We start from the raw sequence: 72,089 nt of genomic DNA, 5'->3' as shown, positions 1-72,089 counted from the left end.
TTGTCACAAGGGGGTACCATCCGATTTGGCAGACAAGTATACCCTTGGGGTGTGACATAAAGAATGACCTGATACTTGAGGGGGACCCTGTGATCTTTTGTTTGAGGAGGGGGCTTTGTTGGGGTTGCAAGGTTGTAAACATAGTCCCACATTGAAAACACATGGGAAAGATTATGAATTTATAAGAAAAAGATATCTCCATTGACATGATACCTTTTGGGTAGAGCCCAAGAGAAAAATCATGAGAGCTTAGGCTCAAAGTGGACAATATCACACCACTGTAGAGATATCTAAAATTTTTTTCGATCCTTCATATATATGGTGAAATCGGAGAACTTTGAGTCAGGAGATTCAAAACACCTAGTATATAAGTTTAAGAAGTCTATTTATGTGTTAAAGCAAGCATCCCGTCAATGGTACCAGAAGTTTGATCAAGTGATTTCTTTATACGATTTTAAGGATAATCCAGTTGATCAATGTTTATATATCAAGTTGAGTGGGAGCAAATTTATTATATTTATTCTATATTTGGATGATATATTGCTTTCAAGTAATGATAAAAATCTATTGCTAGAAATTAAGTTATTTCTATCCAATAAATTTGAAATAAAGGATCTTGGTGATACATTATTTGTCTTAGGCATACAAATTATTTGTAACCGTTCAAGGTGCACATTTAGACTATCGTAAAAGGTCTATATAGAAAATGTACTCATTCGATATGACATGCAAAATTATGCTCCCAGCAACACTCCTGTGTCAAAGGGTAATAGACTTAGCTTGCAACAATGTCTACACCATAAACGTGAGATTAAGGAAATGTAGCAATTCACATATCCATCGACAATAGGGAGTATAAGTACCCCATGTTGATTTTGATATTATCAACTAAGTTAAGTTAGGTTTTATGTCTTTTTGATGCCTTGTGTCTAAGTGTATAGGAACTTAGGAACACAAGAAGTCGAGTGGAAGACGCGGTGAGCAAGAAGAGTGGCACGAGAAACGGGTTAACAAGCTTGATGTATCTGAGGGATGAAAAACTGTGGAAGATTATATCGATGGATGAAAAAGATGTGCATGAAATGTTTGAGGGATGAGAATCCGGGGAGGAAACCTCTTCGAGGAGAAGATCATAGTTGGGTTTAGGTCAGCTCAACTCCGGACAATCGGAGCATCAACTAAGCTGGAGTTGTTCATTCTTGGATGAATAGTGCTCAAGGCACCTCCAAGATGCTTGGAGGCGCCCTCACGCCTCTTGATGGAGGCGCCTTGATGGTGGCTAGAGGTTCGCGTCTCTCTTGGAGGCATCTTGGAGCTTCGATAGAGGCGCCTCTAATGAACAATAGTCGTTGGTTGACCATTGAAAAGTAGATAAAACCTTATCCACTTAGAGGCACCCTGGATGACTGTATAGGCACATCCAAGAAATGATAACTTTTTCTAGGAGGCTATAAATAGACCCCTAGAGCTAGAAACTATTTAATCAATTATTATATTCAACTTCCTAGCTATTTCTAATCTTTTAAAAACTATAAGAGGATACTCCACCTTCACAAAGGAGATTTTTAGTGTAGTTTTCAACTGTCTTGGATTAACAATCACATAGGTTGTAACCAAATAAAATTCTTTTGTCATCTTACTTATTTGTTTATGTTTTTTGTGTTTAATTAATAGTGTGCCCTTATTCTGTTCAAAAGCAAGAGATTATTCTAACTTCTTTTCAGGGTTATTCACCTCCCCCCTCTAGCCGACTCACCTGGTCCTACAATTGGTATTAAACCAACCAGCTGTAGAAGGACTAATCGCCTGCTAAAGCAAGAAGATGATGACCAGAATAAGAATCTATCCATCAAAATTCGAGGGAGAGTTCACGCTGTGGAAACTCCGTACGGAGGTATTCTTTAAGATTGATTTTGAAATTCTTCTCATTTTGTAGTGCCTAGAGATCAGCATGGAGAGGAAAAAGAAGAAGACCTTTGGAGCAAAAAGGAGCAAAATGACTTCATGGCGAATGACAAAGTAGAGTTCCACCTGCTGAGCATTCTTCCACCCCAAGAAGTCAATCAGATCTGCAATTACGACTCAGCAAAATAACTCTGGGAGAAGTTTCTAGAGTTGCACTAAGGGACCTCGAAGGCCAAACTCGCAAGATTGGACTTGCTTCGGAACCAACTCAGCAACCTCTGAATGGAAAAGGAAGAATCGGTAGCTCATCTGCACACAAGGATCAAGGAGCTAATCACTAGACTCACGAATCTTAGAGAAATGGTAACAAATCAGGACTCGCTAGGGTAAGCGCTGAATGCTTTTTTGAGAATACCCGAACGGACGTCTATAGTGGACTCCTATATCTCCAAGGATCTTGAGGTAAGTGTTGGTGCATTTGGAACTGATAATCAAACCTGAGTTTTGATGAATAACAAGTGGATTAAAGTTAGATGTGTTATTGATCTAACCTTGTTATCGAGTGCGTAGGGTTGACTAACTTGACGGGTCAAGAGGAACATACACTAGGCAGGAAGTCTTGTCGAGATGTGTGATTCTCGATTGGCAAAGTCCATATGTGGGATTCTAGTAGGAGGTCAGGATGTTTGATTCCCGATGGGTTGAAGTGCGAATGTGATATTCCGGTAGGAGGTTAGGATGTTTGATTCCCAATGGGCGAAGTCTGGATGTGTGATCCCGGTAGAAAGATTTGGTTAGATTGGACATCAAGGAGGTAACTTGACATTTGGTAAGTGGAGGTAAGTCATTATAGGAGAGTGCCTTAGCGAGGATGCATCCCGTTTGAGGGAACAATAGGCGTTGGTCCAATTTAGGTCCATTTCAGGAATATAAATTGAGACCCTAACTAGATTCTGGTCTTGGAAAGACATGATTTAACTCATAAATCTATATAAAATGTTCATGAATATATTTTTCTAACTCTACGTTGTAGATATAAACATAAATCTTCAAATTTTGCACGTGTGACAACTGACAGAGCTTGATTCCGAGTTCGGAGTCAAAAGTTATAGCCTCCGAAAAATTATTGTGTTAAACCAGTAGTTGAAGGCGCCTTGAGCTTGATGGAAGGCACCTTGAAGAGCTTTGAAGGTGTCTTCCAAAGAATAAAATCCAAAGTTTACATATTTTATCATCATCGAAGATAGGGGGATAAAATTTACTTGTGGAGGCGCCTTGGAGGAGGTTGAAGGCACCTTCCACAACCTATGTAAGCAATTACAAGCTTCTACGTGTCCGTTTGGAGTTTTGACTGCTCTAACTTCCTACTACTACTCTACTACGATTCTACTGTAGTTGACTACTGCTGAGGAGCCATCCAACATCGAGCCTAATTCGATCATCTTCGAGGGTGTTGGGTAACGAAATTTTAATATTATACTTAATTGTTGCATAAAGAAAAGTGTAGCCTATTACACTCTTTCTTATTCTTTCATTGTACTCGATCCCCTCTTCCGACGGTTCCGAATGAGGTATTTAGTGGATTACCTATAGATAGATCTGCAGGACCTGGGTCTTGAAGTAGGAGTCACCGAAGGCTCCAAATCAAGTAAAACCGAACGCGTGCTCTTTTACTTGCTTTTCTATTTCGCTTTCTTACTTTGTTTTAAAATATGAAAAGAACAAGTTTTTGAAAACCACGTGATTCACCCCCCCCCCCCTCCCTCACACGTGCATTTTGATCCAACAGGTGGTATCAGAGTGAGATTTTGCTCTGAATTGGTGCAACCACCAATCAAGCCGGGGGAATTGTTTTATTTCTTTTCAGATTTCAATTTTTTGTACCTTATTTGAATTGGTAAAGTTTACCTCTTCAAATAATTCTTTCTCGTTCAATTTTTACTCAAAATTATTACAACACCACTTGAGCCTTATTTTTATCTCTCTCTACCCACATTACTTACCCCATGACGTAGTCTTGGCATTTCTTTTTAACTGTATTGTGCAAGAAAAATGGAACACAAAGAGGCGCTCAGGCGAAATGTCAATGAACCACCGCCATATGAAATGGACTACTACATAGTTTGGAAGCACCAAATGGAATGCTTCGTAATGATGAATGACTTCGATTGCGGCATAGCACTAAGGCGATCCACCCAAGACACAGAAACAAACACAAAGGTAATAAGTTTAATTTTAAGTTTATTACCTAACAAAATTAGGTGCAGAATTGGAGAACACTAAGATGCCTACAAGTTCTAGACTCACCTAACCATGCTTCATGAGGATCTATCAAAACTAAAGAATCAAGTCAAAGTCAAATTCAAACACGAGTCCAAACCAACAGAAAACCCTACAGAATTAGGGGTTGCGCTTGAGATTAGTACTATTTACCAAAATACCACTATCAGTAGTGATTAAAAAATCTCCATGATAATTTTTAGTTAATTATAAAATTACCCCTAGTATGGTACATGATAATCTAGATCTGTATAATTCAAATTTGATTAAACATTCAGAACTAAAAAATCATCTAGGTTTTGATCAAGTCAAGCAAAAACTTGATCAAATTGGCATCAACCTGAACTTTATCAAACAATACATTGACCAAATCAATTCAAGCAATTTAATTAATTCACCAAATCTTAATTTGAATTTAAATAAATTAATTAGTAAAAATCTTAAAAATTTAAATAATAATAATAATAATTCAAACTTAAATATATCTAAAAATTCAAATAATAAAAATGACGAAATTAATATAGATCTTGAAAAAATTAATAAAATTCTTAATAAAATATTTGCTAACCTAGATAATATTAATATAGAAATTTCTATTCAAAACAAAAATAATGCAAATTTTAAGGACAAATCTATAGATAAAAATAATTTGATAAAATCAAAACTAAATCATACCAATTCATAATTAAAAATTAATAGAAGTTAAACACTAAAGACAAAAAATCTTAAACACAACTAATTTAATTAATTTAAAATTTAAAATTAATAAAAATTTAAATAAAGATAACTTAACCAATTTAAAAGTTTTAAAATGAATAAAAAGTTAAATATAAAAAAATCTTTTAAAGAAACATAATTTAACCAACTTAATTAATTTAAAATTAAAGAATTAAACTTAAATTAAAATTGAACTTAAAAATTAAATTTAAAATTAAAACATTAATTAAACTCAATAAACCCAAGAATATATAATTCAGGGAAGGCACCGAACTAGTTGACACCTCTAAAACAATACCTTACCCATTAAGGGAAATTAGAACTAGAATAATTAGGGACAAAAGTTTAACTTAACAAACAGTACTAGAGAAGTTTTGGATAATAGTAAGTTAGGAAAACTTTACCTATGCATGTCTAGGAAGATATGACTTCGACCTAGTGCATTTGGCTTAGTGGAACTAACTGAACCTACCCCTTACTAATCATAACTAGTTAGACCAAAGTTTTGTACTAAGTTTAGTGGCAAGAATATTTTAAAAATTTTGAAGGCGTGATTACTTTAATGATATCCAGGTGTCTCGCCAGAGCTTAGACATTTATCCAAAAAATGTCTACCTATGGAACCCAAAACAGATGTTGAATCTAACACAAGTTAAGTCAAACCCTGAAATTCAAACTCAACTCATCTCACAAAATTATAAAATTTTCTAATTAAAAATATAGATAAGGTGAGATGAATATGTAAAATACGATATCTAAATAATATTTAAATAATAAGGTTATTCGAGAAATAATCTTATTAGATTTTTCATGAAATTTTAAAAAAATTTTGAAAATTTTTCGGAGCTCGTATGGCGTATTTTAAGGGGATCAATTATTAAGTTATAGGAGAGTCTGTTTAGACATCCCAATTAAGTGGGAGTTGATTGAAAAATTAATCTAGGGCTTAATAAAAAATACCTAAGTTTATAATTCCTTTTCTCTTCTTTACCGTGCCCTAAGTAGGGATGACAATGGGGCGGGACGGGGGCGGGTTTACCATTCCCATCCCCACCCCCGAATTTCATCCCCGTCCTCATCTCCACTTTTTCGGGTTCGGGGAATCCCCGAACCCGAACCATCGGGGATTAAATCCCCATCCCCGACCTCATCCTCATTTTCATCCCCAAATTAATTTAATATTATTATTATTTTACTATTAATATTAATATTAGTATTAATAATAATTTTATTATTAATATTTTAAATTTTGTTAATATTAATATTATTATCAATATTATTATTAATATTTTTAAAAATAATATTATTATATTAATAATAATATTATTATTATTATTTTCGGGGCGGGTTCGGGGATGGGAACAATATCCTCATACCTGCCCCGAACCCGCCCCATCCCCGAACCCGTCCCCATCCCCGAATAAATCGGGGATCCCCGTCCCCATTTTGGGTTTTCCCCGTGGGGCCCTGAACCCGTGGGGAAAATTATCATCCATAGCCCTAAACCCCTTTCGCCAAACCCTTTCCACCCGATCCCCTCCGTCTCGCGTCGATTCTCCTCTTCCTCGCGTCGGCCCACATCCACTGTCGTCGGCAACGTTCGAGCCACTATCGACCAAGCCACCTCTTCTCTAGATTTCACCTACTGTCCTAATCCTTGACGCGCACCTCTGCACCTGATCATCCCGACGCCGATCAAGCCTTTATCTCCTCTTTTCCCTGCTGCCTCAACCAAACTCATCGTCGTGCCCTAAGCTCAGTTGGTCAGCACCGCCACGCTAGAGATTTCCTCAGTGAACATCGCCACCAGTCGTGAATCTTCCGCAACTACCCTTCACCGCCAGCGCATCATCCCGTGGGCTAAAGCTCCTGTCGGCGGCACTAAACGAAGAAAGGCAAGTAAATTTTACTCTTGTAGGTATGAATGTGTGCTTCCTTCGGTAGTTTCGCATAGGGATTTAGATGCTTTTCCTAGTTCCCGGCGAGAGTTTGTTTGATTTTCTGTTTTGTTGCGAGAGATTGTATCAGGTCTCGGTGATTGCATTGCTTCCATGTAGTGGATGGATTTAATATGTTGTAGTAAGGTTCTAATGGTTTCTGTTCTCATAATAGTTCAGATCTAGATAGAATTAAAGTGGTGTTGCGATTTCTGTGATGTTTTGCTATGGTTTTGGGTTCCTTGATGTCCTTGCTGCAAATGACAATTTTACTGGATTTCCACAAGAATTCGGGGCATTTATGATTGTATTTGATTTGGTTTGAGATCTGCTGGATGGATCGAGTTTTTGGAACCAAACTTTTGGTGGATTCGGTTAGGTGTTGATGTTCTTGTTCCTTTGTAAGGGCTATTGGTTTCTGATCCAGATTTTTTAGAAGGATTTCCGAATGTTAACCAGTTTAGATTTGATGGAATATGGGGTTCTCTATAGCTGGTTGTGATGTGGTGGGTAGACTAAGGAGGTTGTAATGAGATTTCAATATGGTTTATGCTCTTGAGATTATTTCAATTTTCTTTGGGTTTCTTGGGAAGATTTCCACTGGTGGTGTTCTAAATTTGATTTGTGTCCATGCTTGGTTATGATTTCGGTTTGTTTCCTTTCCGGTTGGGATAGATTTCTGCCGATGAAGTTTTGGATTTGATTCCTGGTTGGTGTCTCTATCTTTAGTGATTCTAGTTTTCTTGGGATAGATTTAGATGGTGTGGATTTTAATTAAGGATTTATTGATTGGATTAATCGAGGTAAATCGACGATTAGTGTTGATTAATAATCATTGCGATGGAGAGTTACCTTATCAGTTTTGGGAACTAGGTTTAGCCAGTTGATGTATAACATGATTAGCTAAACTATACATCATGTGATTTGTAGGATTTTGATTCGAGACGAGCATCTCGATGTGGGATTACTTAGCACGTTCAACAAATAAAGGCGGGTACTTCTTGCTTTGTTTCTTTTAGTACTTTGACCTTGGTGCATGAACTATTTTGGATAAGAAACTATTTTTACCTTGACTCCACTCTTATTTTTCCTGCGTTTGATACTTCCACTCAATTTTTGAGATATTCGTCTTCATATCTATACAGTCTCTCGTTGTTATCCATGTTATGTAGCAGATACTAGATACCATGTTTGCATGTTTTGATTTTGGTTTATTTATGTACTGTATTGAGCATGCTGGCTTCATATAGCATACCTGATTCTTGTTTACCTGTATATGATGACTGTTGTATGTTGCGCATCATATCATTGTATACATGTTAACGACAAATTCTCCCTTGTGGTCGAGAGAGTCGTTAACTAGGGTCGCACGCTCGGCCACTCGAGAGAGTGGTAGCTGGAGCAGATGCCGCTTGTCCTGTCGTGCCGCACTCGTCCACTCATGGGTAGTGGTAGCTAGAGTTGTGAGCAGCAGGGACCCTCTTCGTTGTGTAGCTAGTTAGCTACTCAACACCTGTCCATTCAGTCACTTGAAAGTAGTGGCGGCCTTTGAGTGGTACAGTTGTCATCGATCCGACCTCTCGACCATACAAGGGTCGTGGTGCAGGGAGATGGGCGGGGTGACCACCCGTGCATATGTTGCTATTATACTTGCTTTGGCTGCTACTGTTTACATATGCTATTATTGCTTACTTACTGCTGTTGTTCACTTATGCTGATATACTTACTTATGTTGAGATAGGCTCTCATTATAGGTGTTCAGACTTTGGTTTATTTATTGGAAATGTTTATATACCTTACATATTACCTCTCTAGTTGTGAGTAGTACTGTAGCAGGTTTGTGTCACCCCTGACCTTCTATTGTTAGCCTAGGATATGACTTTAAGTATGAACATTTATTTTGACATCATGGTAGTATCTGTTATCTTTCCTTATGAGACTGTATTCCTTTTGGCATTCTCTATTTATTTATTTTGTTCATGCACTATCTGTCTATTACCCACTGAGTCCCTATACTCACCACCTTACAAACTGGTTTTCTTTCACCAGGTAACAAGTAGATGAATCATGGATGCTTGGAGAGATGTTGCCTGCCAGTCCTGCGTCATATCCGAGGAATGATTTTGGTTTTTGTTTTTCTTTACTTGCATTTCGTATTCATTGGATTTGGTGTTGTGAGAACTAACTATGTTTTGACACTCGTTTTGTGGACTTTGTATCTGCGATGTTTTGTGGACTTTGCATTTGTGGGTTTTCTTTCCGTTATTTCACTGTATTTTCAGTGCAGTTGTGTGGGTTGTTAGTGATATAAACTACGTGGGTGTTGTTGTTTTGTTCCAACCGAGTAGGTTGTATTATATAAATTACGTGGTTATGTATGTTCCAGCCGTGTGAGCTGATGAATATGTTATTATATTATTTGTGTACGTATATTGCTTCATATTGTCACTGGTACAAGGGAGATGTTGCTGAAATTTTGTCGATAGGGACTCCTCTAGGGGTGTGATAGAATAAGGATTAAATAAAAACTAATTTAAATTAAAATTAAATAACATAAAATTAAATTAAAATTAAAATTAAAATAAAACAAAACAAAATAAATTAAAATTAAAATTAAAAACTAAAAGGTTAAAATTAAACAATTAAATTAAATTAAACTTAGAAAAAAATAAATAAATTTAAATTAAATTAAATTAAATTAAATCTTAAACTTAAAATTACAATTGAATTAAACGAAAAGCTAATTAACGTATTATTAAATTATTAAAGAAACATTTTAAAATTAATTAAAAATACTTAAAAAAATTATTTAAAAAATATTTTAAAATTTATTTTAAAAAAATTTAAATAATTGTTTTAAAAATTGTTTTTTTCTAAAAAATTATTTTAAAATTATTTTTAAAATTATTTTAAAATTATTTTAAAAATTCTTTTTAAAATAAGTTAAAATTTATTTTAAAAATAAGCTAAAATTTATTTTTAAAATACTTTAAAAATTATTTTCAAAATTGTTTAAAAAAATAACAAAAAAATTGTTTTAAAAAATAACAAAAACATTATTTTAAAAAATAATTTAAAATTATTTTAGAAATCCTTTAAAAATTCTTTAAAAAAATTCTTTTAAAAAATATTGTGTAAAAAAATATTTTAAATATACTTGAAAAGTTATTTTAAAAATATTTTAAAAATACTCTAAAAATTATTTGAAAAATGCTTTAAAAATTCTTTTAAAAATGCTTTAAAAATTATTTTAAACAAACTTTAAAAATTATTCTTAAAATACTTTAAAAATTATTTTAAATTCTTTAAAAATTATTTTTAAAAATATTTCGAAGAGATTTATTTTAAAAATATATATAATTATTTTTAAAATAATTTACAAATTATTTTAAAAGTAATTTTAAAAATACTTAAAAGATTATTTTAAAAATTCTTTTAAAAATTAATTTAAGAAAACTTTAAAAATTATTTTAATTTTTTTAAAAAAATTCTTTTAATTTTTTTAAAAATACTTTAAATTTTTTTAAAACTGTAATGAAATTAATTTAAAATTTTAAAATTACTTAAATTAATTAAAACTCAAATCTTAAATAAATAAATAAATAAATAAGTCAATTAAAATTTAATTAAATAATTAAGTTGTAAATAACTAATACTTTACTTAACTCACTTTAAATTTACTTTACTTCAAAATTTAACTAAAACTTAACTTAATTTTAATTTAATGAATTAAATGTTTATCTTAATTTAACTTATCGTTAAACCTTGATAAATTATAACTTATTAAACTTGCAAACTAACTTACTCTAAACTTAGTTAATCCTAATTTAACTAACTTAAGTTAAATCCAACTAAACCTTAAAGATTAAGTAAATTAAAATTAAATTTCAACTAATACTTTAATTAATTAATTAACTCAATAATTTAAGTTAATTAATCAAATAATAACTAAGTTATTTAATTGAGCTAAGTAAAAGTTAATCAATAACTTATTGATAATGATTAACTATTATTATGTTAGTACCAAATTGTTACATTTAGCCTAATATCTAAATTAATTAACTTAATTCTAGATTAATCCTTAAAGGATAACTTATTAATAATTAATGGTTAATCAAACTTAATGGGGGAATAGAAAATACAGTTTTTTCAAATTTTTTGTTTTTTCAAATCAATATTCCCAACACTAATTCCCCTAGATACATAGTTAGAACTCCTTGTTGCTAACAAGGGTAACCAAAATATGTCATCTTAAGGGGGAGGGTTGAAAATGTTGGGTCACTTCGGTAGATAGAGGGGGGCTCATTCGCTTGCTTTGTAGATGTTGATTTGCAGTAGATAGAATTGAAACCAAACTCTCTAATACTAACACGTAGATTTATTTGGTATCCACCTCAAGAAGAGCTGACTAATCTAAGGATCTACACATCGAGCGCACTCTCCACTAAGAAAATAACTCCTTGGAACAACCGAAGGTGGAGAAACCTCGTACAAGACTCTCAATACAAACAAGAAGAAATACAAGAAAACCTTACAAGATTTACAACAAAGATGCTCTCTTCTTGTTTGGAAATGTCTCTTGATACTTGGAAATGCAGTAGTACTTTACTCCAAGAATCTTCAAGAACTGGTGGTGAGAATCAAAGAAGAAGCGGAGAAGAAACTCGTCTAAGCGCTATAGAGTTTGAACTTCACTGTCGCCTTTATACTTCACAATCTAGGGCTCCCAATCAATTGTGTATGCTCCCAATCAATTACCACGACAGATCCCAGCGATCCCAACCGTACAAAGCTTGCAACTTGCGCAACGGTCATATCCCAATCGATTGAGGAGGCTTTGATCAATCGACTGATCGATTCAGAGCACCTCTATACTCTTGCAGATAAAGCTAGAATCGATTGACCTATCGATTCCTTCTGCCTCACGATCTTGTGACAAAACAAGCACCAATTGATCAACTGGTCAATTGGAGTATCCCAATCGATCGACTGATCGATTGGGGAGCACACAGTGCTCTTCACGAGCGGCCTCCAATTGATCACCTGATCAATTGGCCTAACCCCAATCGATCGACTGATCGATTGGTTTGTCCTTTCTTGCAAAGCTCTCCTAATCGATAAACCGATCTATTGGGCTTTTGTTTAATCAATCGACTGATCAATTGACTAACCCTAACTTGACCAACTCAACTCTAGGGTCATATACTCAACATCCGATCAACCGTGACCTCTTGGGACTCGATTATGTCAAGTATCTGGTTAACCTTGACCTATTGGGATTTCATTGCCAAGCGCCCAGTCAATCCTTTGACCCACTTGGACTTTTCTAGCTGTGCCAAGTGTCCGGTCCTCCATGATCCACTTAAACTTCCAAACACTAGGTGTCTAGTCATGCACCTTGGACCCACCGAGATTTCCACATACCTGGGTTCATTCATCAGGACTTCCTTACTACCTAGCTTCACTCACTAGGGCTTTCAAACTGCCTGACTTCACTTACGAAGACTTTCAAACTGCCTAGCTTCATTCACCAGGACTTTCCCATTTGTCTAGCTTCACTCACTAAGTCTTTCACCTAGTTTCACTCACTAGGATTTTTCAACTGCCTAGCTTCATTAACTAGGACTTCTCAGTCAAGTATCTGGTCAACCTTAACCTACTTGACTCTTCTTCACACCAAACTGGTCAATCATTGACCAGAGGAGAATTGCTAACAATCTCTCCAAATGGACGATTACACCTACAATCTCCAAACATTGTCAAACGTTAAAACTCAAACACCACGACTCAAACTGTAAACTTGAGTCAATTCAATCTTAGTCAACTTGGTCAACTTGACCTAAGGAAATTGCACTAACAATCTCCCCCTTTTTGATATTTGATAATATGTTTAAGTTAGGCTAATCCCAGAGCCTCAACTTCTTCTTCATGCCACAGCGTGAATGAGGGTTTTCTTTATTCTCCCTCTTAACTCAAGGGTTTTCACAATCTCCCCTTGTGAATATGGAGAATTTCCTAACTTAAACCCTACATTCTCCCCCTTTGGAACACATCAAAAACTCTCCTCCTAAAGAGTTATCCACATGTTGTTCAACAACCTTCCTTGTTGTTCAAAACACCACAATGAAGGTTCTATACCCTTCATTGTGCCCAATGCTTAACCTTGAGCATTAATCCATCATTCAATGCTCATCCCAAAGCATTTATACTCAACCAATGAAGATATCCAATCTTCCATTATTTTCTATTGCTCAACCTTGAGCATTCATCATCATGAAGGTTTCCAACCTTCCATTGTTTCATCGTTTACAAAGAAAATGTAAATTATATTTCTAAGCAGTACCTCCCCCTCAAAACATGCTCTAAGTTTTCATCATTGCACCAACAATGACTTGAAAATCCTAAAACTATAGGAAACCCAAAATTTGAAGTTTTGAGATCTAAAAATTAATATTGAATGCAAACCTCATCCTAAACTTCAAGTTAGTCTCCTTTAACCAATCCAAATTTTTTTTTATCAAGAAAACTACCCTTAAATGATCATCAATGAATTTATTAGGGTTTAGGGTGGTTAACACGACTAAACATGGCTTAATGGACTGAAATCAGACCATTTCAGCCAAAAATCAACTTTTCAATCAATTAAAGTTGAGACTCAATCTATTGAAACCTTTCAATCGATCCACTGATCGATTCAATAAGGCTTGCTGTGAGAAAGCTATTTGAATCGATCAGCTGATCGATCCATATAGGGTTCAGTCGATTAGTTGATCAATTCTACAAGCTTCTATTCGCGGAAAAACCCAATTCAATCGATCGACAGATTGATTGAACATCCTCAATTGCTTAACTAATCAATTGGGTTTCTGATTTTCTAAAATCAAGTTTCAGCTAAAATTCAGAAATACCTCCAATAATTCTACAAAATTCTAAAAATCATGAAAATTTATGTAGACATTATTTAAGATATATACTATCATGAAAAAAAAATAGTTTTCTAAGAAAATACATCTTATTTTCAAAGATTGACACAAAATTGGGAACCCTTGAAAAACTTCAATGTTTCTTCCAAGTTTGTGTCTAACTCTTCAATGGTGATTGCTATCAAATGATAGACTTCACCAAGGATTTCCAAAGACATTTTGAAATAATTTTCAAAACTAAGTTTCAACTATATTCTTTGGGCTAGATGCACATGACTTATACATTAGCTTTCCCAATGATTGGATAACCTATAACTATGTATTTTGGATGAAATTAAAACTCAAAAGATGTACTAAATTAATATCTTGAGTTTTGTTCATCTTCCTAATCTCCCACATGTATCTAATGTGTACTAAAACACATACAAGTCAAGTTATAGTCTTTGTGATATGTAGATTTTGATTTTTTGCCTTAAACTAAGAGATCATGCATATCTATCTAGGCATTTTAAAATTGATCATCCACCTAGGATGTCACTTGCTGATTAATGTTATTGTCCTTAATTACAAGAAACTTAAAATAATGCATGAAAATGATTATGGCATATATCAAAATGGATAATTTTTAAAAGAAAACTTACTATAACTATATGATGTATGTATGACATGACATGATATTTTTATATTTTTATTTTTCATAATAAATATGAATGTAACATATAATGTCATGACACATGAAGAGCAAACAATTATAGTAATTTAGATAATCTAGGTATATATATATATATATATATATATATATATATATATATATATATATATATATATATATATATATATATATATATATATACCTAGATTACCTATCTAAGTATCCCTAATTAATTTTCTTAACTAAAATTTATCCTAAGTTGCCCTCATCATCAAAGAAAATGCTAAAATCCCAACTTGACATTTATTTCACCTTTTCTTATTTGTGCCAATTTAAATTAATCACAATTCCTCAAATTTTGACACATTTTACTCTTACAAAAGAGTAAACAATAAATCCTTCTTCTTTTCAAGGAGTACAACTACCTTGAAAATACCCTCCAAGTGTCAACTTTTTCAGAGTTAGGTTAACTACCCTTCCAACTGGAGTTGACACTTTCTAGACCCATCTAGGATGTAGAGAACGCATTCTTAGAAATCCAAAATATATTGATGCTCCTTGGGTATGCTAGGTACTCATTAGAGATAACTTCCCTAGTAACCTTCCAAGGCGTCTTAGAAGCTTTGGTCATGTTGGGCTCTACTAGGTCAACTTTAGGGATAACTTCCCTTGTGACCTTCCTAGTGACTTTCTTAGGCTTCTTAGAAGCCTTAGTCATATTGGTCTTCTCAATGTTAACTCTAAGGATGGACTCCCTTGTAACCTTGACTTGACCCCTAGACCTAGGATTGGTTCCATAACTATATAGAATCGTATGGTATGACGCCACATCCTTCTTGGATTTAGGTTTGTATCCCAACCCTCTATGGTCATTGGATGGTTCTTGTTTATCTATTCCTAAACCTAGGTTATGTCCATTTGACCCCCTTTAAGATTCTTTCCATCTTCTTTAGGGTCTTCTTTAATTTATCAAGCCTTAATCTCAAGGCTTGGCTTTCAATCCTTAAATCCATAGATTTGAAATTTTCTTGATTCTCATGAGCATTTTTATTTTTAGACATATATCTAAAATTCTTAGAGTTCTTGCCTAATTTGTTATCTACCTTCCTAACCTTAGGTGAGGTAGTTTTTGCATGATACGTTACATATTTTTCCTTAATCCTATCATGCTTCCTATTTTCATGATAAATAACATTAAAATGATATAACCTCGGGCTAGTTTGCTTTTTATCACATGTCCAAGGAACTGGTTCAATAAATGATACCTTAAGTTTCCCCTTAGAAGCTCCCCCTTGATTTGAGCTTCCTCCTTTGACTTTGGCCAGATTCTTCCCCTTTAGGCACTGACTTCAGTAATGCCCATTTTGTTTACACAAGAAACACACAATGTGCTCCTTGCTCTTGTGTACCATGGGGCTAACCTCCTTGGGCTTCTCCTTGCCCTTTGGTGCCACTTAGCTCTTTTTCTTAGCTAATTTGACACACTTACTCTTTTAGTGTCCTTTTTCCCTATACTCAAAATAAATGATATAATATTTATTATTTACAATTAAAATTCTTATACCTTTACTTGTAGGGGTGTCACTTCATTTGATCCGGATGAAGAGACTTCTTCTTGATAATGTTCCACGCTACCCCTCAATCCATGAGGTGGAGGCCTCTTCATCTTCATCCTCGTGCATATGAAATAAGGAGTATACTCCTTTGCCTTTGTCTTTGTGCTCTCTAGAGGATGAATCTTCTACTTCTTCTTTTGATGTTGAGCATCTCTCAACTTCAGATTCCTCTTCTTCTTGATCCAATGAGTTGCCCTCTTTGGATTCTTTGTGATTTTGTATAGTGGAGGGATCTTCATGGATTCTTGCCAATTTGCTCCAAAGCTTCTTGACATCCTTAAATTCTCCTATCTTGCTCAAGATATTGCTAGGCAATAAATTAACCAAGAGCTTGATCACTTTATCATTGGCCTCACATCTTTGGATTTGCTCTTGACTCCATTTGCTCCTTTTGATGAGTTTGCCTTTTGAATCTCTTGGAGCTTGAAAGTCTTCCATTATAGCAAACTATTGCTCTATCTCCATCATTAAGAAGTTTTGATTCTTGATTTCCAAGAATCGAAGCTCGTGGATGTGAATGGTGGAGGCATCCTTGTGTTGTATCCAAGTTCATCTTGGAAATTCATTTGAAGTTGAGCTTTTGAAATCTTTGACTTGATGAAATTGGTGCTTCAACTTCTTTTTCCTCTAGCTCATTGCCCTTCCGATGATGAGTCTGGTGAAGAGCGACCTTGCTCTGATATCACTTATTGAGTTACTTTGGAAGCTAGAGGGAGGGTGAATATGTAATATACTAAAAATATAATAAAGATTTAAATATAATTCAAATGTGACATAATTAAATTATTTTAGGGAAAACAAATATTTTTGGAAGATAATTTATTATGAAACAGGTTTATATGAATTTTTTATATTTACTGGATTTTTTTTTAATTTTATAGGAGTCTTTTTATGTTTTATGGGGATAAACTGGATCAAAAGAAAGCTTGTTTTTGAATACTCATTTAAAGAAGGAGTTGATTGAGATAAAATTAGGTTTTTGGTTATTAAACCCTAAGTTCGATTATGGCTGCCTCCCTCCTGTATGTTCGCGCGACACTATGTGCTCGACCACCGCCGCGCTTCCTTCCGTCCGCCTGAGAACTCCTCCGGCCATCGAGAGTAGACCTACCTCCCCATGAGCATCAACGGTTGTCCATTGCCACACTAGTCTCCTCCACCGCTGCTCCGTACCGTGATCCGATGCTATCGCGACGCCATGCAACAATGGCACTGCACGCACCTCTGTGGACACCAGCGTCCTGTTTGTTCCCGGTGATGACCTCGTACGTGTGACGATGCCGCCATGCATTGACGTCGCTGTACGATGATGCCACTGCTGTGCATCTCTGTTGACTGCCGCAACCTCGAGCCACCGTGTTGCATCCCACTGATTGCCGTGATCGCCAACCACCAGCGCTATCCATGCAGGCGATCAATTCCGGTGTCGTTGTTGGAAACAGAAATTATGGGAGAAGAAAAAAAGAATTATAGAAGGAAAAAATGTGGAAGAGGAGAAATAACTCTATGTAGAAGAGGAGTAGAAGAAAATAGAAAACTCAACTTGTTCATTCATGAAAAAGAAGTACATATTTATAGGCTTACTGGATAAGCACTAATATGAGATAATCATGATATTTTTTAAAAAAAATTCTATCTCCACGAACTCTTATCAAAATTATCAATTCATCAAGTTCTATCTTTATCCTATCTCTAGACAAGACTTGTCACCTCACCATTCTATCTCCATAAAATTTTATCAACAACTTTTATCTAAAAATCAAGTTTAATTTCCAACACCCCCTCTTAAACTTGATTTTGTGACTCCAAGCAAATATCGCATTTTGATGAAGTCTTCAAATTTGAGTGGCTTGGTAAAAATATCAGCAACTTGATCTTGAGACTTTATGTATTCCACTTGCACCTCTTTTCTTGTAATACATTCTCTGATATAGTGAAAACGCATATCGATGTGCTTGCTTCTATCATGGAAGACTGGATTTTTTGCTAGTGCTATTGTAGACTTGTTATCAACTCGTATCTTGGTTGTCTTTTCTTGTGGTAAACTTAACTCATTCAATAAATTTCTGAGCCAAACAGCATGACAAACACATGAAGTCGCAGCCACATACTCTGCTTCACAAGTAGAAAGTGTGACAATAGGCTGTTTTTTCGACATCCAAGTGAAAGCTGTATCTCCCATAAAGAACACAAATCATGTAGTGCTCTTTCTATCATCTATATCTCCACCCCAATCACTATCACTATATCCTTCAAGTTTGAAGTGGTTAGATGTTGAATAAAGTAATCCAAAATCTATCGTAGCTTTGATATAGCGCAAAATTCTCTTAGCGATCTTAAGCTGGGTAGTAGTTGGATCTTCCATGTAGCGACTAACAAGTCCAACAGCATAAAGAATACCAGGCCTTGTGCACGTCAAGTATCGTAAACTTCCAACCAAACTCTTAAAAAATGTTGGATCAACTTTTTCTTCTTCATCATGCTTTGATAGCTTGACTCCACATTCTACTGGGGTATTTATAGACTTACTGTTATCCATCCTGAACTTCTTTAATATCTCTCTTGCATAACCTGCTTGTGAGATGAAGCTTCCATCTTCCCTTTGGTTCACTTCAATGCCCAGATAGTATGTCATGAGCCTAATATCAGTCATTTCAAACTCTTTAGTCATCACTTCTTTAAATTCTCCAAACATACTTGGATTGCTTCCTGTGAAGATCAAGTCATTGACATATAGACATACAATCAAAACATCTTTATCCTTACTCTGAATGTATAATGCATGTTCATAAGGACATTTGATAAAGCCTTTCTCTTGCAGGTGCTTGTCTATTCGGCTAATCCATGCCCTTGGTGCTTGCTTTAACCCGTAGAGAGCCTTCTTCAATTTTAGAACTCTGTCTACTTGTCCTTTAACTTCATAACCTGATGGTTACTGAATATAGACTTCTTCTTCAAGAACTCCATTTAAAAAAGCAGATTTTACATCCATTTGATGTATTTTCCACTTATTTTGAGCTGCTAAAGCAATGATTAGTCTGATAGTTCCTAATCGAGCAACAGGAGCGAATACCTCATCATAATCAATGCCAGATCTTTGACTGTAGCCTTTTGCCACCAATCTTGCTTTATATCTTTCAACTTCTCCTTTGACATTCTTCTTTATTTTGTACACCCACTTCACACCAATCGCCTTATGTCCTTTAGGAAGTGCAGTTAACTCCCATGTGTCATTCTTTTCTATCGCCTTGATTTCTTCATCCATCGCATCTTTCCACCTTTTGCTCTTTATAGCTTCTTGGAAATCTATAGGCTCGCAATCTGCAAAAAGGCAAAATAGAGTAATATTATCTTGATTTTAAGTTACCTCATAAATGTCTCGTAAGCTTCTAAAGCGTGGTACTCTCTCACTTGAAGTTGATGCAGATGAATTTCCTTGAGTACTTGATGTTGGTGTTACTAGTGGAGTAGTAGGTTCCTCTCTTGTTTGCTCCACCACCCTTGGTTGCTCCACCCTTAGTTGCTCCACATCTTCTTCTTCAAAGCACGGGAAGAAGTTGTAATCTTCATTTCGAGATTCCCAATTCCATTCTTCTTCATTAAATATGACATCTCGGCTGATGATTGTCTTCCCAGTATCTGGATTGTATAACTTATACCCTTTTGAGTTAGTATCATAACCAATAAAAATAAACTTCTTACTTTTATCATCCAATTTGCTTCTTGATTGATCAGGCACATGAACGTGGGTTATACTTCCAAAAACTTTTAGATGAGAAATCTCAGGCTTCCTTCCGCTCCACGCTTCTTGTGGTGTCTTGCCCCACACACTCCTTGTTGGTGATCGGTTGGATAAGTATACTGCACATGCAACCACTTCTGCCCAAAGTTCCTTTGGTAGCCTCTTGCTTTTGAGAATGCTCCTTGTCATGTCAAGGATGGTTCGATTCTTTCTTTCTGCCACTCCATTTTGTTGAGGGGATCTTGGAACTGTCAAGGGTCGTCGTATTCCATTGGCTTCACAAAATTCTTGAAACTCCTTTGAGGTAAATTCTCCTCCTCGATCAGAACGCATAGCTTTGACCTCGAGACCACTCTCCTTTTCTATGGTAGCTTTAAATTTCTTGAATATGCTGAAGACCTCCGATTTTTGCTTCAAGAAGTATACTCAAGTTTTCCGAGAAAAATCATCTATGAAAAGAATGAAATAATTGCTCTTACCAAGTGAACTTGGCTTTATCGGACCGCAAACATCTGTATGTATAAGTTCAAGAGGCTTTTGAGCTCTTGAACTTGACTCCTTTGGAAAACCTCTTCTAAATTGCTTTCCAAGTAGACATGCTTCACAAACTTGATCAAGATGTTTGATGCAAGGTAGTCCTCTCACCATCTCTTTCTTTGAAAGCAGTTCTAGTCCTCCGAAATTGAGATATCCAAATCGAAGATGCCATAGCCAAGTGATGTCTTTGTAACAAGCTTTGAGACAGTTAACAACATCATTTTGAATATTAAGTAAGAACATTCTATTTTTTGACATATGCACCTTAGCAATTAAGCAACCAATATGATCTTTCAAGATGAGCATACCATCTTTTAGATGAATATCATATCCTTTTGCCAAAAGTTGTCCTAAGCTTAGGATGTTGCTCTTCATATTTGGTACAAAGAAAACATTTGAGATAAATTCATGTTTTCCATTCTTCAAACGGATGAGAATGTTACCTTTGCCTTTTACCTCAATCTTTGATTCATCTCCGAAGGATACATTACCACCAACTGATTCATCAAGCTCTACGAACATGTTTCTTTTCCCGCACATATGATTGCTTGCACCAGTGTCGAGATACCAAATTGTATCTTCTTCTCTTTCATTATCTTTATACGCTAGCAGTAGGGTGTCATCTTCTTCTTTCCTTTCTTCCATATAATTTACTCTTTCATATACTTTATTCTTGGGCGATCTACATTCTTTTGCATAATGTCCAAATTTGTCACAATTGTAGCACTTAACTTGAGATTTATCGTACCTCGAGTTTGTATACCCTCTTCCACATCCTCTTGTTGAATGTTCTCCTCTTTCATTGTTGTTGTTGGAGACCCATCCTTGCTCATTAGAACGGCCTCGTCCATATCCACGACCTCTTCCCTGTTGACTTCTATTATTACTGGAGCTTTCATCTTTCTTTGTCGGTTGAAGAGTCGTCTTTAGGAGTTGTTGAGTAATTTCTTCATTTATCTTCTTCTTTTCTTCATGGGCTTGTAATGAACCCAGCAGTTGCTCAATCGTCATGACTTGTAGATCCTTGGTCTCTTCGATGATGGTTGTAATGCTATCAAATTTTGAATCCAATGATCGAAGAATTTTCTCAATGATAGTTACTTCTTCTAGTTTCTCACCATTTCTCTTTAGTTGATTGGAAATGGTAGAGACTCTAGAAAAATAATCTGATACTAACTCACCTTCTTTCATACGAAGAGCATCAAATTGACGTCTTAATGTCTGAAGTCGTACCTTTTTTACTTTTTCTTCTCCTTGATATGAGACTTGGAGCTTTTCCCATGCTTGCTTGCACTTTTCTCAAAACCATCCTCATCTAAAGCTTGATAAATGAGGAAGAGAGCCTTCTTGTCTCTCTTTCTTAAATCTCTCAGACTGTCTTTTTCAGTTGGAGATAACGTCGAGTCATCACGAGGCTCAACGTAGCCTTTTTCTATAACTTCCCAAACATCATGAGCTCCAAGAAGCGCCTTCATCTTGATACTCCAATTGTCATAATTACTCGCTTTGAGTACTGAAACTTGGAAGGGAACCATACCTCCATTAGTCATAGCTCTGATACCACTTTGTTGGAAACAGAAATTATGGGAGAAGAAAAAAAGAATTATAGAAGGAAAAATGTGGAAGAGGAGAAATAACTCTATGTAGAAGAGGAGTAGAAGAAAATAGAAAACTCAACTTGTTCATTCATGAAAAAGAAGTACATATTTATAGGCTTACTGGATAAGCACTAATATGAGATAATCATGATATTTTTTCATTTTTTTTTTAAATTCTATCTCCACGAACTATTATCAATTCATCAAATTCTATCTTTATCCTATCTCTAGACAAGACTTGTCACCTCACCATTCTATCTCCATAAAATTTTATCAACAACTTTTATCTAAAAATCAAGTTTAATTTCCAACAGTCGTGTCCCTCTCTTCCCCTTGTCGGCCCCGCTGGACACCTTCCTCCACCTTTCCGCGAGTGTGACAACCTTCTGTTCACCAACCATCAACATCATTTTTCTCCGACCACATCGCAAGGAGTCACCGACCACCTGATTGTTGTTTCCTCACCACTAGCAGTCGATCGTCGATCAACCCCCACCTAGAGCAGATCACCGACACCACTTCCTCACCTTACCGTGAGCAGGCAGCACTGCTCGATCTCAGTCGAGCAACACCGAAGCTCCAGTAACTGCTGTCGTAAGCCAATCCGCCTCCACTACCACTGTCGTACATCTTTGTTGTGTGTGCCTCTGTGCCACGGGAAAGGACGTTGTGCCACGGGAGAGGAAGTTGTGGGGTAACATAGTTTCTTAATTTTGATTGTTTGGTTATGAATTCATTAATTAGGGAAATAATTGATAATTAGATTATTAATCAAGTTATTAGTCTAAATTATGATTAATTGATGCAATAGTTGCTACTTAATCAATTAAATTGATAAGTTTAATTGATGATTCAATTAGTATGATTAATGTAGTTAGTTGAATTGTTATTCAATAGTTATAATAATAGTTGATTCATTTATGAATAAGCTTCTGATTAATTAATATTGATTAATTAATTTATAGTTAGATTAAGTTGATGAACTCATTAAGGAGTATTTGACTTAATTAATGATTAACTAACTCACTTATAGTTAATCGAATTATTAAAGAAATAATTGACTTAGATATTAATTAAGGGTTAACTAAGTTAGCTTAATTAACTTGATAGTTAACTTCATTGTTAAGAGGGTTACTCTAGTACTTAGATTGGATCTGTATCTTATACTTGTAGGACTTAAGCTCGGAGCATATAATTGATTTGATGACGGTTAGGATTATCTACAATGAGGTGGGTAGATTCTGCTTATCTTTTTGATAATTTTGATTATAGTGCATGATTATTTACTGCTATGCTTTGATGAGGTCGCAGATACTCGCTTACCTTAAGTCTGTCCTATTTCACTCCTAAGTTTTATACCTTATTGGTTATCCTTATATGTTGCTCTACTATTGATAGATATGTAGTTATGTTTAATATTCCTGATTGTGTTTATAGATATGCATGATACTACCATACCGTAGTATAGGACATTGGATATTCTGTTAAACCCCGTAGTAGATAATTTGACTCTGTGTTTATTATTCGGATTATCATACCGTAGTATAGGATATCGAGCATCTTGTGAAACATTCGTTTATTATTTCATGTTGTAGTGTAGGATATTGAGTATTTTAGTAGACCCTTGTTATATAGGCTCATGTCTATACATTAGTAGAATTATACCATGGTATAGTATTTCGATGATCCTACTAGACCCTTGGTTGCTATATCCTGTCTACCATTATCTCCCATTCGTGATTGAGAGAGTTGTCAGTGACCGTTAGATTATCCTGTCGACCATTGTCTCCCCTTCGTGGTTGAGAGAGTCGTCAACGACCGTCAGTATATCATGTCAACCATTGTCTCTCATTCATTATTGAGAGAATCATCAGTGACCATTAGTATTTCTTATCTTCCATGTGTGGTTGAGATAGAGTCGTTAGTGACCATTGATATATACCTTGTCTACCCATGGGATTATCCGTGGTAGAACATTCTCCCGCAGACGGTGACTAGTTATTGACCTGTCTACCCACGGGACCATCCGTGGTAGAGTGTTCTTTCGCATACAATGACTAGTTATTTGTCCTGACTACCCACGGGACCATCCGTGGTAGAGTGTTCTCCTACAGTCAGTGTTTGTTATATACTTGATACATGTCGGTCATATATTTGTGCGTGCAGGTTTGGATGTACTGTATGTACTCCCGAATTGTTGGTTATACTTGGTTGAGCATATTAGTGAAGCATTATGTTATTGATTATATTTTTGGTTAGCTAGTGATTATGTTGGGACACCTACATTGATTAGTAAGTATTTTACCTGAGACTACATCCTTTGATCTCTTGTCAGTATATTATTCATGCACTATCTTCTTCTACCCACTGAATGGTTGTACTCACTACCCTTTGCTTTTCCCTTGACTTTCAGGTTAGTAGATAGAGGAGGTGTTATGTCACTCAGAGGTCCTGGCTGCCAATCTGTCTTGAGTTTGATTTATGTTGAGTGATTCGCTTTATTGTTCTCATTGTTTATAGTTATTGTTCCTTCTGTTATGGAGTTTTGAGTGTTTCACATATGCATGCATATATACACGCATTATCATTTGTGACTTGGTGTTGTTATATTACATCGGTATTTTTATGTTGGCTTGAATTATATTACATCGGTAGTTTTGAATTGTCGCTAGGGGGTACCGTCCGGTTTGGAGGACAAGTATACCCTCGGGGTGTGACAGAATAGCTCATTGCGCTCATTCGCTTGCTTTGTAGATGTTGATTTACAGCGGATAGAATCAAAGCCAAGCTCTCCAATGCTAACACGTATATTTACTTGATATCCACCTCAAGAAGAGGTAACTAATTTAAGGATCCACACATCGAGCACACTCTCCACTAAGAAAATAACTCCTTCTAGGAACAACCGGAGGTGGAGAAATCTTGTACAAGACTCTCAATACAAAAAAGAAGAAATACAAGAAAACCTTACAGGATTTACAACAAAGATGCTCTCTTCTTATTTGGAAATGTCTCTTGATACTTGGAAATATGGCAGCACTTTACTCCAAGAATCTCCAAGAATTGGCGGTGATAATCAGATAAGAAAGAAGAAACTCGTCCAAGCGCTGTAGAGTTTGAACCTCGTTGTCGCCTTTATACTTCGTGATCTAGGGCTCCCAATCGATTGGGCATGATCCCAACCAATATAATTGGGCATGATCCCAATCGATTGCTATGTCAGATCCCAGCGATCCTAGCTGTCTAAAGCTCGCAACCTGTGCAACAGTCATATCCCAATCGATTGGGGAGACTTTAATCGATTGACCGATCGATTTAGAGTGTCTCTATGCTCTCGTAGATAAATTTGGAATCGATTGACTGATCGATTCCATCTACCTCGCGATCTTGCGATAAAACAAGCCCCAATCGATCGACTGATCAATTAAAGTATCCCAATCGATTGGCTGATCGATTGGGGAGCACACTGCACTCTTCACAAGCGACCTCCAATAGATCACTTGATCGATTGGCCTAGCCCCAATCGATCGGCTGATTGATTGGGCTATCCTTGCTCGCGAAGCTCCCCTAATCTATCAACCAATCGATTGAGCTATGGTTCAATCGATCGATTGATCGATTGGCCAACTCTAACTTAACTAATTCAAGTCTAGGGTCATAAACCCAACATCCGATCAACTATGACCTATTGGAACTCGATTATGCCTAGCATCTAGTCAACCTTGACCTGCTAGGATTTCGTTACCAAGTGTTCAATCAATCCTTTGATCTACTTGGACTTTTCTAGCAGTGCCAAGTGTCCAGTCCTCCATGATCCACCTGGACTTCCAAACACCAAGTGTTTGGTCACCCTAGATCCATCGAGATTTCCACATGCCTAGGTTCACTCATCAAGACTTCCTTACTGCCTATCTTTACTGACTAGGGCTTTCAAACTGTCTGACTTCACTTACCAAGACTTTCAAACTACCTGACTTCACTTACCAGGACTTTCAAACTGTCTGGCTTCATTCACCAGGACTTTCCCATTTACCTAATTTCACTCACTAGGTCTTTCACCTGGATTTTCTAACTACCTAGCTTCATTCACTAGGACTTCCCAGTCAAGTTTCGGTCAACCTTGACTTACTTGACTCTTCTTCACACTAAACTGGTCAATTATTGACCAGAGGAGAGTTGCTCCAACAATCACCCTAAATGGATGATTGCACCTGCAATCTCCAAACATTGTCAAACATCAAAACTCAAATATCAAGACTCAAACTTCAAACTTAAGTCAATTCAAGCTTAGTCAACAAAGTCAACCTTGACCTAAGAAAATTGTACCAACAGAAAATTCTTTCAAACATGTTAAAACTAAACAAGCATTTTTGAAAAATCTTTGGTTTTTGAAAACTCTTTTAAGTATTTTGAAAATATACCTTGAAAATATTTTTAACTGTTAGTTTGGATCTACTCCTAAAACATTTAAGAATAATTTTTAGATGAATATTATTTTTAAATAATATTAGGTTCAGGAGAGGATATTTGAAAACTACTTTCAAAAAAAAATTTATTTCAATTTTTTTTAAGTGTTGGTTCAAAAATACTTTTGAAATCTTGCTAAAACTTACTTTGCAACACATTATTGTTTGAAAAGTGTTTTGAAATCTATCTTGAAAAATATTTTGTAAAATTCTTGCAAAATTTAGCTTTTCAAAATATGTTATTTTTGTAAAATTCAATTTTCAAAACTTTGAAAACCATTTGTGTCACGCTCCGAAGGAGACCCTGCCCAATCAGAGGACAACATCTCCCCCCTTATGACAACATATGGCACCTGGATACATTGCCATAGAGGTATATATTGTTGGTGCAGGTTGCACTAATGGTCTAACTCAGGTTTTGATGAATGATAAAGTAAGTTAAGTTAGGTTTAATGTGATCTAACGATTTAACTAAGTGTGCAGGAGAAGTCCAGATAAGTCAACGGGCTGACCGAATATCGGGCAAGAAATCCAGCTAGGTTGACGGACTGACTGGATAGTTGGTAGGAAGTCCAGATAGGTCGATGGGCTGACCAGATAGCTAGCATGAAGTCCAGACAGGTCGACGGGCTGATCGGATGTCTGGCAAAGCGGTAAGTTAAGGTAAGTTGCTGGAGGAGAGTGACTTGGTGAGAACACGTTCCCCGTTTGAGGGAACAATAGGCGTCGATCCAACTTAGATCTATTTGGAAAATCTAAGTTGAGATCTTGACTAGATTCTAGTCTCGAGGAGACAGAATCTAATTACTACTCTTGACTATAATTGTGCTAACACTTATTTTGCAAGGTAATATAAGTTTTATTATCTAGGACTAACTCTATTTTACAAGAAATAAAGGCTGCTGGAAAAGTTGGTCCGAGCGCTTGGATTGGTCTGAGTGTCCGAAAGCGGTCTAGGGGCTCGAAATGCCCAAAATCAATCTTGTCGCCAGCTTGGAGCGCATTGATTAGATGGCTGATGTCATGGTCCATGCACAATGAGACGAGCTATTAAGATTAGGGGGAGGTTTTATTTTAAATTGTCATATTTATTTATAATATGTTTAATTGTCATATTTAAACTTTTTACTTGTTTGTTTAACACTAATCTTAACTCGGGTTGATGTACATCAAAAACGGAGAGATTGTAAGTATTCCAAGTTGGTTTAATATGAGCAACCGAGTTAAGTTAAGTCATGTATCTTTTTAATGTCTTGTATCTAAGTGTGCAGGAACTTAGGAATACAAAAGGTCAAGTGGAAGACATGACAAGCGAGAAGGGTGACACGGGAAATGGATCGACGGGCCAGTGCATTCGAGAGATGAAAAGTTATGGAAGAGTACATCAATGGATGAGAAGGATGTGCTTAGAGCATTAGAGGGATGAGAAACCAGAGAGGAAGCATGCTCAAGGAGAAGATTTGAGTTGGGTTCGGATAAGCTCAACTCTGGATGATCGGAGCATCACCCAAGATAGAGTTGTTCATTCTCGAATGAACAGTATCGAGGTACCTCCAAGATGCTTGGAGGCGCCTGTTGGAACCTTGACGTCACTAGGGGGGTGAATAGCGACTCACCCAACGTTTGCTTCCTATAATGGTTATTATGCACAGCGAAATACAAAAATAAATACTAACAAGAGAAAGCAAACTTAACATGTTGATTTAATGTGGTTCGGAGATAAGGCTCCTACTCCACAATTGTCCGTAAAGTGGACGATCCCGATCCATCGATGGATGACTCCCCGAAAAACCTCCGGCTAGCTTGAGTAGCTCCTTGTGGGTGGAGAAACCTCGCCACAAACTCGCACAAGCTCTTAATCACTTAAGAAGACCTTGGAGACTCTAATAGGGGTTAACCACCTCTATTTTTGTCAATCATGGCCAAGCACCCTGAGCTCTCTTTAATAGAGCTCGGGAGAAAATACTTAACTATATTTATCGCCACCAGTTGACTGGTACAACCACCAGTCAACTGGTCATAAGTGAAATTCGACCATTACAAGTCAATGGTCGGTTACCAGTCAACTGATGAAAATGTCAGTCGACTGCTATAGTAACATTACAGTAGTGCTACAGTAATGCTGTAGTACTGCTATATTGCACAATAAAATTTTACACTGAGTACAATCTCTCATGCACTCATCCTTGCCCGCACAACTTATACCTAGCCTTCTAACCTCCTCCATCAGCCTTGCGTCCCTCGGATGCCTCCTCATCCTTCACGCATTGTCTTCTGGAGTTTCCACTAGCCTTGTCATCATTGTCGGGTCTTCACTGCCAAGAGCCACGCTCCGGGACTTCATCCTTTGTCAAGTCACACTTGGACTTACATTGTCAAGACTACATACTTGGACTTACACCGCTAAGACTCACCCTTAGACTTTCCTCCTTTGCCAAGATCACCCTTGGAATTTCCTTGTTATACCTATATCCTGCACACTCACAGTGCATATCAAATACAACAATAAATCTAACTTAAACCTTTGCCCAAACATTAAAACCTAAGGTACCGAGATTGCTCCAACAGCGCCTTCAATGAACTGTAGTCGTTGGTTGACCGTTGAAAAATGGATAAAACCTTATCCACTTGGAGGTGCCCTAGATAGCTTTAGAGGCGCTTTCAAGCAACGATAACTTTTTTAGGAGGCTATAAATAGATCCCTGGACGTTGGAATTATTTAATCAATTATTGTATTCAACTTCCTAACTATTTCTGAGCTTTCAAAGACAGTAAGAGGATACTCCTCCTTCACGAAGGAGATTTTTAGTGGAGCTTTCAATTACCTTGGATTAACAACCACTTGGATTGTAACTGTAAGTACCCTATATTAGTTTTTATGTGATCAACCAAGTTATGTTAGGTCCTATATTGTTTTGATGTCTTGTGTCTGAGTATGTAGGAACTTAAGAACACAAGAAGTCAAGTAGAAAACATAGCTAGTGAGAATGATGGCATAGAAAGTGAGTCGACGAGCTCGGTGCATCCAAGGGATGAGGTGTTATGGAAGAGTACATCAGTCGACAAGCCTACAGTGCATCTGAGGGACAAGAAGCCGGGGAGGAAGCCTGCTCGAGGAGAAGACTCGAGTTTGGTTCGAGTGAGCTCAATTCTGAATAATCGGAGCCCAGCAAGCGGGATATATCTAGCAAAGGCACCTTAGGATCAAGTGAAGGCGCCTCGACCACCATGCGCTAAGGCACCTCAAGCATTAATGAAGGCGCCTTAAGCAGAGGCACAAAGGCACCTTCCAACGTGGCAGAAACGTTGGCGATCGTTATGTTGGTGCAACCTTAGGTCAAGGTTGACCTGGTTGACCCGACTCGAGTTGACGTGACTCGAGTTGTATTTTGATGTTTGACTTGGGGAGATTGTCGGTGCAACCTTAGGTCAAGGTTGACCTAGTTGTGTTGCATGTTGATGTTTGACACTCGTGAGAGAGTTCTATTCTTGATGTGGGACAAGAATAGATGTTTGGGAGATTATTGGTGCAACCGTAGGTCAGGGTTGACCTGGTTGACCTGATTCGGGAAAAGTCCAAGTATGGAGACTTGGCACGGAAAAGTCCAAGTAGGGAGCTTGGCACTGGAAAAGTCCAAGTATGGAGACTTGGCACGGAAAAGTCCAAGCAGGGAGCTTGGCACGCGAAAAGTCCAAGTATGGAGACTTGGCACTGGAAAAGTCCAAGTATGGAGACTTGGCACTGGAAAAGTCCAAGTATGGAGACTTAGGCAGTTGGAAAGTCCTGGTGAGTGAAGCCAGGTAGTGGGAAAGTCCTAACTGGGATGTTAGGCAGTGTGGAAAGTCCGGGTAAGTGAAGCCAGGTAGTGGGAAAGTCCTAACTGGGATGTTAGGCAGTGTGGAAATCCTGGTGAGTGAAGCCAGGTGGAAAGTCCTGGTGAGTAAAGCCGGGCAAGGGAAAATCCAGATGGATCAGGGATGATCGGACTTCTGGTGTTGGAAAGTCCAAGTAGGTCAAAGGGATTGACCGGACACTTGGCAGGGAGTTCTAGCAGGTCAAGGGAGTGACCAGATGCTAGGGATGAAGTACCAATAGGTCAAGGTTGACCGGATATTGGTTTGGAAGTCTTGGGACTTGGTTTGGGCAAAAACCAAGCTCTGGATCGGTCACCAGACCGATCCAGTGATACCTTGTTTGCTCTGATCGGTCTGGTGACCGATCAGATACCGAACAGAAACTCTCTGATCGGTTACTGATCGGTCTGGTGACCGATCAGCAAGAAGAAAGGCAGGCTGATCGGTCCACAGACCGATCAGGCCATGTCCTGATCGGTCTGGGGACCGATCAGGAGACGATGTCGCGGAAGCACAGCCAGAGTTGGGATCGGTCTGTGGACCGATCCAGCTGTAGCCTGATCGGTCCACAGACCGATCAGAGTACGCACAGAAGGTTCTGTGCACTAACTGATCGGTCTGGGGACCGATCAGCACAGGGCCTGATCGGTCCGTAGACCGATCAGGGTTCTAGCCGTTGCGACGCAACGGCTAGTTTCTTCGCTGTCTTCTTCGCAGGTATAAAGGGGTCGAGGGCTGCTGCTGCGCGACAACTTCTTCCTCTTCTTTCTACTGAGCTGCTGTTGTGCTCTTGAGCTTTGTTGAGTTCCGAAGCTTCGTGTGAGCTTCTACGACTGGTTTCCTGCTGTTGTAGGCGTCGCTTGAAGCTGCTGCTTCATCCAGTCGAAGAGAAGGCAAGTAAGTGAAGGTTTTACAGTTGTATTGTATTTTGCTTCTTGCTGTATACTCCTTCTTGTATTGCTTTTGCAAAACTTTGTGGCGAGGTTTCTCCACCCAGAAGGAGTGATTATTAGCCGGTTCTCCGGGGACTCATCCACCGACGGATTGATAGGGCTCGTCCACCTTACGGACACGCCGAGGAGTAGGAGTTTATCTCCGAACCTCGTTACATCGACGCGTTGAGGTTTGATCTTCTTGTTTTCGTTTCTTGTTCTTATTTCCGCTGCGCTAACCCTAGTTTGTAGAAAGAAACGCGAACGATTTGGGGCGGCTATTCACACCCCCCTCTCTAGCCGAGGACCATCGATCCCAACAAGTGGTATCAGAGCGAGGCCGCTCTTCGTCGGATCAACACCCGTGGGAGCAAAGCTAGAGAATGGATCTCTATGGAGAAGATGTCACCATTCCACCTTTCTACGAATGCGGCGACTTCGCGTATTGGAAGGTAAGGATGAAGTATTTTCTTATGACTAACATAATGAATTGGTTTTGTGTACAAGAAGGTTTTACTCCTCCGGTGGATGAAGAAGGAAAACCACTTGAGAAGAAGGAGTGGACAAGAGAACAAATTCACAAATCCGAAATCAACGAAGAGGTAACGAGAATAATTGAATTTTCATTGCCTACTAACATTTTGTGTAAGATAGGATACAACAATGCCAAGGAGTTGTGGAACAACTTGGCCAAGTACCATGAGGAGAGCTCCACCTCAAGCCATGAAGAGGAGCCTAGTGAGCCAAGTAGCTCACATCATGGAGGGAGCGAATTGGAAGTTGAGGGCTACTCAATATCCAAGGAAGAAGAGGAGGAGAGTTCCTCTTGTTCAAGTTCGGAGCAAGAAGAAGAAGTTTCCACCTCCGGAAGGGTTGAAGAAGAAAGCTCACACCCATCCCCAAACCTAGGTAACTCAAGCATCTCAATTTCAAATAAGTTACATATAATATGCTTTGAGTGTAGGGAGTGTGGACATTACAAGAGCAAATGTCCAAAGAGAGTTAGGAAGACTCCACCGGCACCAAAGGTCAAGGAAGCCAAAGTCCCAACACGCAAAGGCAAGAAGCACATGGTGTGCTTTCAATGCAAGCAACGGGGACACTATAGGAGCCAATGTCCGAAGAGGAGGAAACCTCACAAGGACAAGGGATGCACATCGATAGGGGGAGCTAAGGCAAACCCTAAGGTAACCTCTAAGGTTCATTATTGCAATTCTAATAAAACTCATGCTAGTAGTTTTGTTGCAATTGTTAATAATGATAAGCATGTTAACTTTAGGAACCAATACATGTGCTTAGGAGCTAAACATGTTAGCCTAGATAGGGATACTACTAGGAATGCTAACCCTAGGATTAACACTTCTAAGGTTAAGAAAACCCTAGGTAGAAACCCTAAATCAACTAGACATATGCCTAGGAATACCTCAAGGAAGAGTGATAAATCAAAAATTGAGGTATTAGAAAAGGAGAATCAAGTCTTGAGGTCAAGGCTTGATACCCTAGAAAAGGCCCTTAAAAGTTTAGAGAAGTCAACTCTAGGGCCTAAGGGTCAAAAGTCCAAGGACAAGAAAGGTTTGAGTCACAAACCTAAGTCCCAAATGGTCAAGCCCACATATCATGATGTTCCATTCGATTATGGAACAAAACCTAGGGCTAGGAAGACCAACACCAAGGTCACAAGGGGAGTCACCCCTAGAGTTGATCTTGATGAGTCCCAAATGGCCAAGGCTTTAAAGCCTAAGAGGGTCATTAGGAGGGTTGCTAGGGAAGTTATCCCTAGTGAATATTTAGTGAACCCAATGAGCTCAAGTAGGTATTGGGTTCCTAGGAGCATTTTCTCTACCCCATAGATGGGTTAGAGAGTGTCAACTCCAATAAGAAGGGTAGTTAACCCAACTTTGAGGAAATTGACACTCAATGAGCATTTTCAAGGTTTTGATAACCTTTGAAAATGAAAAAGAATTATTATTTACTCCTTAAAGAGTAAATTGTGCCATATTTGAAAAATATCGATTTCAATCTTATTTGGCACAATTTAAGAAAACCTAGAGAAATACCATAATTGGGATTTTGGTTTTCTCTAAGGGATATATGGGCAATCTAGGGTTAGATTCTAAGTTAGCTAAGGCTAAGGATACTTAGATAGGGAATTTAGGCATTTTATTTGTGCTATCTTCCCATGATTGGTTGTCATATGCCATGCCATGACATCATACTTATTTTATTATCATTTGAAATGTCATGATAATGCTTAGGTTATCTATATGTCATGTGTTAGTTTCGTTTCAAACTTTATGCCATGACATCATGACATTGGCACATGTTTTCATTTATGTTATTAATTTATGCCATGTCATCATCTCTTGCATTAAGAATCAATGAAATTGATTTAAGGATAAAAACACATTTTGGTATTGAGATCAAAGTGTAGTTTAGAAAATGCATGAGAACTTAGCCTAAGTTGACCTTAACCCATATCTCACATCAAATTGACTTGAATGTGGTTTGATACACCTTAGATGTGTGTGAGATATTAGGATCATGAGTTAGGATCAAGGTGCATAGTTTTGTACCTAGATGAGCCTAATTCAAGAAAAGGAGGATCATAGGGAAAGCTTGTGTACAAGTCATGTACATATAGCCCTAAGATTGTGGTCCCAAATTAAAGGGTTTGAAATTATTTCAAAATTGTTTTGAAAAACCTTGATGAAGCTTTCCTAGTGATAGCATTCATCATTGAACATTGTGATACAAAGTTGACTTAACTTTGAATTATTTCAAAGTTTTTGAATTTTGTATCAAGATTTGAAAATGGAAGTTATTCTCATAGAAAACTATTTTCCATGATAGTATATGTTATGAGGAATGTATCCTCAAAATTTCACATTTTTCGAATTTTCTGGAATTTTTAGAGTTTCAGAATTAGGAAAGGAAAATCTGATTGAGTGTGGATCGGTCACCGGACCGATCCAGAGGGTTCTGATCGGTCCGGTGACCGATGTGACGATCCAGGCGATCGGTGAAGCGTGGATCGGTCCGGGGACCGATCCAGGGAGATTCTGATCGGTCCGGGGACCGATGCGTGCTTTCGATTTTTCATTTGGTGAAATTTCAGCTGGAAGTTGGGTTTTGTGGATTTCTAAGGTTTGGAACTCTCAAAGACATTGTTGGTGCAATGGTCAAGGGGGAGTTGACCTCTAGGGGGAGTCTTACCTAATTGTCAAGAGGAGTTGACTTTTAGGGGGAGTTTGTACTCCTTAAGACTCTTGAGGATTAGTGATATGGGATTATCACTAAGTTGATTGTTGAGTTTAGTATCAAGGGGGGAAATTAAGAGTTTCAATGAAAGGTATGGGACTTTCATTAGGAAGAAACTCTTGACCTTGATACTCTCCTTTGTCTTTTTGATGTGTGTCAAAAAGGGGAGAGTATTCATTGGAGAATTATTGGAGAACCCAAGTTAGGTTATCGGGTTAACCTAAGCTAGGGAAAGAATGTCAAGGAATGTTCAAGGAAGAACATTGGAATTCTTTTTGATGTGTGTCAACAAGGGGGAGAATTATTGGAGAGCCCAAGTTAGGTTATTGGGTTAACCTAAGGGGAGAATGTCCAGAGAATGTTCAAGAATGTCCAGAGAATGTTCAAGGAAAGAACATTGGACATTGGAAGATGATTGAAAACCTAAGTTAGGTTATCGGGTTAACCTAACTTGATTATGGTTTTGTCAAACATCAAAAAGGGGGAGATTGTTGGTGCAACCTTAGGTCAAGGTTGACCTGGTTGACCCGACTCGAGTTGACGTGACTCGAGTTGTATTTTGATGTTTGACTTGGGGAGATTGTCGGTGCAACCTTAGGTCAAAGTTGACCTAGTTGTGTTGCATGTTGATGTTTGACACTCGTGAGAGAGTTCTATTCTTGATGTGGGACAAGAATAGATGTTTGGGAGATTATTGGTGCAACCGTAGGTCAGGGTTGACCTGGTTGACCTGATTCGGGAAAAGTCCAAGTATGGAGACTTGGCACGGAAAAGTCCAAGTAGGGAGCTTGCACTGGAAAAGTCCAAGTATGGAGACTTGGCACGGAAAAGTCCAAGCAGGGAGCTTGGCACGCGAAAAGTCCAAGTATGGAGACTTGGCACTGGAAAAGTCCAAGTATGGAGACTTGGCACTGGAAAAGTCCAAGTATGGAGACTTGGCACGAGGAAAGTCTTGGTGAGTGAAGCCAGGCAGTGGGAAAGTCCTAACTGGGATGTTAGGCAGTTGGAAAGTCCTGGTGAGTGAAGCCAGGTAGTGGGAAAGTCCTAACTGGGATGTTAGGCAGTGTGGAAATCCTGGTGAGTGAAGCCAGGTGGAAAGTCCTGGTGAGTAAAGCCGGGCAAGGGAAAATCCAGATGGATCAGGGATGATCGGACTTCTGGTGTTGGAAAGTCCAAGTAGGTCAAAGGGATTGACCGGACACTTGGCAGGGAGTTCTAGCAGGTCAAGGGAGTGACCAGATGCTAGGGATGAAGTACCAATAGGTCAAGGTTGACCGGATATTGGTTTGGAAGTCTTGGGACTTGGTTTGGGCAAAACCAAGCTGGATCGGTCACCGACCGATCCGGATACTGTTTGCTCGATCGTCCGGTGACCGATCCAGAGGGGTCCTGATCGATCCGGTGACCGATCAGCAACAGAGGCGAAAGAAGCGGTGATCGGTCCACGCATCGATCAGTTATGTCGATCGGCCTGGGACCGATCAGAGACGGCGTCGCGAAGCACGGCCGAGTTGGATCGGTCCGTGGACCGATCCAGACAACGAGTCTCACTGGATCGATCAGACAGAAGCATTCTGTGGGTTAACCGATCGGTTTGGGGACCGACATGGCCTGATCGGTCCGTAGACCGATCGGTGTCTGATTTCATCTGTAGTTTCTTCGCCTTCTTCGCAGGTATAAAGGGGGCTGCTGCGCGACAACTTCTTCCTCTTCTTTCTCTTGATCCTGCTGTTGTGCTCTTGAGCTTTGTTGAGTTCGAAGCTTCGTGAGCTTCTCGGCTGGGTTCCTATTGTTGTGGCGTCGCTTGAAGCTGCTGCTTCATCCAGTCGAAGAGAAGGCAAGTAAGTGAAGGTTTTACAGTTGTATTGTATTTTGCTTCTTGCTGTATACTCCTTCTTGTATTGCTTTTGCAAAACTTTGTGGCGAGGTTTCTCCACCCAGAAGGAGTGATTATTAGCCGGTTCTCCGGGGACTCATCCACCGACGGATTGACAGGGCTCGTCCACCTTACGGACACGCCGAGGAGTAGGAGTTTATCTCCGAACCTCGTTACATCGACGCGTTGAGGTTTGATCTTCTTGTTTTCGTTTCTTGTTCTTATTTCCGCTGCGCTAACCCTAGTTTGTAGAAAGAAACGCGAACGATTTGGGGCGGCTATTCACACCCCCCTCTCTAGCCGAGGACCATCGATCCCAACACGTTACACTTAAGATAAAACTTTATCCACACTAGAGGCGCCCTGGATCTCTTTGGAGATGCCTCCAAGCCACGTCAGCCAATGGTAACCTTATCCCAAGAGGCTATTAAAAGCCTCCTAGAGTTAGGAATTATTCAACAACAACTGTACTTATTTTCCTAGTCATTTCTAAGCATGTCAAAATCTGTAAGAGGCTATTCTGCCTTCATCGAAGGAGTTTTTACTAGTGGAGTTTTTTCATTATCTTGGATTAACAATCATCCCAGTTGTAACCAAGTAAACCTGTTTGCCTTCTTACTCTTTCTTTAAGTTGTTGTTTTTATATTAGTTGTCTATTTTTACTAATATTGTGTCCTTGCTAAGTTTGAAAAGTAAGAGATTTCTAACTTTCTTTTCAGGCTATTCCCCCCCCCCCCCCCCTCTATTCAACCTCATCGACCTACAATTGGTATGAGGGCCCAACCGTCTCAGAAGGACTGATCGTCAACTGAAGCGGCAAAGAGATGCATGGATCTAGCATTCACTCGCCAAAGTTCAAGGGCGAGTTCATGATATGGAAACACCGAATGTAGGTATTTTTTAAAATAGACTTTGATACTTTATTAATAATCAAGTATGGTTTTGTAGTATCCAAAAATCAACATGGAAAAGAAAAAGAAGAATATCTTTGGAACAAGAATGGGCAAAACGACTTCATAGTGAACGACAGTGCGGAATTCCACCTACTTAGTGTGCTACCATCTCAAGAAGTCAACAGAATCAACGTCTATGGATCTGCCAAAGAACTCTAGGAGAAGTTCCTGGAGTTACATGAAGGAACCTTAGAGGCCACTCGCAAGACGAGATCTACTTTGGAACTAACTCAACAACCTCCGAATGGAAAAGGAATAATTGGTCGCTCATCTACATGCAAGAATCAAGGAGCTACTCACCAGACTCGTAAACCTTGGAGAACTGGTAATGAATCAGGAGTCGCTAAGGTATGTGCTGAATACTTTTTCGAGAACACCTGAGTGGACGTCTATAGTAGACTCTTTTTACATCTCCAAGGATCTTGAGGTAAGTACTTTGGAGAATTTATTTTCAATGTTTGAACTTCATGAGTCGAGATGTGCAGATTTAAGAAACCAAGAAGAAATGTTAGCTCAGAACTTAGCATTGAAAGTAAACAAAAAGGATGAACCAGAGTCAGATTCTTCACTCAACAACGACGAAGAAGCATTTTTGGGTAAGAAAGCTAAATAAGTTTTTTAAAACTAATACATTTAATAAGTCAGAGGCCAAGAAGTTTCTTCTGGGAAAGAGGAAAGCCAATGCTATAATTGCCAAGAAGGGCACATAAAGGCGCTGAATACTTTTTCGAGAACACCTGAGTGGACATCTATAGTAGACTCTTTTTACATCTCCAAGGATCTTGAGGTAAGTACTTTGGAGAATTTATTTTCAATGTTTGAACTTCATGAGTCGAGATGTGCAGATTTAAGAAACCAAGAAGAAATGTTAGCTAAGAACTTAGCATTGAAAGTAAACAAAAAGGATGAACCAGAGTCAGATTCTTCACTCAACAACGACGAAGAAGCATTTTTTGGTAAGAAAGCTAAATAAGTTTTTTAAAACTAATACATTTAATAAGTCAGAGGCCAAGAAGTTTCTTCTGGGAAAGAGGAAAGCCAATGCTATAATTGCCAAGAAGGACACATAAAAGGCAACTGCTCAAAGTTGAAGAAAAGGGAGAAAGAAAAAGACAATGGGCTAAGATAGACGAAGCATAAAAATCTAAAAGCAACGTGGGATGAGTCATCGTTAAAGTCTAAGATCGAGGCCTACGCCGGACTTACACTTATGGCAAATCATCAAGAAGCTAAAGATAAAGCAAGCTCATCCAAAATAAACATCGAGAGCATCGATGAAGAGGGAGCTTCGAATTATGAATCTGACACAGTAAGTGAGGTACGACTCTTATCTCTTGATCAGTTGTATGAAAGTATAAAGATACTATCTACATCATTATGCAAACTACGAAATAAATGTATGGATTTAAAAATAAAAAACAATGAGTTAAAAATAAAATTTGCTAAAGCATGTCCATTAGAACTTTTTGATAAAGCTAAAATGGAAAACTCTAAATTAAAAGAGCAAATAGAAATATCGAAAAAGAATGATGCATGCTCAATTTTTTTGACAATTTCAAATGTTAAAAATAATGGAGGACTAAATTGGTATATTATGAATTATAGGAGCTAAATTACAAAAATAACTAGAAATTATGTTCCTAAAAATATTTGATAAATTAAATAGGTAAAAATTTATATTGGTTCCTAAATTATACTTAGTTTGATTTAACTAATTTTTATATGCATGCTCAAAATTTAATTTGCTTTAGTTTTAATATTGTTTGTGAAAATTAATTAATAGACCTTCTATTTACATTTTTCTCTCAAATTTTTTTCTATAAAAAATTAAATTATTATTGGCTAACATACAAATTTTCAAAAAAATTTGTCCTTTATATTATTTTTATGAATTTTCTAAAATAGTCATGTTTTTAAAATTATAGTTATTTTTAAAATTAACTTTTGAAAGAGTTAATTTTTCTGTAACATAACATAAGATTTTCTATTGATAGAAATTATTTCAAAAATATTTCGACCATTATATTATTTTTTATAAATTCTTTACCTACATTAATGTTTTAACAATTACAAATTCTTGAAAAATTTATTTCTGAAATGTTTAATTTTTTTTAGATAACCATTATATTTCAAACACTCAGAAAAACTATCATAATTGTTTGAAGTATAACACTATTTTTAAATATTAAATCTTTAAAAATATTCATTTCTTTCTCAAAATTTTATTTTGATAATAGAAAAAATAATTTGTTCATGAAAATTTTTATGCTGATTTAAAAACTCATATTTAACATTGACAAAAAATTTTAATATTTTTCAAAAAGTTAAAATTATTTTTAAATTATTTTTAAGAAATCTGAAAGTTAATTCTTAAAAATCAATTTATCTACGAATTTATTTCGGTAAAAATCCACAGTTTTGTGATGTTTGTTTATGATCTCTAGAAAAATTATTTATATTTTCTTTCTAAATCTACCTATTTTTCCCTTAATTTTTTTTATGTGATCAAAGGGGGAGAATAACTAGATGATTAAGTTTAGGGGAGGTTTTATTTATTCATTTCTTTAATTGCTATTTTATTGCCTTCATCTTATTGCTATTTTATTTAACACTTGCACTTAAATGTCACATTTAATTTTTAATTGCATTTTTTTTTATCTATTTAACCCTAATCTTAACTAGGGTTGATGCACATCAAAAAGTGAAAGATTATACATGCCCCAAGTTGATTTTGATGTGATCAACTGAGTTATGTTAGGTCTTGTGCTGTTTTGATGTCTTGTGTTAGAGTGTATAGGAACTTAGGAATACATCGAGTGAAAGATGCTACTAGCGAGAATGATGGCACGGGAAGTGAGTTGATGGGGTTGGTGTATCCAATGAATGAGGTATTGCAGAAGAGTATACCAGTTGACGAGAAGGAAGCATGTGACGCATCCGAGGGATGAGAAGCCGGGGAGGAAACCTGCTCGAGGATAAGACTGGAATTGGATTCAGGTGAGCTCAATTCTTGACGATCGGAGCCAAGCGAGCGAGATCAAAGAAGATCAACTTGAAGGTTGATCTTGAAGACCCAAGGCACCTCACTTGTATGGAGGCACCTCAGAAGCCCTACTGTTGGAGCTGTCCAGGAAAGATGCGAAGGCACCTTAGGGATGAGAAGGAAGCGTGTGATGCATCTGAGGGATGAGAAGTAGGGGAGGAAGCATGCTCGAGGAGAAAACTAGAGTTGGATTTAGGTGAGCTCAATTCTGGACGACCAGAGCCAAGCGAACGAGATCAAAGAAGATCAACTTGAAGGTTGATCTTGAAGACCCAAGGTGCCTCACTTGTATGGAGTCACCTCAGAAGCCCTGCTGTTGGAGCTGCCCAGGAAAGATGCAAAGGCACCTTAGGGACGAGAAGGAAACATGTGACGCATCCAAGGGATGAGAAGTCGGGGAGGAAGCCTGCTCGAGGAGAAGACCAAAGTTAGATTCAGGTGAGCTCAATTCCGAACGACTGGAGCCAAGCGAGCGAGATCGAAGAAGATCAACTTGAAGGTTGATCTTAAAGACCAAGGCGCCTCACTTGTATGGAAGCACCTCAGAAGCTCTGTTGTTGGAGCTGTCCAGGAAAGACGCGAAGGCACCTTAGGATCATGCGAAGGCGCCTTAAGCAAAGGCTCAAAGGTGCCTTTAGTTCACATGAAGGCACCTTCCAATGTGGCAAAGACGTTGGCGGCCATTACACTTAGGATAAAACTTTATCCACATTGGAGGTGCCCTAGATCCCTTTAGAGGCGCCTCCGAGCCACATTAGCCAATGGTAACCTTATCCCAGGAGGGTATAAAAAGTCCCTTAGAACAAGGAATTATTCAACAACAACTGTACTTATTTTCCTAATCATTTTTAACCTTGTCAAAATGTGTAAGAGGCTACTCAACTTTCATCGAAGGAGTTTTTATTAGTAGATCTTTTTCATTGCTTTGGATTAATAATCATCCTGGTTGTAACCAAGTAAACTTATTTGTCTTTTTATTCTTTATTTAAGTTGTTGTTTTTTATGTTAGTTGTCTATTTTTACTAATATTGTGTCCTTGCTAAATTCGAAAAGTAAGAGATTTCTAACTTTCTGTTCAGGCTATTCACCCCCTCTAGGCGGCCTCACCAAACCTACAATAACCAAGTAAAATTTTTGTATGCACTTACTTATTTGTTTATATTTTCGTGTTTAATTAATATTGTGTCCTTGTTTTATTCAAAAGAAAGAGATTATTCTAACTTTTTTTCAAGTCTATTCACCCCCCTCTGCGGACTCACTTGGCCCTATGGGGAGTTTGATGTACGCGTCTAGATCTTGCATACACTGTGGGGATGTTGAGCAGATATTTGAGTAACCCTGGACTAGAGCATTGAAAAGCTACAATGAGGGTTATGCGGTATTTGCAAAGAATCAAGGATTGCATACTTACATATCGGAGATTAAGTGATCTAGAGATGATTAGATATTCAATCTTCAATTTTGCTGGATGCTTAGATAGTAGGAATTCTATCTCAAGTTATGTCTTTATAATGACAGGAGGGACTATATCATGGAAAAGAGCTAAATATATGTTAATAATCACTTCCACTATAGAGATAGAGTTAATAGTATATTATGAAACTTCCAGCCATGGGATATATATACAGAACCTTATCACGGGGTTACATATCATTGGAGGTATTGATAGATCATTGAGGATCAACTGTGATAATAAAGTTACATAATTGTATTCCAAGAATAATCATAGTTCGTCGAAGTCTAGACACATCGATATAAAATTTCTTGTGGTTAAAGAAAGAGTTTAAAATGATCAAATTATGATAGAATATCTAAGGACAGATTCCATATTAGTGGATACGCTCATCAAGGACTTGTCACCCAAGGTATTTCATCAACATGTGCTGAGTACGAGAGTTCTTCCTTTTGATGAATACCAATTTTGTATGAATATGTATTTGTGTGATTCTCTATATTAATGAACACATATATTTTTTAACTTAGTGTATGTACTAAAGATTTACATGTATATATGGTTTTGACTATCTGAACATGAGGACATCATGATTTGCTATTGTAGTTTTGCATATATTTTGTAAATATGATGTGATAAAATTTTGAGTTATAATGTTGAATTATGATTTACTATTACAGTTAAGTATAAGATTTTAGTAAATATAATTTAGACATAGTTTGGGTCATAAGAAGGACTTATTGAAAATGAGCACGTATAGATTACATTTTGTGTCATTATTATAATACATGTTCACATTTGATCTATGTTTTTAATGATATTAATATTGTGATTACTGTTGGATTTTGTTACAGTTATAGTAACTTTGACTTCTTTAGTTCTGCATTAATTGATTTAATGGAACAGATTATTTAAATGGAAACTTAATCTATAAACCTTTGGCATGTTGAGCTCAACTAATGGGTTGTTTAGTTTATAAGGGATCAAGTATAACCTAAGTGGGAGATTGAAAGATTAAATCCACATAGATAAGCTACATCTGATTAAGTCTACATGGGTGAGCTTAATCTCAATAAGGTGGACTTACATTTGATTAACACACATAACTAATTATCATTAAGGGACTAAATCTCAATTAAGTGATCTAATATTTTATACATGAAGGGTGTTTAAGATATTGGATGTGGATTCAATGTGTAGATCCATTAACCCGGTTTATTAACATTAATGAGTTGTTAATGATGCATAAATTTTATGTGGATGGTCCTTATAGAATGAGCTTGATATATAAGTAAAAAAAGTACATTAATTAGAGCATCTTCTTTAAATCTTGAATTCAAGAGAGCTTCTGCTTTTCTCCATCCAGAAAGACTGGATTGTCACCCACTCTTATAGAAGATCATTCCGTACTTATAGGAACTCTAACGAATAGTAAAATCAATAGTTGATGTGATAGATTTAGGTTAGAACATTCGTCTGTCTTTGTTTTCTGTTTCTATCCAATGTAGCATTATGGATGATGATAATTAGATTCTTAGATGTATCATATGATTTTGTTATGATGTATCTATATTGCTTTTACTATAAGATTACAACTACTTAATATATTGTAACAATTATAAAACTATAATTGTTATAATATTATAACAGTTATGATTTTGTAATTACTATGATATAATTTTATCAATAATATTTATAATTGTTACCACGTAAATATTTTTATAAAAAGAATTAAAGAAGATGATCATTAAAAAAAAACTCATTTTTGAATTCTGCCAAAAACAAATAATTATAGCATTTACAACTCATGTTAATTTAATTTAATTTTATTATTATTATTTTTCGTACCGAAATTAATTTGTCAATTAGATGTAGTGTGAGAAACCCAACAAGTCGCTATCTACAAAGAAGCCAAAACCTAAACCCGAACGCCAAGCGCACCACGCACTTCCCGATTCCCCATTCTCTTCCTCCTCAAGTCAGACTATAAATTTTGGAGATCTGAGGTTTTCTTCTCCATCCAAAACCCCCCTTTTTCCCCATTTAATGCCCCCAAATCTCTCTCTCCTGGCGCAGCGAGTCAGCGGAGGAGTCGGTCGCCGCCCCCCTCTCCGCAATCCTCTGCAAAATCCTTCCTTTTTTTGCCCCCCTCCGATCTCCGCCGCATTAATTGCTCGCTTTCCTCGCGATCATCGTCTCCGCTGATCCGCTGATAATGGTGCTGCGCGTGCCCTCTGCCGACAAGGTGATCTCCGCCCGAGCCCCCCTCGCTGCTGCTGCTGCTGCTGTTGCTGCTGCGCATCATGTCAGCGCGCGCCTTTTGCAGAAGGAAAGGTCGCGGCTTTCGCTCTGCTTGTGCGCCCTTTGAAGCTTCGTTGTGAAATCGGGAGCTGTTGCTCGAGATGGAGGTGGATGGTGAAAAGATGCAAGATGAGGAGGGGTTGCTGTCTTCGGAGATTAAGAAACAACGGAAGAATCCGTCTCAGGTCCAGATCCTTGAGAACGCGTATGCAGGTGAGTGGCTCTCTTGCTTGTCATTCTTTTTTCAGCCACAAAATCTGATTTTTTCTTTTCCCCCCTTCTTCTCTTTTTCAATTGGTTGAAGAAGAAGAAGAAGAAGAAGAAGTTTGTCTTCCACTTCAGTCGACTTTTCTGTTTTTTCTGATTCGTACTCTTTTTGATCTGTTTAGCGGCATCGAATCCATCTGCTGCCGTCAAGGAAGACTTGGCCAAGTTGACTGGGTTGGACTACAAGCAAGTCCAATATTGGTTCGGCAATCGCAGATACATGGACAGACATGGCCCTCGGAGGTACAGATCCAGATTTGAGGGTGAAGAGAGATGCATGAATACGGATGGTTTTTGCAGTCCCAGCTTGAGTTACAACTCAATGTCATTTGCTGACTCCATGGCTGGAACTGAATCCTCAACTTGTAGGAAATCTGAGATGATGCAACCGTTGATGGCCGCAGGTCCAGTGGTGATGTCAGTTGATTTTGGCACACATTTGCCACGAGAGCTGCAAATGATCGTTCTACACGTTGAGAAAAAGCTAGGGCAGCCTGTGAGAAGCGATGGACCAATTCTTGGTGTTGAGTTTAAGCCTTTACCACCTGGTGCTTTTGAAGCTCCATTAGGTATCAAGATTATTCATGATCCTTTTTGTTGTTGACGGTTATTTTACCCATGCAAAGTAGCTAGGACAAAGACAACTACAAATCCCATATAGATCTTGCCGATTCTTTTCATAATAATGGTTCATGTTTGTTATTTGTGTTTGTTTATGAATATTACAGGTGTAGACAAAGCTTATTATTTCCAGCAATGGCAAAATTTTAATTATTGGTTGGAAAGACATGACACTGGCTCTAATATCCTATTTAATATATTCTTTTTGGTGTATTGTAAATAAGTGAAAAAGTTCTTGTATAGAAAATGTTGGCACATGGAGAATTTACTGGAGTGCATGCACTCCTTTCGTGTTCAGTTTGCTTATTGAGTTTTAAATGCCTACAAAGTACATATTAATACTTATGTTTCCCATTGCTGGCTTGATTGCATTATTAGAACCATATCTCTGACTTAGGCTGGTTATAAAAAAATGCAATCCACATCCCATGTCTGTGGTAAATTTGACTATGATGGCTTTTGAACAATTTCTGAACTTGAAGTTTAATTCCTTTCATGGATTCTCTGTAATTAACTTGGACTCTGGTTTGTTATCCTTTGTTTCCTAGTTTGAAGTTAACACAAACAAGGTGTTATATGCACATTTAAACCCAAATAAACCTTCTTAACTTTATATATGTAGAATATGGAGCCACACTATATTATATGTTATGGATATGCCAGTACTTACTGAAATATCCATTTCTAAATTTGTTGTCCTTTTAACTCTTTTAGTAGCTATAACTCTACAAATCATTTCCATTCTTGTTGCTTTAAGTTTCTGATCTCATCAATTGGAAAATGCAGCACAGCATAGGGTGCCACAGCAATCTTGTGATGGAAAAGTATCTGAAAGACAAACTATGAAATCAGTCAAGGTCTTCATCCCTCTCTTGGTTTAATAGATTACCTTTTTGCAACTTGATTGTTTATTTAGTGCCTTGAATTTGTTGATTGATATACAACAACAACAACAACAATCAACCTTATCCCACTAGATAGAGTCAGTTATATGGATCTTTTTATGTCATTGAGCTCTATCTCCTATTATATCATCATCTATACTTAAATAAATTTTATCTTGAATTTGTTGATTGATATGAAATAGAATTTTCAATCAGATATTAGCTACTACTCCTGGTTGGTTGAAAGCGCTACTTTTAGTTTGGCTTGTTAGACAAGAAATTTAATTGCAAAACGTTTATCTTTTTCCTTCTACAGCCGCACACTTCCTTGCCCACTTCTGATTGTTGTCTAGGGACAAACTTGTCTGATGGTGCAACACTGGTCAGTCGAGATGTTGATGCACTTAACCTTGATGGTTCTCCCAGGGATCTCCAGGAATATCAGTTTTTTCCAATACAACCGAGCTGGATAAATAGTAATGGAAGGGTGAAGAAGGCTTGCCTTTTATCTTCAGTAAATGATTCATTTTGTGAGATGCCACAACCATCTTCTGGAGGACAGAATTTCACTGAATATGGATATGCATCTTCAGCATCTCCTTGTCAAGGTCAGCAAGTAAATGGTACCAATCAATGTCCAAGAGACAAGAGAATGAGCATTTCTTCGGATTTAAGTGGCAAGCCAAAAGCCCCAAATCTGCTGTATGCAACAAGTACTGCTTTTGATCTTCAGTCCAGGAATCATCATTCTATGCAAGTGGACAATCAGCTTCTATCATCTGACAAAATGATTACCTGCCATCCCAATGAGTGCACAAGGGAGAAGGTATCTTGGGCCATGAATATGGTTTACCCTTTTTGGGGTTGACTTTCATTTATTGATAATTTTGATGTTGTATTCCCATAAACAAAGTTAAGCTAAGAGAGATAAATAGGATATGTTTAATAAATAAATACTATTTGGGTCAATTAAGAGATGCAACTTAGCTAGAACGTCAAATTTTCATATGGATACTTATCATTGTTGTCATCATCACTTCGTCATCATCAAGTTATGTTGGCCCCTCCATTTTAGTCGACTAGTGAATCTTATCCCTTCATTGAATTCAATGTGTATGTTAGGAATATTTAAATTAGTTAAATTATCTTTTACTCCCGACAACCAATGTTTTTTTTGGGCATCCCTCTGACTCTTACCCTTTCTTCTCTAATAGATTCTACTCTTAACTTCATTTTATATGATAACTGTGATGTTTACCTTAGATTATCCTGCCTTTTTTAAAAATATTTCTCTTCTTAAATGTTATTTGTAATTGCAGATACAATTATCGGTATCTACTGGTAGCAATGATAACCTGCAGCATGATTGTACAAAAACTCATACAACGATTGATTCTAAGAAAGAAAGGGATTCAAGTGTTGCTGATGTTGGACTTACCAAGTTAAGACAAGAGGATCATGGTCAAAGTGGAGATGATACTAGTGACCTTCAGAAGGGAAGAAGAAAATATCAAAACTCTACTGTAGTAGTTTTTGAGGAAGCAGACAACGGGAAATGTAAAAAGCGCATACAGGTTGGTTGTCGACGTGCATATGGTCGTTATTTTGTGAAGCCTCGAGCAACACCAAAGAGCAGTAATATAATTGAAGGAGATTCAAGGATGAGCTATTTCAGCAATAATTGTGCCAGAACTCTCATTGCTGAATGGATTGAACGAGAAAAAAAGGCGGTTTATCTTGAACATGACAATGAGAATGCTCTCTCATGGTCCACTGGATCTGATTCAACTTGTAGTGAAGGATTTGATGATCTGGTAACTGAAATTGGAAACTGTGATGCCCAGATCAAATCTGCTGATCATTGTGTCATGTATACAAAAGGGGATGCTGTACACAAGAATCAGAATGGGCGGGAAGTCATGGATGTTGATCAGAATATCATGGATGATGAGGATGGTACCGATGAGGAAGGCTATAATGAAATGAAAGAGGATGCTGGGTTCAAGGATACGGCTTCACCTCTCTCTTCAGAGCAGACTGTTTAGCATGCACATGCAAATCTGTAAATATGGAAAAACCCATTGCATTGAATTGCTATTGCCTTTGGTCTTTTTCTTGAATTCTTGTTTTCTGGACGGCTATGGTGCTGTCTACTTGCTCGAACTGCTTTATATTGAAGAGGAAGGAAATATAGTTTGGTCAAAGGGACATTCAGCAATTGCTTTGCTCTAGCAGCTGGTTAGCATTCTACCTTGGAAGCTATTTCTGGTATCAGTGTCAAAGTAGCCAAAGGTATTGTAGCTTGTACAGATTACGGTTCTGTTATTCTCATCGCGTGAAACTATTCCGCTATGCTGTTGAATAGCTTTCTTATGGTGCTTCTAACAGCAAGCATTGATAACCTTATGCATAGCCATTGCCTTCTTTGGTCAAGGAAGACACAGCAGCATGTACACAGAAATGTATCCTCATGTGAGGGAAGATCGACCAATTGTGTATGTATCAGGTTTGCATTAACATTAAGGAAATTCTGACTAAATAAATCTCACATAGCCAGTCAGCAGCTAACTTTTTATATCAAGGATATGCTTCCCATGGTATTATGATTTAATTGTTCGGGAAGAGACTCCATCCTTATTAAAGTTAAAATGAGCCTGCAACTTCAACTAGAATGTCTAAGGGGCAGCATTCTCCACTCTCTCCTTGTAAGGCCACGAAGAAGATGAGATTCAAAATGATATAGTGGTACCACGAGATTGTGATTGCTCAGTATCTCGGTATGAAAGATTTTAGACGCCATGTCACTTTCACGAACACCATGTCAACAATTTGTAATCGGTTGATACATTGTACCAGTAAATTATGCTTATTAACTTGATTTCTTCTTGTGTATGTAATATCAGTTGAGTCGACCATTTTACTTCATTGTTTATGCCACCTTAGTTCAGGTTGAAGCAGGATAAAAGAGCTGTGCACCTCGATACATTTGAAGAAAAACAAGTGAGGACTTTGTTCTGCATTGCGAATATCAGTATAATTTCTAACAATTTCTCTCTTTCTCAGTACTTGTTCTTGCTCTTTGAAAAAAATTCTTTCTTCCATATGCATATGAAATTTCCAAGTTTGCCATCATTTTAATCTTAAGTGCCCTCGTGCACTAGTATCAGTTGCTGTGCCTGTAAGATGCAAATTTTCCCATTAGTGTTGTAAGGATCATGGAAGTTTAGGACCCCAAACAGCATCTGAATGTCCTAAAGCACAATCGTAAGACTGTTAAAAACAATGCAAACTTGGTTGCAGACAGGCATCCATCTTGTGTGAGTGTTAGTGTTCCTCCCGAGCTCTGCCATGGCTTCGGCTGCTGCCGGCAGCATCACCATCATCTGTATGTAGATCTAGATGGTTAGTGTTACTAGAATTTAAGGCGATCAGTTGGTGCATAAAATAAGGAGTTACATCAGTATGGAAATCCTTGGACTTTTATTCTTGTGCGACGAGGGCACGATTTCACTATAGCAGTTCTCCGTCATTTGTTTTTTTTATAATTTTTTACCTTAGTAGTGCCTCGTCAGAATTTATAAAATTACACATCTATCCCACTAATGCAGTATGCATATATCATATCTATCTTCCGACACATGCATTGCCTCCTACACAATTATAACAACAACATTTTCGTAACTATTATAACTATAATTATTTTTCACGTTGTTTTGTAGCTGATACAACTATCATCTTTTTCATGTTGTAGCGCAGTTACAGTTGCATAGCTACTACAACTACTATGAATCCGTAGCTGATATAACTATATAGTAAACTTTTGAATGTCGCAAATTTTGATTTAGATATAAGAATGAAATAATTTTTTTTATTTTTAAAATTATAAATCTCTGAACATCTTATTATATCTTTTATTGTAACATCCTAGTAACTATGAGATATAGATGCTTTAACATTAAGCGAAATTATTTTAATTTAATCAAAATTATAACAGATAGAGCACAAGTATACAGCTTTTTAATATTTCAGAGCAGAATCAGAGAGATTGCTAAAGGTGATGATTTTACCTTTTCTCCAAGAAAGCTATTTAACAACTTAGTTAAATTTTTTAAAACTTAAGTTAACAACTACAGTCGTAGTTGTGATCATGTTAAAATGATTTTGACTATGCGTGATTTTAATTAAATTTGAGTAATTTTAATCAAAGTGATAAAAAAATTATAATTATAATGCTTTATTTGTTATAATTTCATTATGATTATAATTGCTACAAAGTAATTATGATCATAATTACTCATTTTAATCAAAGTAATTTTAATAAGTTGAAATAATTTTAATTAAATTGGATCATTTTTTTAATTTACTTTAATAATTGAAATAGTTAGAATCATAGTTACCACAATAACAACTACCATAAAATTATGGAGCATAACTTTTTTTTTAGTAAACGAAGATGATATTTAGTTTAAAAAAAATCCAAAAAATCGTTCACTCAGATGATTCAAGTAATAGCTTTGATCCATTAGAAGCTTCAATTTAGAATTGTAAATGTAATTTTTCAAAATTAAGATGAAATTATTATTATTATTATTATTATTATTATTATTATTATTATTATTATTATTATTATTCGGCACAGGTTATCATTATTTAGAACTATACATGTTACTATTATTTAGAACTATTCACCTTCAAAATTAGTCAGCGTAACTTAGATAATTAGTGTCAACTAATAATAATCATAATAATAATTACGCCGACTAATCTTGAAAGCGATCAGTTCAGTCTCACGAAAATTTCTTACTAGCCATCATAATAAATCGAGAAACGCTCGCAATGGATAACCCATCGACACAACGTTCTTAGATTAACCACTCATTAAAAAAAATTCTTCCGTTAATTCACAAGTTGAGACTCGATCCTTAAATATCTGAAAAACTGAGAAAACATCCTATCATTGCACCATTACCCTTGGGGCAACTAAGATGAAATTATTATTATTTTTAAATTTATTCTAAATATCTAACTTACGCCGATTAATTTTAAGAATAACTGGCTCGATCCTACGAAAATTTTCCACCGACTATCAAAATAAATCAGAAAGCATTCACAACGAACGACCTATTACCCAGCATTCTTAGATTGGCCACCTATTAAGAAAAATTCATTCATTCATTCAACGAAATTGAGACCCCATCTTTAGATGAAATTAAAAAGGCACCTCCCGCTACACCATTGTCCCATGGCAACTAAGATTAAATTATTGCGTCATGTTGTGGACGTTATGTTAAAATGGAACAATCTTGCATGCCCTATAAGTAGATTATTGCATTCCATAGGCCTGATTCGCCTCATAATAATGATTAATGAGCTCCTCGCCCGCTTTGTTAAGCCATGCTATGCGAAAAACTTAATCTCACTTACGATACGGCATTCGAACTTCTACTGAAAACTACATTTCCAAAACCGAGTGGTGAGGCTGCAGAGAGCGTCCCCAGCTCATGAAGGAGTACAAAATAGAGAAGTCGATAAATCAATGCTCAATTACTCAAACGATCATGAGTGACCAATAAGGGAGTCAATAAAATCGATGCTCCAAAGATAAGTAAAAGAAACTCGATTCCTCAATCAAAAGTGAAGATAAAGATACAACTATTTCTTACTAATCGAAAGGCGCAATAAGAGAAAAGGATAACAAAGAAACTGTGAAAAAGATGACTAAAACGAAGAAGAAACTGTATAAAAGAGAGCTCATCCTTGTTTCAGCAAATTCAATTGTTAACAAAATTTAATATCTATTTAGAGTAGTTCTCTCTTAAGAGCAAACTGGTAAATTTCAACTAAGTAGCATGCAGGGTGGTAAAAACAATGGAAATTGAACAAACCTAGACGCTAACGTTTACTCAATGGATAGATCGAAAAGGGCAAGAAAGTGAAGGAATGGGAAATAAAAATGCTTACATTCAACATAAGTATATCTATGGATGCACTTTCAGTCGGGATTTAAGAACAAGAGCATTCTGCACACGCTTGCGCCTTCTACCAATCATGATGACTCGGCAGGATTTGCATGTTTTCTAGTCTTCTTGCGTGTTTTTGTTGACCGTCTGCTAGCAGAAGAAAGAAACCAACTTGAGAAAAAAAAAGTTCACGATCTCTGCCAAAACTCCATTGCAATGCAAGGCGGTATTGTATAGCGGTAACGATATTCAAGCTAAGAGTAAGCATCAATTGGGGAAGGGAATACCTCTTGGTGGATTTTTCAGCAGCAGCAACACCCTTCGTTAATGTGTTTATACTTCGTTTCTTGGTGGATTTTTCAGCAGCAGCAACCCCCTTCATTAATGTGTTTACATCAACTGATCGCTCATGCATGATCTTATCATGATAAAACTTGCTTCCGATCTCTGTTATTTCTTCCTCTACTTCTTCCAGTGTCTGGTCCACGTTAAGCTTGATCTGGCCATTTCTAATAACGGTGACACTAAATCCATTGGCTTTGGCTTCTCTAAAAGCATCCTGCAATGAATTTATCAGTTTCATAAGTGACATCAATACTTCTAAGCATGGTTACAGAAGAATCACTGGGAAGAAAACGCACTGTAAATTTGGCTATCAATTTATATCACAACAACAAGACCTCTTAAGCTGATCAGATCATTTGAACAAGGCTCTTAAAATTGATTTAAAATTTTCATAGTGAGGAACTCAGTCCAATGGTCTCCAGACAGGAGTAGCAGGGAGAAGATGATTTATGTAAGTTTGCTATTAGTGATGTACTAAAAGTGCTTTGGTGCTAACAAGCACTAATGGAGCAATTCTAATGCCCACAAGACAGGAGCAAGTCAGGCAGACGGAAAGCTTCGACTCCATCTTTCAGTTATATTTGGTACAAAATATTCAAAACTAGCAACTTGCAGTCTTAAACATTTCTCACAATCACCCAAACATGATCAACACATTCAACATAGGATGTTGCACTGGGTTCTCAGTAACCTACGATTTCTTGACAGACAATTTTCCATGCATATGAGTCTAAACACAAGAAAGCATATAAAATTTAAGAACATAGAGCCTATCCCAGAATGAGATGTCATTTTTGGGGATTAGGAAGTCAAGAACTGTGCATCATCTTCCAAGTTCTCATAAACAAAAAATAGAAAGTAGTGCATCTCAATTTGAGGTTGCCTATAGGAACTGCACTTGTTTCCCATCACAAACAGCAGCAGACGAAGCTTATTTTCTGAAAAAAAAAAAAAGAAAATTAGGGTCTATGCATACAGTTCATGAGACTCCAATTTTGGTTCATTCGTGCCAGCACCAAGAGGTAGACAATTCTCTTTATAGGTATTGAGAAAAGAAGTATTTAATTAGACCCTTTAATAGTAGTTTGAGCTATTGAGATACATAATTGATAAATAAAGTTTCACATGTATCAGCATCAAAGTTCAATGTTCAAATCTTACCTATCAAAGTAATGTAAACTCAGTATTAAGGTCTCTCATAACAGCTAGATAGATCTTCCAATTTACACACCAGCTCTTATGTAGGATTGTCATGCTAGAGAAGATCAGGAAAGAGGCTTGGCCAAGAAGGATTGCAATACGGTATCTCTCTCTACTGCCATTATTCAAGGTTGGCAGGCAAAGATCTCGTTTCTTGATCCCAAGGCCTTATGTATTGCGCTTGAAATTTGCGTTCACATTATCAGATGTTGCCATGTGTCCGAGCCATGACATTAACCATGAGACAGACATCAACTATGTCAGGTTGGGCCACAAATTGATGACGTGGTGAGTTTGAAGGAGGCAGGCCACTATTACAAAGGCGACAGAACAGGGTCATGGTGGGATATGCATTGAGCTTCCATTGCTCAAAACTAAGTGGTGTGCCACTTGAGCCGTGCACTGTTTATCTTGTCCTGGCTTCTTCCACAAGGCACCACGAGACTATAAATCTCTTCACAAATGAACTGGGACGATTGGATGGAAAACTTCAAGAATCCCATTAGCACTTTAAAATTTAAGTTGTCCAGCTGTCAAGTAGCTTCTACAAAATCTATTCACAAACCTGGTAAGGAACTAGCCACTACCTTGCATGGACTCCATGAGGCTCTTAGCATTGTGTCCTTTCCGCCAACTATATAAAGTACACTTCAAAGCTGCAGGTCAGCTTGTCGAATTTGACAATCAGGCCCATGAGTAGGTGCAACTGAACCACTTATGTGTCCTTTCTCATAACATAGTAGGGAAGACCAAGCACATTACTTGTGTTGGTCATCCCATACATGAGCATCCTTGTATGCACCCACATGTTCGGTCAAGTCAAAGTTCCCATCATACGTGTACATACCAAGTACTTGGATTTCTTCGAGATAGGCTTCTCCTAGATCCCATATGAGTAAGTTCGCTGCAGCCAATGCCTCCACTCTACTGGGTTCAGAGTGGCAGGTCAGGAAGATGTTTGTCTCATCCCTCCAAAGCGGAGTGGGCCATACCCTACTGGGTACCTCGAACTCCTCTTCTAACCTATAGCTGGCCATGCCTTGAGCCTCTTTCCACCATGTTGTTCATCAATCAGAGTTGTGAATTCATGCAGATCCAAAGTTGCCTTGTCAACTGTTCCTTTGAGGTTAATGGCTCGATATGAAATAACCACTCCGAGTTCACTGATCGATGTGGTCCTTCTCTCCAAAATTCCACATCCACTGTGTTCCCCTTACCTAGTGCACTAATCTGTTAAGGTCTCGTATAACATAGGTAGACCTTGATTAAGGCACTGGAGTAGGTCTTATATAGGGAGATTAGGATGGCTGAGGAGGGTTATAATGGGGCGTCACTATCTACTACCACTATTTATGACAGCAGGTGAAGATCCCATTTGTTATTCCAAAGGTCTAATTATAAGCTTTGGAATTTGTCTTCACACTATGAGATGTTGCTGCATGCTCAGGCCATACCATCACCTAGAGATAGGAAATAGTTGGGTTGACGTCAGGTTGGACCATGGATTGGCAACATAGCAGATTTAAAGGAGGCGAGCCCATTATTATGAAGGTGGCGCAACGGGTTCATGGTGACACTCAAGATTCAATTGCTTGAAATAAAGTTGTGTGATTATCCTCTGTCACCCACCTACACTTGGAGGAGTATTAAGAATATAAATAATTGGTTCATGATTAGTCATTCAACTTTAATAATATTTTTGCACAAAACATCATATATAGTGTGCTCATAAGAAAAAGAATGTCAGAACAATTTTATAAAATCAACTACAAAATAAGTGAAATTACAAAAAAACATGGTTAAATACAGATACTAGAAATTTTGCTACCTTTGGAGGCCGAGCAACAACAAAAGCTTTACCACTTCCAAGCATATCCATGTGTGCCTGTAAAATATAGCAGAAGTTCTTAGAGTCTCCCGCATCCTCAAAAGCAATCACATGATATTGCTTCGGGTTCAGTTCAAGATCCGCTGCCATTTCGAGTGAATAAAATCCCACTTTTGGAACACCTTCTTCAATAGTATAGAGTTCAAGGCACTGTAGACAGTAATTTGAATCAGAAATAAATAGTAAGCACCTGGCAATGACAGTAAAATCAAAATGACTAGACGAATAGCTTATGAATTCTATGAAACTAACAAGGTCAAATAATCATTTACCAGAACACATGGAAGATCTAGCCACCATAAGTAATCTTCTTCTTTTTCTTCAGCATATTCTCTGTATTTGCTGACAACTGCTGGTACACCGAACATTTCAACTTCCCGTTTAACCTTCTCCAATTTCTTTTCAATGTACCTACGCCTTCTTGTGGGCATCTTTTTCATCAAGTCAGCCATATCTTGAGTATCTTTCTCAGTGATCCATCTGTCCAAATCCTTTCCCATCTCTCTCATAATGGCTTTAATGTCCGGATCTTTCTCTGCATTATAAACTTCAAGGAAACCTTGTGACCATTTCTTGGTATGTTGCCAATGTTCTTTTCCATTCTTTTTTCCTGGTCTTATATTACCATCACTGCTCTCAATTACTGATTTAGATTTCATGGAAGATGCATCTAGTGACAACCTTCTGATGCCATCGACTGAAGAACTGGAAACGCCCTCAGAATTTGGCAAATTTTCTGTTTTTTGAAGCTTGATTTCTGCGGCATCCTCCTTAGTAAAGATTGGTTTTTGATATCTAAGAAATTCAGGATTTCTGTCAACTGGAGGGGCTTTCCAGCGGGGAATTATTTTTTCCAGTGGATCATTCAAGCTGATACCATCTGATTAAGGAAACAGAAAAATAGAAATACAATAAATCCACAATATTTATCTGAACTTAATAAAGTTTAGATTACATGACATGGAATTACAAGAAATGGATATAAACACCTGCTCCATAATCTAGGTTTTCAATTCTGGAGTGTACCCATTCATGGGCACGTAAAAGCTCTCCATTCACCTTTTCAACTTTGCTTTCTAATCCCTTGAAGAAGAGAATCTTATCTTCAGCATCCATAGAATCAAAAGGATCCTTACCTGCCAGTTCATTGTCTCGAACCTGAAATACAATTCGATGCAACCTTTCATCATTCATCCATTCAAGTTCATTGTCAATGTCTGTCAACCTCAGTTCACTAATTTGGGCACTCAAATTTGGTTGCTGTTGCATATTCTCTTTCGCTATCATGTAATTTTCCTTGAAGCCAGTCCTTATTTTAGCAATCACTGGCTCCAATTCCTGAAAGTTCTCTTCAATCCAACTCCTTCCAGCATTTAGTTGTTTTCCTTCATCAGCAAAGCCAATCTCACTAGAATTAGTACTTGAATTTCTTGGACTACTGGTGTTCTGACCTTTAGTTGAAACATCAAAAGCATTGGTAGCAGACTGTGGTGGTTCTAATTCTCCTAACATATCACCAAATTTAAGATTAGTATCCAGTGTTTCTGTAATGGACTGCAAAGAAGGGTCAAAACCTGATAGAGTAGAACTTTCATCTTGATCAAACTTGGATGTTCCCACCACCTTACTTTCTGTAACTAGAGCAGATTTATCAACTGGAATTTCTGACTCGTTAAATTCAAACTGAAGCCGCTGTGTCTCTTCAGTAAACTTGTTCATGTCCTTCAGACCAACTAGCTCTTGGGGTTGACCTAGTTTATCATCTTTAAGAGGATTCGTACTCAATGTCTTCACCTCATAAGTACTGGTTGCAGGGTATTCTAATTTTAATTTGTCATTCAAAGTGCATCCATCCCTCTGATCCTCCACAACTTTTTGTTCCTCACTCAGATCCCTTATTTCTGGAGTGCTTGAATCAGTTTGCAAATCAACACTGTTTACAGCCTCAATAAACATCTCTCTCGAATTCAATTTGACACCAGTCTTAGAATCAAAAGGTTCAAAAGATCCACTAACACTGCTGTCTGTGACAAACAGTTGATCAGTATCATCAGACAAACCATCAAAAATTCCCCCTCTCATTTTGTAATTCTCCATATCCATAGTTACCTTACTTTTCATAGCATCATTCACATTTCCTTTATTTATGGAAAAATTATCTACAGTAGGTCTTTTAAGAATAGGAGCAGTAATAGAGCCATCATCATAGAGATCCTTGCATGAATCAACATGGAAATTTTCTGATGTTTCAACCAAATTAAGGTCTTCACTGGTTCCAGGACTTTCGTTATTCATACCTTTATCCTTATACAAGTGATTCAATGAACTAACTCCGGCTGATTGCCCCCCATCTTGCACTTCTTTGTCAGACTGTAACATATCATATAGCACAACATCTCTTTTGGCAAGGTATTCCCTAGCTTCCTTAACTGATGTTATGATTCTTGGTTTATTTTCAGATCCACTTCTAGTGCAAACTTCAGTTGAGTTACTACTGTTTATTCTCTCTTCAGCAGCAGAACTATGCAAGGCATTCTCTATGTTTTTGGTGTCAACATTATTTGATCGAGCTCCGCTTGAATATCTTATTGCTTCCTTCTGGCGGTCATCGTCATTGTTAATTCTGTTATCATTATCTTGTAGTGAACTTGATGATTCTTGATAGCTAGTACTGCTTAAATGTTCAGGACTATTATTTCCAGACAAGTCCTTGGTCTTTCTATCCACATGAAACTCAATGCCAGTATCTTGATGCATATGTGGATTCTTCATGTAAGTTATATCAACATTTGAAGCTTCGCCATTAGATTCAATTTCTAAAACAACATTCTTCGTATTAACAAGACGTGATTTATAATCATTTCGTGACACAGAATCAACGTCGATTTTCTTAGAAGTTTCTGGTTCAGAAATATCCTGCTGCTCTTGTTCTCTTATCCTCCTTGCCATTTCTCTAATTTCTTTTACTTTCTCATTAAAATCAGGAGTTTGGACATATAAGTCACTAGATGAATTTATCATGAATGATTTCTCTGATGATGTTTTTGCTTCGATAATGCTCTTCATTAGTTCATTCTGATCCAACTGTGGCCTATTGAACACAGGCAACTCAGGTGTATCATCAAGAACTTTGACGCTCCCCTTCTCTATATCCTCCCTCTCCATCCGAAGCTTTATCTTTCTCCTCAGCATTTCCGCCTCTTCCCTAGACAATTCTACTTGCTCATTCTGCACAAACAACTTCATTGTAGCCCACAGAACGCAGAAACCACATAACAATGTGAAAGCCCTATTAGGAAACATCTTCAAAATTGGCTGAACCTGAAGAGAGACTGAACGAAGACCTTCAGAAAAAGATGATTTCTTTTCATGTGGAATAAACTTAACCACTGAACTATTTTTGGGAAGTGCATACTCTCCACTCTCTATCATTCTAGCAATAAGATTTGCACGAAAAATCTTAGAATTTGTAACAGTAGACTCCTCCAACTCATCCTTCTCTTCAAGAGACCATGCATGGACTCTGCTTCTTTTAATGATTTCATCCTCATTCACAAAGACATTAACAACCTTCTTATCCGAATCTAGATAAATCGTAAATATATGACCGGCCCCTACTCCCCAAAACTCTGAATCCACCTTGTACTGGTCAACCCAATTCTCCAATTTATCCTGCAAAGCAGATTTAGTTTCTGGCAAACTCCCACCCTCGAAGCATAGTTCTTTGCTCACTTCATTCTTGCCCTCAGCATCCATCTGTGTGCAAAATCCCTCCGCTTGATGTTTGCCATCCTCGGACAGCTCCAAATCAGTAACTGAATCCAGAGAGTCAGGAACTCTACGCACCTGCTCTACAGGAGAAGGAAGAAGCTTATCCCTCAGCGTGTTGCGCCGCTGCCTCAACGGCCGTTGTAGTCGTGCTGAAATTTTCAGAATTCCACCACTGCTGTTCCTAGCAATGCACGGGCAGCTCCAAGATGGGAATTTTCGGAAAAGAACGGAAGAGCTTCCGCCTTCTGTCAGCTGATTCTTCTTCAACGGAGCCGATACGGAAGGAACTGACCTGGAGGAAGAGAGTCTGCAGAAAAAGTTGGTACCTTTGAGCCATACCGCGGCGGAGGCATCCATGGGAGGAGGCTTCCAGGCCTTGTGGGAGTTGTCCTGGTGAGGGAAGACTGCGCATGAACGGATCGACGGATTGCGGAGGGCGGCAACGGGAGCGCCGGCGGAGGAGATGTTAAAACCCCGACATAAATCACCCGGATTAGGGCGAAGATGGGGCGATCAGATTGGGTCGTGTCAAACCACATTTTCAATGAATTTGATCATTCATATTCAATTTTCAAGTTATCATTCTTTTATTCGCCCATAAGAGCAAAAATTTTGCGACAATTGATCGTTCTTATATTTTCGCTTAAGCCTAAAGAAAATAGGGAGTCTTTTGTAAATAATTGGAATTTTTATGATATTTAATGAAAAAATATATATAAATTTTATAAGAAAAAAAATTAAAAGACATGAGCATTCATTAATAAAAATCATTAAATTAACTCGACTCCCTCATAGATTTAAATTAAAAATATCATTACTTTTGCCCTCAGGCTAAGGACTATGATTTTCATCCATGGGTTAATTCCTAACTGTGATGTTAGGTGTATTGCGAACTAATTTTCGTTATTAGGAAGATAATTATAGGACATCAGTGTCATTAATGAAAAATTTTTATAAGATCGTAACTACTATAATATAACATCTAACACAATATTTTTGTAGTATTGTATTAACAATTATTTTAAAATAATTTTAATGATGTTTAAATAATTTTGATTAAATTAATAAATAATAATTTAATATAATAATATTTAAAATTTAGAATTTAATTACAACTATATAGCAGTTAGCTAAATAGCTACAACTGTTTAAAGTGATTTTGATAGATTTAAAATTATTTGAATGAAGTTCAAAAAATTTTATCCAAATTTGTAAAAAATATTTTCATATAATAACATTTTATATATAGTAATTTTGATTAAATTGAAAATCTATTTTTTCATATTATAACAATTACTCATTAGGTGCTACATGTGATGTTATAGAAACTAATTATTATAACGGGAATTTATAATTTAGAGTTTAAAATTTTAAGGTTCAACTATATTTATATAACAACTATCTGAATACCTCCTATAACTATTTGACAATTATTTCAATTAAGATTTTGATAAATTTAATAATATTTTGATATAATATTATTTTATCTATAATAATTTAGATTAAAATGAAATAGTCAACTTTTCTGTGTTGTAATAATTTATGAGCTATGTTCCGGTAGCTATTGAGTAATTTCCGCAATAACATTGAAAGAAAGAGTATTTTTTTATTTAAAAATTTGATAGAAAGTCCTTTTAATTTTATTTTTAAAAAGAAACATCCCTTATGACGATTTGCATAATTTGGAATGATGTTTTAATTTTTACTCAATTTTATATATTAAATAAATATTTAATAGAATAATAATATTTATTATTAGTTGAGTTCGATAAAAAAATTAAATTTTAAATAGACTCGTATTAAAAAGTTTAAATATAATTAACATTTTCAATAAAAAATTTAAATAAATTCGATAAATATGTAAAAAAAATTTAAACACATTGACTCACCTTATTTAGCGTTCTGGTCAATTCGTTTGACTACGAGCTCACAAGATCCCGACCAGAGCGAAGTCTGCGAAGACCATGAACACAAGCTCACCGTTGCGCTCAAGATTCACCTCTTTATCTATTATGCAAGTTCCTTGCGGCAACTGAGGAAAAGGAGCGATGGTGCCGAATTTCGTATCAGAATCTGATCGTGTGTTGGTGGGACTCGGTGCCGCTACTCACTCGCCGTCGTGCTACAGGCCGATTTCCCGCACGCCGATCTCGAGGTCCGCTGCAGCGACGAGGAGATCGAAGGCCTGCACCGGCTCCAGGATGCCAACCAGCTCCCGCAGCGTGCGCAGGTGAAGCTCGTCGGCCCTGCCTGCGCATGACGCGCCCCACCGCCGCCACCTTAGCCTCCATCTCTCTCCGAGCCCGACCACAGGAACGGCTCCGCCACGCCCTCCTGCACCGACGCCATCTCCGCCCCGACCTCCAACTCCTCCCGGACCGTCCGCCCCTGGAGCTCGTCGATGCAGGAGGTCCGCCGGCTGCTGCTCAAACCGGAGGCTCGACTCGGAGTAGAGGAGACATTCAGAATTAAACACTGCCAAAATGAACAATTGCATTAAGATGGAAATGAGAAGAGGAAATGACATCTATAAAGAGGAATTTATTTGTTCAACACAACAGACTTCTTTCACAACAAGACTTTCACACATTCCAAACATAAAACAGTAAATCATCCAAGGATTACAAATGAATTAGACGAGAAAGAAAACAAAGGGAAAAAGTTATAAGGCTCAGAAGCAAGAAATCACCAAATTTCTATACTGAACTCTTTACAGATGCATTTTTATATTACAAAGGAAGGCAGTGAAAGGTTTTGCTCTGTCTCAACTTTTAAAACCCAAGCCAGGCCACCTCCTTGTAACCTCCTTTTTGATTCTTTGTGAATTAGTCACTAAGAGGTTCTCAAGGGACTTTGGTTTCCTGTTCCTCGTTCTGCCTGCTTCCTTTAAGAGCTCGGTTAGCCTTTTCTTCTCATCATCGACATCAGGGTTTGCTGTTCCAAGCTTCTCTTCCCTTAACTTAAGCACATTCTCCAGAATCTCAATTGCTTCTTCCACCCTATCATCAGCACATTAAAACCAGGAAATATTTACAGATTTATCACACGAATCATTTCCTAAATCGTGGGAGTTAGTAGGTTCTGAAAAAGTAGATAAAGCATTAAAATCTCAACTATATAAATATGATAAACATTAGTCTTGAGCACAAATTCTCTGTTTTCTCATGAATACTTACAGTTAAATAAGACCAAGAGAGAGCCATTAAATCTTTAAATAACTGTTTAAAATCATAACATATAATCCCCAAATTGTTCTGAATCTGTCGTTCACTTGTACCTCTCTTATTGCTAAAACATTATAGGAAAAAATTTACCAATCACATACACAACAAGATATACAGTCTATAGGGTTGATTGCATGGATTACTCCAGTCACTTAACCCTACTAATTTCAAGGAAGAACTGAGCAAACTAAGATTTACAAATCTCCCACGTTCATCTACTTATTTTGTACAAGTTAACATAAAGGATTTATTTTTAAGTGGCAAATTCTGACTGTGTCAGAATTTACCATTTTTCACTCTAATACTATACTTTTCATAGGATGGCTGAGTTTGGAAACTGACTTCTGAATAAGCTATACGCTATGCAACTAAAATTTAAAATTGGAAAAGTGGAACATTGGCACAAAAATTGTGGCTGTAGAAATTTCTTGCGATCCACTTTGTTTTGTCATTTGTTGTTGAAGCTTGGAGACTTTATGCCCATTAGTCTCGTGTGAAGAAGTGCATTGATCCATTACATAAATAGAAACTGATCACTTTCCTAACAGTTTGACCTTAAAGTGATTTGCCAAACTTACATTTTGTCTAGTCAGATTGTGCTAACATCAGTGGAGTTAAAGACTCTGGTCCTATCAACAACGAGTGTGGTGAAATACTTAAGGGAGCAAATAAGAGGATTAGAGGGATGAATGTTTTTGAGATGGGCCTCTAACTGTCCACAAATTATGTTCTGGATTTAGCCAGTAGACAAACTAAGGAGAAGGCCATCTTCCTCTAGGATTAGTCGGGCAAAGTCCGAACATCTAGATTGTAAAAAAAAACAAGTGTGATCCAACGACCAGAAGACTTCTTAGAAAGATGGTTCAACTTTAGAGTTATTGCTTTTAACTTTCAATTGAGTGAAATGGTTATTTTGTATTCATTATTTCTAAAATTACAAATAACTGTAAGAAGGAACTACTAGCACAATAAACTTTTACATTTTTTTTAATAATCTAAATGTCTGATTGCTTGATTAATCCCGGAGATAGACGACCTTCCATCCTAGTTTACCTATCGAGTAAATTCAGAAGACAACTTATGCCTTTTAGATTTCTACTTTGACCACGCATAGCTCAGCCTTGACCGACAACATGGCATATAGACCAAATATATACAATATGCTAATGAGTGATATGCAAACAAAACGAGATTCTTCTGGGCAGTAATTCAAGATTTAAAGCTGCAGCAGAGAAAGCAAAATCATGATTTGTCTCGTCGTATGCTACCTTATAAGAAAACTCATATTATGCATGTAACTACTACGCTAAGAATTTAAATTAAGGAATGAAGAGAGAATAAATAACAACTGAAACTAGATATTGGAGACAAAAATCGCCGTACCTTCCCATGGCATCATAAGTTGCAGCGAGATTGCTATACACCCCAAGGGTATCGGGGTGAGACATACCGCTTTCCAGCTCAAGAACTGTCCTTGCTTCCTCGAATAGCGCAGCTGCCTCGTCGATCTTAAACAGTTGAACGCACGATAGCCCCATCTGGTTCAGCAAAACTCCAAAGAAAGCAGATTTCCTCTCCCCGCTCGCCCTCAATTTGGACACGGCACTTTCGAATGAGCTCCTTGCTTCCCCGTATCTCCCAACCATGTAGTACATGACACCCATCTGGGCCTCTATCCCGGCCACCGTGCTCCACTGCCCCGGTGAATCCTCCAGAAGTTTGAGCGCCTTCTGCAGCAGCTTCAGCGCATCCTCCGGTTCACTCATTGCCTCATAAATGGCAGCAATCTCCATCATCCCTCCAGCAAGATCCTCATTGGATGACCCAGGCACGGGCTTCGCGTAGATCCTCAGCGCATTCTCGCAGTAGGATTTGGACTCACGGAACTTGCCTGTCTTGAAGTATAGATCTGCAAGGCGGGCGAGGACGGCAGCGACGGACGGGTGGTTGTCGCCCTTAGTGGACTTGAAGACAGTAAGGGCCTTCTGGTAGGAGAAGACGGCCTCGTCAAAGCGGCCAAGGGCGAGGTAGGTGTCGCCAATACCAACATCCACAGCCGCAACGTCTACATCCTGAGAGTTGGCGATGAGGACCATGGAAGCAAGGACGAGGTGCTCAAGGGAAGCTTCATAGTCGCCTTTGGCCTCGCAGATGAGGGCCATTAGGCGGCGATCGGCGGCTTCCTCCAGGGACGCCGGGGGGCTGTGCTCGCGGTGGATCTCAAGAGTCTTGCGGCATAACTTCTCGGCCTCCTCGAACTGCATCGCTTGGACATGGGCTTCTGCCAAGTACCTAACATGGCGATCAATGGACGAGCGATCAACATTGTGCTTGTCGGAAGGGGTTCGAACTTTAGCAAGTGAATTTATCGAAACGAAATATTTGCAGGTAAAATCCAATGATATTCTCAGTCACTAGCGGCCACAGAGTCAGGTTAGAACGGCGGAGAGACCGTCTCGTGCCAAAATGACGCCAGACAAAGGCATCTACTGATGAAGGCAAAACCCTTCCGATAGATCATTTTGAGAGGGGCGGCGACAGGGTGGAAACGACGCCGACGAATGTTCGAAAAAACGAAGAAGTGACTGTGGAAGTTTAGTATCGGAAGACTCACCTGCAGGTCTCGGCGACCCTCGGGTCGCCTTCCCCAAGCGCCTCCATCTGGATCTCGAGACCCTTAGTGTAGCACACTATGGACTGCTCCATCCGCCCGGCCACGGCGTGGGTGTCCCCCAGTTGCATGTACCCGGAGAAGGCGGCGAGAGCGTGGTCAGGCCCCCGCGCCGGGTCCGTCGCCCCCACCGCTCTCTCCAGCGCCGCCACCGCCTCCTCGTGCCGCCCCAGCCCGCTATAGATCGCCGACGCAACGTGCAGGCTCATTGCCAGCTCCAGCCGTCGCTCCTCTCCCCCGGATCGCTCCAGCGACCTTGACGCCCGCAACGCGTACTCCAGTGCCTTGCTCGGCCCCTCCCCGGACGCAATCGCCCCCCGCGCCAGCTTCAGCAGGAACGGCCCCAGATCCGGGTTATCCAGCGCCGTCTCATCGATCACGGCAGGGAATAAATCCCTTGCCCCTGCGCCGGCGGCGGATCCTGGCCTCTCGAGAGAGAGCCTCCGCTTCCCAGCGGAAGAGGAGCCGCGCTCCACGGACCTAGCGCGGGCGGAGGAAGGCGTCGGCGACGGCGTTTTCTTGGGAACCGGCGAGGCCGCCCTGGGCTCCCTCCCAGGGTCTTGGTTTTCAGCGGGGAGGAGGATCTGGGCGCGTGCGTCTCCGCCGTCGGGGACGTCGACACGGAGAGGAGGCGGTACTTCCGGAGGAGCGACGAGGCCGGGCATCGTGGCGGCGGCGGCGTCGGAGGAACGGAAACTATGTTTTCTCCGAACAAGAAGAAGGAATCGATTCAGCAGAAGGATTGCGGATTACAGATCTGGCCGTCGCCCCCTCTCCTCTGGGGTTGATAGAGGAGCCAAAACAAATATCACTCTTCTCTTCCGGTCTCGACCTCCTTCCGTCAGATCAAGATCCTACGGTCAAGTAAAAAAGGTAAAAGATAAAAGGAAGAAGGTGAAACGAAAGTGTTCCAATGCATTAAAAAAACACAGAAGTAAAAAAAGGCAATTGATGGCCGGTCCGGGTGGAGCCCAGGCCAACCGGATTGGCGGACTGGCGTAGAAGAAAAGAATAATAATAACGGTGGTTGGGTAGATAAGAATAAGATTTACCCACTATCTTCTCTGCCTGGGTCGCGTAGCGACAGCCAATGGCATACAGGACAAGTCACTCACATGTGTTCGGATATTTCATATTTATATGGCAAAGATGCTGACTGAGCCTATTTCTGCCGTTTGCAAAATTACTCACCCAACTAGCTACCTTGAATAAAAACGCAGCCTACTGGCTGAGTTTTCTACTTTTCTTTTCCTCCCGGACCCACCACCCCACTGGGTGTGAGTGCGACTGGAAAATAATCATGAAAACTAATTAAATACAGATAAATATAGTTTAAAAAAACATTTTCTAAACTTTTTTTTATTTTATTAAAAAAATATTATTGTACTAATTTTAGTAGTTTAAATAATTTTAGTTAATTTTATACTAATATTGGTCCGATTATAACAGTTTTTATTAAAATATTATAATTGCATTAAAATAATCCCACGATCATTTGTAATGGCCTACCTTCGTCGTTGGTCATCTTCCTGTCAATTTTTTTTCAAATAATTCTACAAATTAAATTTTCACCCATCTCATTTTCGAATTCCCTTAATACCAAACATGAGTATCAATTATTCAAATGAATTTTTATAAAGTTATTTTTAAAATAAAAAATAGAATAAAATGTTTTCTTTTAATTTGTTTTCGACATGCATGATTCTGATTTTCTTTTTTGAAAAAAAATACTAATTAAAGAAATTACCCAAACAGAAGATATGTAATTGAAAAAAAAAAGGAAAAAGACGAAAAGGTAACCGTTTGTGTATTTTTAAAAACAATTTGGTGCGATTTAAATATTTTCCATCGTAATAATTGTCCAACATTATTCATATCCATATTTAATAATAGTACATAAAAATATTGAAAATATGTCGTTATCTCACTGAAATGACCGCATAACAATAGCTTCTATGGGGCCTCCGGATGTTGGATAAGCGAAGGGGCTACTACCAACATTCAATTTTTTGCCCTGAATACGGATCGGGCCCGCATAAATTTGCAAAGCAATAATTAATGTTATTTAATTTAGTAAAGGCTAGCTACTACTTTTGTTTGCAATTAATATCTTATGGGAATTAATACGGGGAAGAGGTCCGATTTGTGTGTTTGTTATTGTTAGAGATGCAAACGAATCCCCGTTTCTGTTGGATTTTGTTTTATTATGATTAATGGATTCATTTTACTTGTGTTTTTTTGGTCTCGAAGTCCACATTTTGATGATTAAGCCAAAGAATAAAAAATGATAATTTTAATATTTATCCTTGAGAGGAAGGGATGAAGGACAGAGAGTACACTCACAAGTCATAATAATAAATATTAAGGGCTTTTGATATTAATTACTCGATCGAAATCGAAATGATAATGGATTTAATTGAAGGATTAATCATGGAAATTAGTGACTGAATTGTTAGTGCTTGATATAAATATTGGAATAGATGTTAATGTGATTGATGTTGTTTGGTAGTTGGTACGAATGAAAGTATGTAATGGGAATCAGTCAAATTTTCAATTTTATCTTTACCATTAAACAATACAAGAAAACAGGAAACAATTGCTCCTTTATGATCAACATAGTATAAATAATGCACCTTTTTAATAAAAATAAAAAAATAAACATATATTATTGTTTATTATTTATTATTTATTATTCATTATTTTTATTATTTATTTTTTAAAAAAAAGGTGAACAAGTTGTTTTAAAAAAACTTCTATCGAGTCATATATCTCAAGCATGATAGCCATATATATTTCATAGGCATATTAGCCATATATCACAGCACAAGTGAACACAACACATCTCCAAAATAAATCATTATCAATAAACACGACATTAGTTAATATACTAATTCTTCAACGGACTATAATTCTATTGAATGTCTTACCCTAAACAAAAGATACACCACCATTCTAAAAGTAGAGAAAACATTCAATTAATTGAATGGTAACTAAGCAATCATTCAAAACTCGAATACTAAACAAGATAAGTTGAAGAAATGTTTCTAGATTTTTCAAAAATAATATATTCAGAATCTATAATTACATGCAACTGAGAACAATCTTCTATTTCGAATGGATCTGAACTGAACAATAACTTAGGGGGCGTTTGGTTCTTTCCTAGAATAGGAATCGGAATGAGAATCATTATATTGTGGAATGAGAATGAGTATGAGCATGGATATCACTCTTAAAAGCAATGTTTGGTTAGTTGTATATCTTCTATCGGAATAAATCAAAGTTTCCTTTTTTACCCTTAAAGGAAAATAAGAGAAACAATTAGATGTGAGAGAAAGATGAATGTGAGAGAAAAATATGATGAAAGAGAATGATAGAGAGAAAGTATTATGAGAGAGAAAGTGTGATAAAAAAGAATGAAGAGAGAAAGTGTGATGAGAGAAAATAAAAAAAAAAGTGTGATTGGAGAGAGCATAATGAGAGAAAATATGATGTGAGAGAAAGTATAATAGGAGAGGATGAAGAGAGAGAAAATATAGTGAGAAAAAATGAGGAGAGAGAAAGTATGGTGAGAGAAAAAGAGAACAGTGAATATGATAGGAGATATTGAGGAGAGAGAAAGTATGATGAGAGAGAAAGTGTATTGAGGAAAAAAATAGTAAGTGTGATAAGAGAGAAAATATGATGAGAGAGAAAGTGTGTTGAGGAAAAAAGGAGGAAGTGTGATAAGAGAGATTGAGGAGAGAGAAAGTATGATGAGAGAGAAAGTGTGACAAGGAAAAAAAGAAGGAAGAGAGTGCGATGGAAGAGATTGAGGAGAGAGAAAGTATGATGAGAGAGAAAGTGCAATGAGAAAAAAAGAGGAAAGAGAGTGTGATAGAAGAGATTAAGGAGAGAGAAAGTGTGTGATAAAATGATGAGAGAGAATAAGGAAAGATAAGTGATATGAAAGAATAAATAAATAAATAAATTTTGATATTTGATATTAATGGAGAAAATTTTAGTTTTAAGTCAAGGGTATTTTTGGAATAAGGGAATATTTTGATTGATGAAAATAGGGTAATGGCTCATTGAAGGGGAGGTACATGGGAATGAGTTATTACCCAATTTCAAGGATTCATTCCCTTATTTGTATTCCTATTCCTATAATCCAAACATTAACAATAGGAATCAATGATTTTCATTCTCATTCCCCACTCCTATTACCCTAAACCAAACGCCCCCTTAATTTTCATAGTATTTTCATAAATTACTTGAGTAGTCTTATATTTGTTCTTCTCAATAAAATAGTGCTTACCTAACATCTCAAGAATATGTGACATTTTAAAAGATTTAGCCCAAACCCAAGCTGATATATACTCAAGGTATGAGCTAACATTTTGCATAAAACCATCTACTCGATCATCGAGTAATTTGAAGTCATAGTGAATATTCTGCATAGTTGCATTCCAGGCCTTCTTTGAAGCTTTTTCAACCCTATGGATAATTTCTTTTTCTCCTTAAAGTGAGATGCTTTAGATGTAACAAATGATTATTGATTTATAATTAACATTGAATCAACTTCAAATCCATTATCAGTAGTTGTATTATCATCTATTTTGGACAAATCGGTATCAATATCAATATTTGTTTGGTGATGTGCAACCATTCTTTTAATTTGTAACAAGGCATGTTGCTGTGTTTTGCCATATATCATTTCTAACTATGAAAAACTAAAGAAATGATACATTGAATAGGCCTTTAGCTTTGGAGTGACCTTATAAAAAAAACAGAAAACAAAAAACACCTCTGGATAATTGAACAATACCAAATCAAACTATAACCCACAAACAACTTTTATTAATTTTAACAAAAGAACATAACATTCAAAGGTATAATGAACCAATATCAGCACAAAAGTTTATGCTCAAGATTGAGGTATAGGAATTGATCCTATCCGAAAATGGTGAAGACAGCTGGCTGGGAATGCGGCTTGGTGGTTGACCGTATGAAGACTCTGTTCCGCCCTGTAAAACCAAGGATGTCGGTGTCGAACCAAGGAAGGGTCCCCGGCATTGGCCCTCTGACGCTCAAGTTAATCATCGAACTTTTGTAGAAGAATAGTAGAAACTGTAGCAACAAAAGCATGATCGCAAAATAAAACATACCTCCACCAGTGCATGGACCCCCGACCCTTTATATAGTAGCTCTGTAGCGTATGTGCATACTTCTCAAAGTGCGTGCACATTTCCCCATTTTCCTATGAAAAGACAGGCCGGGAAAGTATCTTTAACACTATTCATTAATAGGATGTGCAAATTTCTAACATGACAGTAGAAACTTCCATCGTACGATTTTCCTATTGGTCATGCCTTGTTGTTAGTTGCATCAACTCCGAGAAGGATACAATGAACTAAGCAGGGGGTCCCACTGTTTGGCCGAGTGGTGGAGTGCTCGATCGGGATTCCCTGTCCGATCGCTCTAGGTTGTTCTTTTCCACGATCATTTGGCTCGGAAGGTTGTTCCTCGTACGACTAGACAGACGGTCCGATCAGACTAGCCCCTATAGGGTTGTCACAGTTGCAAACATCTATTCTCCTCTTTTTAGTCGTCTAGCTATCAGGTCGCTGCTTATCGCCCGATCATACGAATGATCCGGTCGGACGAGCCTCCGAGTGGTACTATGATACTGAGCCCACCTTTCATTAAGTGGGTGGCATGCCCAATCAGATCTTTCAGCCCCGATCAACCCGTGGTCACCCGCCTGACCAACTTTGGTAACCCGACCATTCCATGCCTTTGACCACCATGACTTTATCCTCCACATTGACTACTTTTTCCACCTTTGACTCGTCCTTGGTGGACTTTTTTTACCACCGCATCAAGAATAAATACAAAGTATATATAAACTAGCTCACAATATCAAGATGAAAATAGATAAGTAAATTAAGTACACCTAATAACATAATTGCTTAAAATACATCGCCAACACATGCAAACACTTGACAATCCAAAGTACATGATGTTCCAAGTACTTTTATCAAAGTGAGCAATACAAGACCAAATCGTATAATGAACAAAGAAGGAAACACAAATTAGTTATACGTGCCTTAATCCATTCAAGATAGTATGTTTCTTTACATATTATCTTCTTTTCGATATTATTCTAAATACAATGACTTTGCCTAAATATTTTATTGATAATCTGAAATGTCTTCTTTAAGGTTTTAATCCTAGAATCAATGTGAGTAACAAATTTTGTTAGGTTTGGCAACATTTGGATTATAATTCTTCTTAACTCGGTCATGTAGTTGTTCTTGAAATCTCTATCGATTTTTCAAAGAAGATTGATTGTCATATCTTGCAAATATCTTACTAATGCCCAACTTTTCTCTTCTGATAAGAAAATTTTATTTTTACCTCTTTTGCATGTAACCTTCTTCCCCATAGGGTTGTCAAGATTACTCTCCATCCTATTTCATACCAAAGTCAAAGGAAGAGGACCTATTAAATGTGAAACAGTATTAAATCATGTTTAAAGAAAGTTGATGATACTTAAAACATTGACTACAGTCACTATATAATGCATAACATTAGGTATAAAAGCTTTCACAAAGGCAAATACAGAAGAAAAATAAAAAGCAAGCATCACACCAATCATAGTCATTCCATATCAAATAACTCATTTTACCAATTGTTAAATATTTGAAGTGCTAATTATTCCTAAAAATTATCCATTGATCAATTGGGATAATTGTCCGTATGTACTCTCTTTCACTCTCGTGATAACTTTTATCATCTTCATTTTATTTATCTTTACCAGTTATACACTCTTGATGATCACGCCTCATGAATTTATGGATCAAGTTATATAGCAAACAACAAACAATAATAATAAAAACTTGGGTTTGCATTGGACAAAATGAAGGGGAAGCTACGATTTTCCAACGTCCCATCAACAATCCAAAACATTGCCCAATAACATTTCTTTCTCTAGAGTACTTCATGTTAAAATATTCTTCTATTGTCTCAAGTTAGTGACCATAAATTCATTGACGTGATACCTGTTAGGACCTTCGGATGGCTAGAGAGGGGGGTGTGAATAGCCTCCACTAAAAACTCAATCAATTTCCTCACAAAAACTTTGCTAGCACAGCGGAAATAAACAAAACAAAAACTGATGCAAGGAAAGAAAACCAACTCACAGCTTACACAAGTATATACGAGGTTCGGGGATA

The 72,089-nt window shown here is 37.5% G+C and overlaps 3 protein-coding genes across 7 annotated transcripts; 1 reads left to right on the top strand and 2 right to left on the bottom strand.

Moving 5' to 3' along the window:
• Positions 1 to 43,670: 43,670 nt before the first annotated feature.
• LOC122018589 lies at positions 43,671 to 48,694 on the top strand. Its single transcript, XM_042575957.1, has 5 exons — positions 43,671 to 44,257; positions 44,434 to 44,880; positions 45,719 to 45,789; positions 46,133 to 46,642; positions 47,136 to 48,694. The coding sequence occupies exons 1-5, from the start codon at positions 44,146 to 44,148 to the stop codon at positions 47,859 to 47,861; spliced, it is 1,866 nt and encodes a 621-aa protein (XP_042431891.1). The 5' UTR covers positions 43,671 to 44,145; the 3' UTR covers positions 47,862 to 48,694.
• Positions 48,695 to 48,916: 222 nt separating this feature from the next.
• Positions 48,917 to 59,517, bottom strand: LOC122018588. Of its 5 annotated transcripts, none has more exons than XR_006121830.1 (6): positions 56,199 to 59,517; positions 55,482 to 56,089; positions 55,150 to 55,359; positions 52,064 to 52,335; positions 51,778 to 51,926; positions 48,917 to 49,199 (listed from the first exon to the last, which is right to left on the bottom strand). XR_006121830.1 is itself a non-coding variant. In XM_042575954.1 (6 exons), the coding sequence occupies exons 1-6, from the start codon at positions 59,335 to 59,337 to the stop codon at positions 51,863 to 51,865; spliced, it is 4,224 nt and encodes a 1,407-aa protein (XP_042431888.1). In that variant the 5' UTR covers positions 59,338 to 59,517; the 3' UTR covers positions 51,553 to 51,862. The 5 variants fall into 5 exon arrangements, 4 of the variants coding, with proteins under 4 accessions (XP_042431888.1, XP_042431889.1, XP_042431886.1 ...); XM_042575954.1 differs by lacking the exon at positions 48,917 to 49,199 and having other exon boundaries at positions 51,553 to 51,926; positions 56,199 to 56,714; positions 56,784 to 59,517; XM_042575955.1 differs by lacking the exon at positions 48,917 to 49,199 and having other exon boundaries at positions 51,553 to 51,926; positions 56,199 to 58,965; positions 59,056 to 59,517.
• Positions 59,518 to 61,488: 1,971 nt separating this feature from the next.
• On the bottom strand, positions 61,489 to 65,664 carry LOC122018982 (protein KINESIN LIGHT CHAIN-RELATED 1-like). Its single transcript, XM_042576484.1, has 3 exons — positions 64,819 to 65,664; positions 63,588 to 64,496; positions 61,489 to 61,979 (listed from the first exon to the last, which is right to left on the bottom strand). Exons 1-3 carry the CDS (start codon positions 65,538 to 65,540, stop codon positions 61,745 to 61,747), a joined length of 1,866 nt encoding a protein of 621 aa, XP_042432418.1. The 5' UTR covers positions 65,541 to 65,664; the 3' UTR covers positions 61,489 to 61,744.
• Between the last annotated feature and the right edge of the window lie 6,425 nt (positions 65,665 to 72,089).

Source organism: Zingiber officinale, chromosome 9A (assembly GCF_018446385.1).
Source record: "Zingiber officinale cultivar Zhangliang chromosome 9A, Zo_v1.1, whole genome shotgun sequence".
NCBI classification, from domain to species: domain Eukaryota; kingdom Viridiplantae; phylum Streptophyta; class Magnoliopsida; order Zingiberales; family Zingiberaceae; genus Zingiber; species Zingiber officinale.
The sequence above is the reverse complement of the archived record's forward strand: the minus strand, read 5'-3'. Positions and strand labels throughout refer to the sequence as shown.

Bases quoted from the DNA above. Each gene is read 5' to 3' on its own strand.
- LOC122018589 (XM_042575957.1), top strand. From the start codon at position 44,146: ATGGAGGTGGATGGTGAAAAGATGCAAGATGAGGAGGGGTTGCTGTCT. The intron at 44,258-44,433 runs GTGAGTGGCTCT...TGATCTGTTTAG, and splicing joins CCTTGAGAACGCGTATGCAG to CGGCATCGAATCCATCTGCT. The intron at 45,790-46,132 runs GTCTTCATCCCT...TTCCTTCTACAG, and splicing joins AAACTATGAAATCAGTCAAG to CCGCACACTTCCTTGCCCAC.
- LOC122018588 (XM_042575952.1), bottom strand. From the start codon at position 59,337: ATGGATGCCTCCGCCGCGGTATGGCTCAAAGGTACCAACTTTTTCTGC. The intron at 56,090-56,198 runs GTGTTTATATCC...TTCCTTAATCAG, and splicing joins AAACCTAGATTATGGAGCAG to ATGGTATCAGCTTGAATGAT. The intron at 55,360-55,481 runs GTAAATGATTAT...TACTGTCTACAG, and splicing joins TAGATCTTCCATGTGTTCTG to TGCCTTGAACTCTATACTAT.
- LOC122018982 (XM_042576484.1), bottom strand. From the start codon at position 65,540: ATGCCCGGCCTCGTCGCTCCTCCGGAAGTACCGCCTCCTCTCCGTGTC. The intron at 64,497-64,818 runs GTGAGTCTTCCG...TCGCCATGTTAG, and splicing joins AGGGTCGCCGAGACCTGCAG to GTACTTGGCAGAAGCCCATG. The intron at 61,980-63,587 runs GTACGGCGATTT...TGCTGATGATAG, and splicing joins ACTTATGATGCCATGGGAAG to GGTGGAAGAAGCAATTGAGA.